Consider the following 72,089-nt stretch of genomic DNA (forward strand, 5'->3'; position numbering starts at 1 on the left):
CTGTTCGTCTCTTTCTTCCCACTTCGCATTCCTTATCAGTGTCTTTTTTTAGGTCTTGCAGACCTAGCGCTGGAGCGCGCATGCGCTCCTCGCTCTGCGAGACATATTGGGGTAGAGTTGATTTTAGAAAAGGACTCGAAACCATGCCCATCGTTATAATTGGCTAGTGTCAACATTTATGTTAAACGCTGGCTTGTTAGAGATGCAGGCTTTTTTGTTACCGTCCTGTCTGCTTTTATCTCCGCCCATCCGGATTGGATCGTGCACTCGCGGAAATTACACGGTGCCTTCATCTTATGGGTGCGCACTATTTTCTTTCATTCGGCTTTGTGAAAGGCAGCAGCATATTGATCTTTGCATCACGCTTTTACTTAAAGTGAAAGCGCAATGCAAATGTGAGCCAGTCCCCCTGCCTCAGTCCAGCCTCTGTCAACTCAGCTCTGGAGCACAGAAAACTCAGTCGAGGCACCCCAGTGCTCACAGCACTACCCGTTATGTCTCTCAACTGAAACCAACTCCACCGCAGGCGCGCAACACCCATTGGGCTCACGGGGCTTCAGCCCCCCCCCGTTGTGTGTGTCAGCCCGGGGGGAGACAGCTTCGCGGGCTGGTAAGCATCAAATTGCAGCCGCACTCGAGTAATTAACAGGTCTTTAAAAGACCATTTACTTGTAAATGAGGGTTTTGTTGTGTGTTCACCCCTTCTTACAGCCACTCTGTCCGTGGTGGAAGAATTAGCCCCCCCCCCCCAAAAAATATTTTCCAGCCCCCCCCCCCCGAAATTTGGCTCTAGTTGCCCGCCTGCTCCACCCCCCACAGATCTGGGACATAGACACGGCTCCGTCAAGGCACCTCGGTTCTTACAGCACTACCCTTCTGTCTCCGAACTAGAACAACCCCCCCCACACATGGTTCAGCCAATGCCCTTCAAGCCTGAGATTAGGCGCCCCCACCCCTTATATTTCAATACGTAAGAGTCTCACATGGGGAGGGGGGCATTTAGCTGTGTTCCCCTTCCAACGGATAAAACCACTTTTGATTTAGAGACCTTAATGAGGGAAACCACTCTCCTACGAGTGTTGCCAACTTTGAGTGAGTGAGACCACCTTCTAACGAAACGACCTCCAGTCGAGTTGTATGTTATGCTGAATGATATCTCCTTCCAGCGAGTGAGACCACATCCAGGGGGTGACACTACCTTCACAGTGTTGGACAAGTGTAGTGTGACCACATTGCAGCGAGCCTACTTCAAGTGAGTGAGACCCTTCATTGAGTGACACCCTTTCTAGCGAGTGAGACTACTTTGTAATGAATGACACCTCTGCCATTGGTTGAAGCCGTCCACCTCTGATGAGTGAAACAACTAGGCTGAGACCCATTCCCTCTCCCCCTCATTTTCGATGAGTGACTCTGTGCCGGCCTTAGTCCCTCTCGATGGATGGATGCATAGGTGGATGGATCCCGACACCCTTCCTCTCTCCCCTGGACAGAAAGAGCTCTCCTTTCAAACAATAGAGACGGTTTTTGCTGACAAATGCTTTTCCTGGCAGCCTGGAGGGGTTTCACTCTCTAGTCCTGGGGAGACTCCCCCCTGCTCCCACCAGAATTATTGAAGACCCTTCCCCCTCCCGGCAGAGGTAGATGAGCTCATCCATTGGTGAAGCAGCTCTCTGAGGGGCTGCTTGTAATTAGGGAGGGGGTAGGGAGGAGATGAAGGGGGTGGTACACTGGAGAGGAGACAGAGAGGCAAATTATATTTGATAGCCACAGAGGGAGGGGCTGAGCTCAAAACTGGGTGCAGTTACTGATATTAGTGCAGGGGGCACGTGGGATCTGGGAAGCCCCAGTGCCCCCACTAAGAGTAGTGAAAAGGTTAGCACACCCCGGTGCCAAGCCTTTGGGTCGGAAGAGAGACCCTTTATTTACAAATTCAATTAATTGTCTATAGCACGGATATTGCCCAAAGGCGCTAGAGAGCTTTACAACTGAGAAAGCTCATTAAATAAGGTGAAAACTTACATCATCCTGGGATGTAGGCACATTTAAAGCCACGGACATTAGTTGCAGCACTCAGAAGAATCAACTTTAGGACGAAGCAGAGGGAAGAACATGGGACCTTTTCTCACAATGGATTTGGCACGTGGGTTGGAGGGTGCTAGTGTCGAGATGTGGGGTGGCATGAAAGAAGTGAATGTACTAGCTGCGCTGTCTTGGTGCCCGACGGGTACATTCTGGACCTCGGGCTGAGGGGGTAAGGCAGGAATGTCGGGGGCACGCGGTCTGTCTTTGGGGGTACAGTGAACCTCGTGCACACAAAGAACTACACCCCTGCTTCTGTGTAGTAGGGGGAGATCATTCATTGGAGGGGGCTGTTCAGCTTCCCACAGTTCCAGGGGCCACTCTGAGGTCCAGTCTCTGAGGCACATGCCCTGGTGGTTTTCAGCCTCCGGAGTCACCTGCAATTAGAGGATTAGAGGAATTAAAACTCACAATGTGATGATGTGCTGGGGGGGAGGGGCGGCTCGAGGTGGGGGAGGGGTGAGACTACTGTAACAATATTGCCAGCAGGGGTTCTACTGAGACACTGATGACGTAGACCCCAATTTATTGGTCACAGAAAGAGCAAAGTTCTCTTCACGTGCACAAGAAGGAAGGGCGGGTCCTGAGTTTAATATTAAAAAGACACGCACTCGGGTAAACACTCTACAGAAACACTACTCACCATCAACTTTTAAACTGTACTCAACGACATCCTCAGCCTGCTGCTGAGAAGGGTCCAGAGAGTAAAACCCGGCTCTGCTCCCTGTGACAAAATACTCCAGGTGCAAGGTGAGGGCATTCGGCCCTCACCTTTTCCTGCCCATTATGTGAAAATCCAGCAAACGTCGGCTTCATCCCTTCCCCAGTCAGTTGAAGAGTGGGTTTCTATGCCAGCAGTGGGGAGCCCTTGGGAATGGGGAGCACAAGGGTGTGTCATGGCCTCATGCTCTTACAGGGCTGTCCATGGAGTCCCCATTGGCTAGGGTTACCAGATGCCTTTGTGTTAAATCTGTTCAGTTTAACTGAAGCAGGAATACAACTCCCAGAATACACTACTTCATGTGCCTGGAACACAGGCTCAACATGGTTTATCGCGGTAACACAGATGCCGTTGTCCACATCCTGCTGTCATGGAAACCAAATATGCACTTTGACTGGTTCCAGCAGGTGAGACCCACTGCAGCTGGGGGTGTTCTGGGAAGGCCACCAGACAACAGAACGAGTGCTTTGCTGCAATAAATGCTGCTTCCAGGCGCTTCTGTTTTTTCAGATTATTCAACGCAATCCCTAAACCAACCCGCACTTTTGGAAAGTTGTCAGTCAGTCTTGAGTCGAAGCTCCCTCTGTCGGGCAGCCGGAAGGCTACAGTTAGCACCAGCTGCGGTGTAGGTATCATCTGTGCAGCAGGTGCAGTGGCCACCGGGTGACAGGGGACCACTGCACACAAATAATTACTGCTAGCTGAAGTTACAGTATAAGCGCACAAAAATGACTACAAAACAAATAAAATGGTAAAAAGTGGAAAAAAGTGGAAAAAAAGCACTGTCTGCATCAAGTATTATCTGACTAGTAATGTGAGTGAAGGGCACTACTTGTTAGGCTGATGTGCACAGGTGATGAGGTTAAATGCTGTCACTGACAGAAAAAGACTGGCCCATTCTCCGAGGCTGCGGTGGGTGGGAGCAACATGTGAAAGACAGTTGTACATACTAATTAAGGAAGGCGGCTGACATATGGGGAGGACATATTTCAGCTTCCACGTGTAGCGACATAGATCTTACTCCTATACATGGGCATCTTAAATCAAATCTAAACATGAACTGATTACAGAGTACATGGTTGTTATACAGAATGAAACAATTAAAGAGATAGCAGACAATAAAAAATATAGCTAAGAATTCAACAAAGGTTTGCAAGTGTTTGCCATTCAACTGCCACATTCAACCCATTCTGTACACTATCTGTGTTACAAATCCAACAGTTTTCTTTTTTTTTTTTTTTTTTTTTTTTTTTAGTTTGAATTTTATTGAAGAAAAGGAAAGAAGTGGGGGAGGGGAGGAAAAACCAGAGCAATGGAGATAGCATGAAAATGCATCGGAGTAAAATACAGCAATGAATTGATTAAGGGAAAAAATACAAGCAATAATTCGAGGAGGCATATGAGTGAAGCATCAATGAGCATGAAAAACTGTAAAGCAGTAGTCAAAAATAACAAGCAAAACAAATAATGCAAAATATGGATCCAATTGCAAAAGATTTTTCATTTCCTCATCCCTTTTTCTCCCGCTGATGTCTTTTTGGGCTCCCTCTCCCCCCATCTACCCCAATCTCCTCACCAGTACCAACTCCTGGATCTCTTCATAGCAGTAGCATTTCATACTATCACTTCTAATTGGAAAGATGCCACAAACGTTTCCAACAGTTTTCTTTGATAGTTAACATGCGATCGATACTAGATGATCTTAATGAAGGCTTAACCACATCTACGACCCACAATAGCATTTCTTTCTCAGAATGAAGCTTTTGTTTATAATGCTCAACCAATGGAGCATGTTCTATCTGGAAACGAATTCCTGATTGATGTTGCAGTATCTGTTTTCGTATTGGTTGAGTGATTTTACCAATGTATGGTAATCCACATGGAACCTTGATGCAGTAGATGACATTATTTATGCTACTATTAGAAAAGGTTTTAATCTGAGCAAGATAGGAGGGACGAGCTAACACACCTGAATAGGCTGTGTCCTGTCCCCACACAAAGGGCTTCATACCCCCAAGGGGTGAGTCTGGAGTCAAACCTGGAAGTGAGGAGCTCTTTGCACTTTAAAACCCTTCTTTGAAGTCAAATCGACTTCAAAGGCACCACTGGATATGAGAATAGGACTTCTGACCCTACCACTTCAGTATACTACTGGACCCGTGAATATCTCTGCCAGAAGGAAGGACTGCTGTGCTGCTACAAGGACTGGCACTCTACTGAACTGCTGCTCTGGAAGAACTGCTATTCTGCTGTGCTGTCCTGCTGCCTGCTACCCTCTGACCTGATGGAGGAAGAACTGGACCCATCTTGTGTGAACCCAGAGAGACTCAGAGGGATTGCTGGCTTGCTGCCTGTTCTAAGTCTCAGGGACATCAGAAACTTCAATTCTTTCTGCAGCAGCACCTGGTCTTAGCTTGATGCAAGTCTTGCCCTGCCAAGTGGTGCCAATCCAGGCGTGTGCCCTTGAAAGTGGGTATGAAGTCCTGCAACCCCATAACCCACACATTGACTCTGTTGTGCCGATTGGAAGTGGCGCATCTCACTCAATCCTGATGTATCGCCGTTGCTGTTAGGACCCCAGACACTGCATCGCTGACTGCCCATCGCAACGGCTTCAGTTTCTGATGCACCTCTGACTTTTGCCAGCTTTGCACCAATGCATCGTCCTCAGTCCTCTGCTTCTATGACAATGCACGGCTTCTTGCTTGTGGCATCTTGGCTCTGTCAATGATGCATCTAAGGTACTTTGCAGTAGGACAAGACTGGTCCCTGTATCCAACCCATGCTCCATCACGGCCGGCTGAACATTTGGATTTACCCAGGTCTAGTGCGACCAGACAGCCCTGGTTGGTGATTTAAACTACATTGCCTCTTAAGTTAAGCCTGCCTGCTCCATGAAACTACCAGAGTGTGAGCCCAGGTTAATTTTATATCTGACTTACCCTGACTAGATTCTTATTGTGAGCATGGATTCAGAGGCAAAGAGACAGTTACTGCACCTCCTAAAGATAATACCTAGAACGGGAGAAGGGGGTCCCATGGAACTCCATAAATTCCACTACAGTCAGGTGCAGACACACACTGGGGAAATCTGAGGGTAAGTTTATTTAAACATATAGCCTGTGGATGTTGTGACTAGCCAAAAAGCAGTAAACATACTCAAAATGTATAGCCATCAGGTTTTTCAATTTAGCAGACATGTAAATTACACTTTTGGAGTAAATCTACACTCGGATTCTATGAATAGCCAAAAAGTATTAAGCTTACGCAACAGTGAAAAGTACTTAAAAGTCTAAGTTACCTTTGTAAATGAGGCTGTCGAGGTTGAGGGAGCCATGGTAGCTCCCTGATAAGGTGGCATGTCATATAAAAAGAGGAATGCAATGCAGCACGAATTGCACATTTTTGGCCATTGCGTTTCAAGAGAGAAAACTATAAAAGTTGCTCCAATTTCTAGCATCATTTTGACTTTTCTTAGGAAATAGTAAGAGAAACTTCACTAAGAGCTGAAACATCCCATCAAGACATAATTGTTGATAAATCCTAAGTCATTGATAGTCAGATGTACGTACCTGTTGTCCTAATATGTCCAAGTATGAAAAATACCGAACACAAGGATCCAGTTTCCAGTCAAGGGTTTTCCTCAACTCATCCACAGCTGTAAATAGCCAAATTAATTAGTTGCTTCACAAGTAGACATGATATTTTGATCTGTCTGTGTAAGAGATGGAGTGTAAAATCTTGTGTGAATTATTCTCTATTGATAGCCTTACAATGTCGGTCTATGCATATAATAAAACAGGCTTTCCGGACCACAGAGACGGGCGTTCTACCCTCCATAATCCTCGCGTCAGGCTTCCCGCGGATTAGAATCGCGAAGCCTGACCCCCCGTCATCGGATCACTATAACAGAGTGGGAGGACACCAATGAATACAACGCATCGGCAGGCCACAATCGAAGGATGCTACTTTTTTGAAGCTGTGCAAAGCCGTTTGAATGATGACGTACAGATCGGTTTTGTGACTAATTGAACAACAAATACTTGATGCAAGGCTGTCTTGTAAGAACGTGAGGTTGGTCCTGATGAGAACCTGGAGTTAAAGGGTTCGAAACGCGTAGACCGTGGAATACCAAACAAATTGCTTACAAACAACTGGTTCCAAAAAGAACTAATTGATGTTATTGTGAAAAAGCAAATGTGTTAAATAGGATAAACATGAAATGAAAGTTGTATAGAATGTAAATATGTATTCCATTTAGTACAATGTTGTTTGGTATAATGAGAATATGTGTGTGAATGAAAGATGATTAAGTTTTTCTTTTTCTTTTTAAAAAAATTCTTTCATTGGAATGTTGTGTGGCGTGTAAATTTAGTGGGTTTCATTAAAACTGTATATATTTATGGTGTATAGAGATACAAACAGGTATTAGTTATTTCTTCTAATGTGTCAAAAAAAACTTCTTTACAAATCAATTGAAATAAAAGCAATTAATAAGCTTAAAATGGTTTGACGGTTTATCCGCACATTTTCATACAGGACTAAGTCACAAACAAAAAGCAGTAATGGCAATTGTTTTTGGTTGTTGTTATAATAAAATATGTCACAAATCGCCTGTAACAATTTATTACAGGTTTCTAGTAGTGGCATAATGCAAGGCTGGGAGGGAGAGGATGCCTTATTGCTGTAGTAGTGTGAAGTGAGCTGAGTGACCCACATTTCTTACCGCCACATAGACTGCCTTTAGCGCTGTCGCGGCGGAGTCAGGGCTACAGCAGGCCTTTGAACTTCAAAGAAAAATGCAGAGCAGACCAATGACATGAAAGCAGAAATGCTTGCCATGAGCCACCCCACCTACCATACTACTTGCTCCCTATTAGCAAAGCCGGTCTAGAAATCAAAATCAGCACTGGTAATATGTGCAAACCCTCCCCACAGGGCCGGACTGGCCGTATCAGACACCAGGCATTTCCCGTTGGGCCGGAGGGCTGGGGGATTGTTTTCTGGCAACGGGGGCCTGTTTTGTCACTGGGGGCATGTTTTGCAGCCTTGCTGCAAAACGGGCCCCTGTAACAAAAGCTAGAGCGGTGCTTTTTACTAGTCCCCCCTCCCTCTATCTCCGCCTCTCCCTGGCCCTGTAGGGCAGCCAGGGCGGGTTGCTGTTCCCAGTACCCTGCCTCCCCACACTGGGAGACATGACCAGAATGGATCCATTGGGGGCATGGCTGGGTTATAGCAAGCCATCCTACTCTGGAAACAACTGCACAGCCATCAGTCTACCAGGGGAGGCCAGCATAACCAGTCTGTCCTGCTTTCTGGGCAGTGATTTTCAACACAGAAGGAAGCAGCATTGTTGTCATTATGGAAAAGGAGTTGAACGTACGTAGCTTAGTGTAAACAGTTAATATACTTCAAGCACTATTTCATTCTAGCTGATGTTTAGGGAAGAACACTGAGAATTCAAAGTTTGTGATTTTCACAAAATACTTAAAAACATCAGATAAGAGCAGCAGGATGCCCTGCTCTTGTACAATAAAGTGAATAACATATATACCAGCTTCAGGAGGGTGACATTTTTTCTTTTTTTTGCTATGTACATTTTGTGCGGCTAAACCTGCTCCCTCTCAAGAAATGGCCATGTGTTGATAGATACGTGTCACATCTTGCATATATAAATATAAACCACACGCTTATAGGTTGCAGCGATGCAAAGCACGGAAACAGAACATCCCTTCTGTCACATGAGTACATTTCAGCTTTCTTATTTAATGTTCAAAGTAAAAGCATGCATTCAAATGATGTATTTTTCCCCGTGTTCATTTTGCTTGGTGGCATATACGGAGACATCTGCTTTGCCTAAATCATCTCAACTGTCTACAGATTCAAATACAAACCTGGGGACTTAAGAAAGGATAACAATCAACAGCCATGAAATGGTTTCAAGTGATGAAACTAGAAACATCAGCCTCCCGAGGAAGGATTTTCATTATAACCGTTTCCAGTTCAGCTCACAAAGCTCTTTAAGCATTAGTTTGTCCTTTGTTTTTTTTTTTTGTACACAATACAGGAAGTAAGGATGACATTTGTCACTGCTGTGATAAGTACAACCTCACAGTCGTATTTAAAGACCAGAAGTGTCATGCCCAGACTCAAACTCATGAAGTGGTTGAGTACCTCAATGCTTGAATTAACCATTTTTTTCTGTGACCTTAATACACTGGAGGGAAATATAGAAAATAGGTGTCAGATTCATACATTTCCTCACAGTGGAGACAACGCAGACACTAGGAAGAAGCCAGTTCCCATGAGTGAGTGAAAGTTGCTAGAATATGAATGCCATTTGTAAATTTAACATATGGACTCTTCAAACCCAACCTATGTATTACACAAAGGAGGGCATGCAGTCCAATAATATGGATGACTTAGTTATTCTCCCTCATTTTCTACTTTTAAAATGCTTTGTCACCACCCAGTTGCTAAAAGCGGTCTTAACGCCCTCTTCTATGGGTCTGTTTACTAGTGTTGGCATGCCTGCCAAGTTTCCCAGGTCCATGTATGATTAGCTCGCTCAGTATTGTTTTTTTCCCTAGAATTCCGTGAGTTTTAGTCCTGGCTTTATGTTACAATAAATAAGACTACAAGTTCCAGAATTCAAAGACAAAAACGTGATTGGATCAACGAGTCATGCATGGGCTTGGGAATTCTTGCAGCTACGTCTGGAGAGTGCCAGGGGCTTTCCAGTCCTAACTCAGATAGGAGACCGTGGACTTGGTTACACCAGTGTAGTTTCCCTGACTGGAACCCTATTACTTCCAGCATGGTTGCTCTAAAAGTGTCAAAATTCTTCCTTACCCTTGGTTGTTACCAAACGGAGAGGTTTCAGCTCTATTAAGGATTCAATTGCCATGGGGACATTTGCAATATTGGATATATATTTGGGGTGTTTAGGGATGAACACAACAGATCTTTTCATTTAAAATTGTGTTTCCTTCTTATTTGTCACAGCAACACTTGAAAAACCCAATGATCAGACCAATTACAGGCTGCTGCCTGTGCCCGGGCTATAAATACCTCTAAGGCAGAAGAAGAAATCTACCATTAGTTTCGGATTGAATTTGGCAGTATTCCCAGGACATGTTAACAGGTTGTTGCTTTTGAAGAGTTGTTTCTTCGGAGGAGCATCCACACTTAGCCTGCCATCATCTGCAAAGGAACTGACAACATTGGAATTCCCATCATCCATCTATACAGTAACTCACATTACTGTGCAGAAAGTGACATAACTGGATTTGCCATCATCCATTTACAGAGGAAATGACATCACTGGTTTCCTGCCAAAATTGTCTTTAATAGAACTACTAAGGAATAGGACTCATTTCCCATGATCTCTCAACACCGGAAGTGACATCCCTGGATTTCAGATCTTTCCGTTGCACAGGAAGTGATATCACTGGTTTCCTGCCTAAATTGACATTAAAAGAAGAGCAAAAAAAAGAGGGTTTATTCCCCATCATCCATGGGCACAGGAAATGACATTCCTGGTTCTGCACACCAACTGTCTTTACTTAATGGAGGCTACTGCGCAGATGGCATGATGCTGGCACAAAAGCAAGCCGGTCTGCACTTGTCCACGTCCATCCATGCCAGGGGGGTAGAGCAAGAACCCCTAGCCCTCCTTCTATCCACCTCCCCCTGTTGCTATCCTACCACAACCATCTGTGCTGTGCACCCTGGTTGCATTTAACAGCGCTGCACTCACCGCTTGCCCCTGCACCTCACACTCCCAACATACTCCTGCATTCTCCTCAATACTCGCTCCCTCACTAAACATGCCACTGACATTAGGGATCTGCTACACAACCGCTCACCAGATCTGCTCTCCGTGGCCAAAACCTGGATGACTCCTTTGTCGGCCCAGTCATCACCATGTTAATTCCCCCCCAAGATATAAGATCGCAAGACAAGACAAACAAACCTGCCGCCGAAATCGCTACTATCCTCAAAAATCCATCCAATGCTCTGTAACCTTGAAACGCACCTCCAGCAACATGGAACACTTAACCTTCACATTTCTCCTCGCCTACCAACTATACCCTAAGCAGCACCCTTGTCTACCGACCTCCTAGACTTCACTCCATTTCAGCACTCCACTTCGTCCCCTGATCCTTGATTCCAGCACCTTTATCCTCCTCATCAACCTCAACTGCACCTAGAGGACCTCAATGATCCCAACATGACCAACCTCCTCAAGGCATGTCCAACCTTGAACTTATCCAATGAGCGGAAGGTCACTAACACATTGCGGTGAGCTACTATATCTCATCTTCACGGGCTTCAGCTACATTACAGTAGACAAGCCCACACTGATCACCTGGCCCAACCATACCCACATCAGCTTCAGCATACCCATCCCACACCACCACAGAAACATCATTACCAAATATTCATGATGGAACTGTAACAAGATCCTAGATGCATCCTGGTCTTCCGAAATTCTACGATGTGTGAAGGAAATTCCTAGAAAATTAATAATGCATAAGATCAATATCACATTTGTGTCCAAATAGTCAATTTAAGGCTAATAATATGTATAAAACACACTGAACAATTAATGTTAAAAAAATATAGCGGGTTGTTTTATTCATCAGAACTTTTTCATTCCATTAAAATTATATAATGCAAATACATCATACACAATTAATTTTACATACATATATAAAAAAACACAATATATTATTTATAAAAACGTGTAATACTATAATACTGTGGCAAAATCGAGATTATATTTCTGCTTGTCACGTTTCGACGCGCGTTTCGGCGTGTGTCACGCTTTCGTCAGGAAAAAGGAGAAGAAAAGCCACGTTTCCTACAATTAGTGAACAATGCTTAAAACCTTGTGTATAATTAAACTTACAGTATATACATAAGCCATTACATTCATTTAACTAGACTATCACAACCAGATGCCTGATAAAGCCCGTCTGTAAAGGCTCGATAAGTAGGGGGAGATGCCTATAGGGACACCCACTATGTGGACTCATAGTGGGTGTCCCTATAGGCGTCTCCCCTTACTTATCGAGTGTCTAGCGTTACAAGGGTAGGCCGCCACTAATTAAATTAAAATGTTCACTGGAGAGGTACATATATGAAATTGTACCACCTATACCCTTCCAATAAATATTTACTGTACCTTTTTCTTCAATAGGACAATTTGGTCAGAATGTTTCTACCATCCATGTAGAACAAAATAGTCTGCCTTTGCGGCATGACATAATTTCGTGTTTTCTATTGCCGCTAGGACCCTCCGTTTATCCATAATTAAGGTAACCCTTTACTAGTCCTTACAACCAGTTGATATCATTCCACTTCAATATATTAACCCTCCATATCTTGTTTTATTTGCCATTCTTAGATTGAAATATTGTATATATTTCCTTGATTTTACCTGTTTATACATCACTTCTGGACTGCTACGCCTAATACAACTAGCTTCAGAGGCCCAGCACTCCACTAATTAGGTATATATACGAGACATCCAACTATAAAGAAAATCCATTCCCACTATATACAAAATTGACATACATATATATTCCCGTTCATAGCATTAGAAGCCTGTTCATCTGTAACAGTGTACATCTCCGTTCCAGACGATTCCAACCAGAACGTTGGGTAGTCTCTCAAAGGCAATAATCCTGGCACTGGTTTCCTATATTTAAATCTATGTATCAATCACCTTGGGTCGTTTGGGTGTCTCTCATCTATACCCTTTACTCTCTGGTTACTCTATATGTGACAAGTTTCATTGACTATCTGGCTGCGACATGTTTACAGATTATTATCTCTGTTAATATTGTATAGTCTTTTACAGACCGGCTTTCTCAGGCATCTGGTTGTGATATGTTTATAAACCATCATTCTTGCGAATAATGTACAGTCTTTTCCATTCATCATACATAGAGCTGTGACATTAGCTTGTTAAACTATAGAAGGCATTCCCTCACATTATGCAGAATTGTGTCTAGTCAATTGAATGTAATGGCTTATGTATATACTGTAAGATTAACTATACACAAGGTTTTAAGCATTGTTCTCTAATTGTAGGAAACGTGGCTTTTCTTCTGTTTCCTGATGAAGGTGTAACACACGCCGAAACGCGCGTCGGAAAGTGACAAGCAGAAATATAATCTCGATTTTGCCACAGTATTATAGTATTGCACGTTTTTATAAATAATGTAAGGTGTTTTTTTTATATATGTATGTAAAATTAATTGTGTATGATGTATTTGCATTATGTAATTTTAATGGAATGAAAAAGTTCTGATGAATAAAACAACCCGCTATATTTTTTTAACATTAATTGTTTAGTCTGTTTTATACATTTTATTAGCCTTACATTGACTATTTGGACACAAATGTTGCAGTTAGCAGCAATATGGCTGACGGAGGTCAACACCACATATGGTGCAGTTTAGATGTGTTATGTTATTTTAACTCTGTTTTTATTCCTCCAGAACCCATTCCGCAATATACCTACTGGGGTATAGCATACTGTACATGTTAAATTTATGTGCACCACTTAGTTAGGATTATAGGTAAATACACAGTTGTTTTGATTTGAGTGTAGAAGGGATCTCGTTTAGGTCCTGATGAGAGGCCAGGGGAGGGCTTTGAAACATGTCAACACAGGAGACACTGCTCATTAAAGCATAGTATCTCTATCTCATTCCCCACTTTTAACGATACCAGCTCAAAGGAACGTTAAAATTAATTTTTTTATGGAGCAAGGAATTTTTTAATTTTTCACCATTCACCATTCACTCACTTCTGACCCTTCCACTCACACTCCTACACCACACATAGTACTGTTTTTCATAACCAGTGCTCCCATAAAGTCGTAGGTCGCAGCTCGCCCCGTCCCGCAGCGGGCGGGAAGACCCCGATGATGAAGCAGGCTACCAAGGGTCCTTTTGGTGGGTGAGGGGTATTTAAACAAAGTTGTGTGCTATCCACCATTGTAGTAGACACGCGTAGTCTGGAGGAACACTTCTATACATTCCCATAAGGGCGGATCCCTTTGTTTTTTGACAATATAACTTGAAGAGGACATATTCACCTCTTCTGCTATTTTGAGCATTACCACTTCACTCTCTTCTTGTGTTAATTTGACCCTTCTTATACCCCCATCTAGAATCTCCACTTCCTGCCAAATCTATTGCAAGTGCTTTCCCATAACACCTTCAAGCACCCAATGTGCTTCTTTACACTGCTGCACGGTTGTTCCATCAAACATCTGGCTTGCCATTTAGTTAAAGGCGCCTCCTCTGTACCTTCCCACACTATAACTCTTTTTGGCAGTTCCTTCAGCTCTCCTACTTTAAGAGGATCTCGCTGTTAACCAACATTTGGAAAAATGATGCCATTGAGTCCGTAGGTCAACATGTTCTCCCTTCTATGCTTTTGCTGTATAAGAAAGTGAGAAAACTATTATGTCGCTCGCAGTACTAATCTCCATTGCTAGTTGAAACCAGAATTGTGTGAGGTGCAGGGCTGAAGTTGAAGTGCATTCAAAGGTGGAAGCATTTAAAATTGGCTATTGAAACATATCTGTTTTGTTCATTATAAGGCATGTTATATGGACTTTCCCTTTCCATTTCGATTTTCGGATTTGTTTTTAGTTGCCTTGAATGCCAAACCAAATAAACACTTTAAAACATACTCAGTTTGTTTAATTATTTTAGGATGATCTATCACCCCTTTTAACAATCGACAGCAGGGAAGGAGGTATTTTGTTATTGTCACTTTTAAACATTACTGATAAAGTTTCAGAGTCAGAAATACTGGTTTCAGCAAGAGTTCGAAAACATCTCCTGGTAACCGGTAGTAATGGACATTTTGACAATGCTTGTAAAATCTTTTCCTGATTTTTAGATCATAAAGACAATGGCAACGAGCTGAATCTAAATAATGAATATAGCTGTCTATCATCGGAGACTTTGCGTTCATATAGATGCGCATTAGCGGTTTCCCGGACGGCAGACAACAGACGCATAACATAGAGAGGCTGAGTCATCTCTGTGTTTAACCCGTTGGCTGCTGCCGTCGGACATTGGCCGACGCGACCGCGCCCGTTTTTTAAAACGGCCGCACTGCCACAAAAAAGCAGAAGCAGCCAACGGGTTAAACCCCTTATTTGTTGTGGCTGCTACACAGGCAAATCACGGTGCATCATACCACTTATGGTAAAGTGTCTGCCAGTACGATCATCATAGACTATCAGGGCCGAAATGGGAACTCAAAGCAGCCCTTGGTATTTTGTACGACTAGCATCAAAGTGATGTTTTGGAAAGAGAGGCTTTCGCCTCCAAAAACATGACCATTTCTAATTGTTATCAAGCGAAATCCAAAAATGCATAGATTCACAAATCCATTACAGTTTACTCCTTCTAAATCGAAATGACCCACAAAAATATTGGTTGCCAAAGACCATGGTCTTCTTCTTAAGCATGGCTAATTATTTTTCAAATTGTTATTTTCATTCCAGAAGGCCTTAGTGTAAGTGATTAGTGGACCCAGTACTGGTTTTGCTGAAGAGTACAGTATTGACCACGTAAAAGAAAGGCTGTAGCTGCCTCCGTCCAAACAAGGTGTCCAATTTTCTACTCTTTACTTGGCAAGGAGTAACATGACAGACTGGTATCACTGATTAATGTACATACAACCCTAAAATCTACAATTAAAGAATTAACATCAATGCTTAGATAAAAAAAGAACATTATTTCACATCACATTGACATTTCCAGTGTATAAAGATATAAATGGTGCTGGTCTGAAGTTAGCAGTTGAGGTCATAGACTCATTAATGACTTTAGCATAGAGGAGGAAGGGGTCTGAATAAATATTTATGAAGTGAAATATTATTTAGGGGACTCTAATTTTCTATTTTCTGATTAACAAAGTTTGCATTGCTTTCACTCACACCTTGATGAATCCACATTTTACATTGTATTCTATGAGAGAATTTCCTATTATCTTATCCTTCTTTTTATGTGTGGGGACTCCGCAGTCGTAAAGATACTATTAGTAAAATATCTTTGTGAACAGCAAACAATCATAAACTTACAAAAAGGTGTAAGTTTACCTTTCTGAATCTGGCTCTAAGTTTAGGAACAGTTACCAAATGTTCTACTATTCCCTATGCCCACACTTCTTCCCACAGAAATGTAACCCCCACTTATTTTCTTACCCAGAATGCCCTGAAATTGTCAAACTCTGGCTAGAATCGGTTGAGCCTTCCAAAACACCACCATTCATGACACAGAAAACAGCATGAGGCACTCCCTTTCTCAGAGCAGGAAGCTGTAATGCAGCCCCAAGCAGAAGATTTGGAACTGACAGCCTTGAAAGGATGTCCAAGATGATGATGGCCAAAAAAACAGAAGGGACAGAGGACCAACGTGTAAAAAGAAAGCACTGTCAAGCAATGAATCATGCACTTTTCTCCAAATTTAATAAAGAGAAATACTCAAGCGTTCATGAGATTTAGAACTCTCTCTTGAGCAGGTAGCCATCTTTGGCGCGGCCTCTATTTATGGATACACCCGCCTTTCAGAAGCTGTTTGCTGTTCTGGAACACTCACTGGTAGGATCATGTCTTTGTTGCTCTGCTTCACCTGGGATTCTCTGCTTTGTGGGAACCTATGGGCCCTTAAACACCTTCAAAGAAAGAATAAACAACATATATTACTTACCAAAGATAATGAGGTAATGTGCCTGTGATTTAACGCATTCACATTTTAGACCTGAGTTTCTAGCAAGGTTGCGCAAATGGATGACCCTAAGAACAAAATACAAAAGGTGGCATCAAAATTACTTGCTGTATATGGAGGTCAACATATCTAAGTACAGAGTCACATGTTGATAAATGTTCATTGACTGTAAATGCTCATTGTTCTATTATTGTGCAATGTTACTAATTATTGCATAACCTGATTCATAGAGAATAACCTGATTTAGAATAACCTGAATAATCAGCTGTTGTATAATCTGATTGATTGGTACTAACTTGTTCGTTGCAAATTGGATTAGTTGGCTAACAAATGTTCATCAGAGAACTGTTGGTCAAATGGAGTGAACTCTGGTATGTACACTAACAGTGTAGTAGTAAATTAATCAAGTATTGCATACATTTCAATACAATTATCCCTAACCTTTTATCTAAGGTAATCACTATACCTGCAGAGAATGAGTGCACCAAAAGTGGGAAAGAGGAAATCTAAAGCTATATATTAGGCATAATGGGGCACTCGGTAAAGGCATAAGACGATAGAGAGCACAAGAGCTAAAATCATTTCTTAATGTTTCAGGATACGTCAAGAAGCCACTCATCCTGCACACTCTTTCAATCTCATTCCAGCCCCCTTTCCCCTCTGGAACCCCAGTCCTGTCGCTGTACAACACTAGCAAAGGGGCAGTGGTACTCTGGTGGAGTTGGGAGCAAGCTCCTAGACCGCCATCTCATCTACGCAGAATAAAATAGATTAGTGCTTGACAGAAATACACATTTGCTTACATTTCTGTTGGGGAAGATCCAGACCTGGTGGTATCCACAAAATTCATACCACCCAGCTTTCTTACATGTCTCCTAATAAAAACAGTATCACACTTGTGTGACTGGACCTCACACCCTCATCAGAAAAGGCCCCAAAAGACAACATGGACACATTAATGGTTTGGGCAATAAAAATTAACTTATTTTGGCGATGTGGGTAGCTGCAGAATTTGGGCTTACATTCGACTGCCACCCAGGAAAATCTACCTAACCCAGACATTTCTGGAAACCAGATACACAGGAGTCCAAGGTAATGTGACTTCTGTGGATCCCACCAAGTTTCTTACCCAGAATATTCTATAAAGGGCAAACTTTGGTGCAAATCACATATTTCCTAACATTTCTGTAGGGAAAGTTTCGAATCCACAAAATTCTTAGCACCTAGGCCCCGATGTAGGTAAATCCCATTTACCGAATTTGAAATACCGAATTTTACCGATTCGGTATTTCAAAATCGGTAAATGGGATGTAGGTCCCAACATCTGGATTCGTTACCGAATCCTTAACAATTCTTTAATTACCGATTCGGTAAATACCGAATCGGTAATGCCCATTCATTCCTATGGGCTTTGAAGCCCATAGGAATGATTAGGCATTACCGATTCGGTATTTACCGAATCGGTAATTAAAGAATTCACAAGGGTGCAGGGGGTGTCACTTTGACACCCTCTAGCACCCCCAAAACGGGCATGTGTGCAATGTGGCACACAGACATGCCCTAAGGGCACGTCTGTCTGTCACATGGCACATGTGTACATGCACAGATGTGCATGTACACAGGAATCGGTTTTTTACCATGGATTTGTATTCCATGGTAAAATACCGATTCTGTAAGCCATGTGCTGATGGAACATAGGCTACCTACATTGCATTTTCGGTAATTTTACCGAATCGTTATCATTACCGAATCGGTACATATTACCGATTCGGTAATGATAACGAATCGGTAAAATTACCGAAAATGTGCCCCTACATCTCCATAGCGGAAACGGCCGAAAATCGGTATTTTCGGCCGATTCCGATCGGTAAAGGGCTACCTACATCGGGCCCCTAGTGTCTCCACACTTCTCCTGATAAACATAGTACCTGATGTGTGTGGCTAAGCTGTGGCTGGGTAAAATCCCCCAGGCTACCCCCTGGGGAGGTTTGAGAACCTGTTGGATTTAGAGGCTGGGAGTATGGTGCAGAGCATTTAGGCCCCTAACCCATTCTTTAAAATAAAACAGATTATCACAGGGTCTATTGGGTTTTTTCAACCCCCGGGGGAGCAGAAAGACCGTTGGACCCTTTAGGGGGGGGGATACGGGCCAATGGGTCAGCTCCATCTAATTTTTTTAAATATTTTTAATAATCCCTGCTGTCTAGTTGGCGTTCTGCCTCCTACTTTAACCCCTGGAGATTACAGAGTGGGGTAATAAGCTCACTCTGCCCCCAAGGGGGTACAGAAAAATGGTTTGGGTTCTTATAACATAGGTGCTATACCTGATGCAAAACCCTCCAGCCATGCCCCCTAGTCAGACAGACTGTTGGGCCATTTAGCAAGGTGGGGTACAGCAGACGCAGCCACCTCACTCCATTTTTAAAAATAATACCTGATGTCAATTAGGTATTTTGCCTCCCCCGGGGATTGTATTTTGAGGGTAATCCCCTCAGTCAGCCACCTAAAGGGGGCAGAATGATTGTTGGGGTTGTTATGGCATAGGGGCACAGCGTGATGCCATATCCGTCTGTCATCATGCCCCCCTCCACGGGAACAGAAAGAAAAGACTGTTGGGCCTTTTAGCCAGGGCTGGGGTCAGACCAGATGCCATGGCAAGCTATTCAAACTGCACTCTTTTATCTTTTATCTTTAAAGAAATTGCTGGTGTACATTGGGCTTCGCTCAGCCCCGTAGCCCCCATGGTAGAGCCTATTATATGTAAAACTGTGGACCATTTTGGTGTGAGGATATGGTCAGGTCATTTTGATAAATGAAATCGATTGTTTTTTTGTGTTTGTTGCTCCCTTCTGACAAACTCTGGGAGTAGAAGATTTGCATTTTAGAGTTCTTGTTAGGCCTCTCTGGAGGGGTTGTAAATTGTTTTCCAAACTGTAATTTTCTACATATTTGTAATCGTATGCATAGCTACAGCTGTTTGCCATGCTCTCACAAATAAAAACAAGAACTGGCAGGGCCAGTAGATCTGGCCTTGGCAGGCTACTGAAGTGGTTGTTTTTTATTTTTTATGAAAGAAAATGCATGTTGCCACCTAGATGAGGCCAACATACGTTAGCACTCCTTAATTTTGTGGCTGTTTTATTGATGTTTAATAAATAGCAGGCCTTTAATTTGTGCCATGCATTGTAATAATATTATTTGTGAAGGAGACAAGAATCCATCAAGGCCTAGGCAAGTTCCCAAATTTCACGCAGCTGCAATTTTATAACAGCAACTTTACAACGGAAACTGAGAATAAACCACCATCAAACTTGACAACTGAGATGCAGGCAAAGTAATTAGCTGGTATTTAAAGTTAAAATAAAAAAATAAAATTAAGCACACTTAGAATCAGAGTTGTTACTGAAGAGAAAGGAGCTATTATATGGCAGATATGATCGATCTGCACAGGGTTTGTGCAGTACTCAAAGTGAAGGGTGCCAGTATGTTCAGTTCACTCATTGCCCATTCATTGTGCTGTAGTGGGCAGAAGCAAAATATAAATGACAAGTTAACAGATCCCTGAATGAAGTCCATAGACAAAAATTCTCTACGGACGTATATTTAGCATGATTAGTCTGGGGAGACAAAGGCTAGACCTAAAAATGTATAAGATATATACATACATAATGGGAGTTTGTGTCAGCGCTCCTCGGCCATCTGTTTGACCTACGACAGCACATAACATGAGGCAATGGGTTTGCCCACCTCAGCCGCTAGCTCTGTTGCCCATCCTCCTGAACTCGAGTGAGCTTCAGACCCAGGGATTGCAAGCTGTTCACTTTAGTTGTGCATTTTCTCTCTTTGTAGGTCCTCCTTTTTTATTGTATTCTCTTTTTTTCTTATATATTTTTGTATCTTTTGGCAGCTCCCTAGAAAGTTCTACTGGACTGGTCGTCTACTGCTCATTAGTCTGCAGTGCACAGCATCGAGTGTTGCCTCTGCTTCCAAAACCTGGGGGTCAGCTTGAACGTTGTTGGACATAGTCTATCCATTTTTTACCATTTCGAGATGACTGCCACATGTAGAAGCAACTTGTCAGCTAACCTGGAATGATTCGGAAAATAATCCCTATATACAATTCAACCAAAAGACGGCAGCTCAACGTTATGTTGAATATTTTACTTGGTATTAAGTGCAAGCACATGCTTTTGCAGTAGCCCTTGCCTATTTCTACGTTTATTCTTTGAATTTAGTTTGCAAATATTTGATAAGTTTGTGTGTGTGATTGTGGATGGGTGAGTGTAAGAATGTAAGGAGTCAGTGGGTGGATGAATGGATGAGTGAGTGTAAGGGTGAGTGGCAGCATGCAGGTATGACGAAGTATTGAATACCTAAACTCAACCGCAACTCAGCAGGCACTTCCAATTATAACCAGACCTAGTGGCATAGCATTAGATATGATTTTTAAAAATGCAGCAGCCAAAAAAACGTATTGCTAAGAATGGGCGTAGAGTGGTCTTTGTATCCATCTCTTTTAACCTCTGATTTCCCTCACAAGCCTCTATGAGCCGTTGGCGTGAGACTGTCGATCACATTTTAGCCCAGTAGATTATTATTCTTTCACCTAATATTGTTTCCTGTTTGGGTATATTCTTGCGACCTTCACTCGCATGCCTGCACTGAACTGCATAAGGGGCAACTTTGTACCTATTCAGCTCACTGTCTACTCCTGCTGTGTGTACCCCCCCCGCCCCCTTCCCGGTCTGTCTCGCTCTAATGTACTAATGCTACATGTTTTGTGCACCTAAGCATCACTTCAGTGCGCAAAAAGTGTTATAAAGTAGCTCGCTGGCATGGATTGCATTATGAATGCTGTAGCCATGTGTCTCGAACACTGTGCCTTGCCTCCAGGCAATCAAAGTTCTACCCCTGAAATATACCGAACGTCTGGGCGTGACATGATTTCTTTACGAGAGTTTAAACTGAGGGTTGAATACATAAATGTATCTGATGGACTCACTGAGCGACTAGTGCGAGTAATACATTCTAATTGCAGGATTGTCCTGGTGATACTTTTGTAAGCAGGCAATTAATTTTCCTCTTACCATTTTGAAAAGAACTCCTGTGGCTGGTGGCTGGCAGCTGCAGCGTAGTGCTGGGAGGTGACTCGCATATCAGCATTCACCAAGGTTCATTTGAGGGAAGGGTAAGCTCCCATTCGATAATCCTGCATGGCTAAACTTTCTTTAAACAATCGCGCCTGGCCCACGAGAGAGCGCGTGACTTCTGTGTAGTGGAATAGATGTCATTTCACCTTCTACTGAAAATGTAATGACACATAATGTTTCTTCTCTTCAGTTTTTTTTTAGATTTTGGACATATGTTGTTAGTAGTTTATGGATTTTTAACAGAATGATGAGAATTCGTTGTGCAATTCAATGCTCTTTCCGTTACCTTCTTCAGTGATTGGCAGATTGTCCTGAGAAGCGGCTGCATCCACCCTAACATATGAAAAGGGGGGGCCCTCGGCCCCCCCGCACGCATGGCGGCGCGGCGACCGCCTCACCCCTTCTCCCCTTCGGGTCCTTCGACGGTGGGGGCGTGCCCTGGGGGCGCGGCCCACCGCCGATTGGCCGGCGCCCCTCCTGACCCGGAATCAATGGACTGGTTCCGGGTCAGGGGGGGCGGGCGAGAGGAGGGGCCACCCGGCCCCTCGGGAATAAGAGGTAGGGAGCGCCCAGGAGACTCCCTTGTCCCTGGACGCTCCCTCGCTGAACGTCGTGCCCCGCGTTCGGGGCTTCTTTGTTTTGATAATCCTTTTTCCTTTTTGTTTCAGGAGCTGGTTTGATCTGCGCGGGAAAGGCAGCGGCGGCGGTAGCGGAGGCGACGGTGTTCAACTTCGTTACTCCCTTGGCGAGACTAGGAACCGGTGCAACCGCGCCCCGAGAACTGCAACAGCGAGGAGAGCAGCGCGTGTGGGAGGAGAGGCGGCGGTAGCAGCTCCTTGAGGCCGGTCCGTAAACGTGAGGCGGAGCTCATTTGTAAGCGGAGCGCTCGGTGCCCGCGTAAGGCAATTTTGGGCCACTTACTAGCGGACAGGACGTAAGAGCATCCAAAAAAGCACGCAAAGGGGGTGTGGACCAGAGCCGTGGACTGCTATCGCAGGCGAGGACAAGGGACTGGTCGGTAAGAGGGGTACGGGGGGCTAGCACTCATCGCTCCTGGTGGCCGCCGGGTGGGTCTACATTAGGTTTACTCACCCCTTTCATAAGCGGACAAGCCGCTAGTGTTGCGGTCGCCGTTGCTTGGTGCTGAAAGCCCCCTGGTGACCCTCCATCTGAAAGGTACACACGGTTGACCTGTTGGGAACTAAGTAGGCAGCGGGGGTTGTTTGGGGTAAGCGTCATGCCAGGTCCAAGAGGTGGAAAAAGGGGGTCCAACATGGAGGCTATGATGCGGGCTATGATGCGTGAGATGAACGACATTAAGCAACAACTAGGACAAATTAAGGAGCGGGAAGCTCAGTTGGAGGGTAGAGAGGGCGAGGCACCGGGCCCGTCCGGGAGACCGATCCGCAAGAGGGTGGCACCAGTGCCAAGAGGGGAATTTGTTACCCCGCAGGGGAAACCTAGGTCCAAACGGCCCAAGGAGGCGGTCCCCACCCCAGGCCCAGTGGGTCCGTTACCCGCCGCACCGCCAGCGGTGGCCCCACCCCCGCAGGTACCTACACCCATTGCCCCCGTGGTGCCGGTGCCGGCAGGTCAACCAGTAGACGCTGGGTCTGCTCCCACACCGGTGCCCACAATCCCGGGTACAGGCGGCCCACACCCAGCGCCCGCCCTGCCAGCTGTGCCAGGACCACTGGGCATAACCCCAGTGGTACCTGTAGTCCCGGGGGGTAATGTAGATTCAATGCCACCCGAATTGTTGTCTCAGTTAACGGCCATGATGCCATGGCTTCAAAAAGGGGGAGCCTTCCCGAATTCTGCAGACCATGCGGCAGAGGCGGCAAGGTTCGTAGAAAAAATCAGATCGGCACCGATCGCCGACAGTGTTGCTTTGCCAATTTCTTCTCCCCTTGCAGGTTCAAGTGTTTCCCAGCTGGACGGAGTACAAGGGCAGCCGCCCCCGGTGCCCGCACTTGGTAAGGAAGTGGCATTGCCGCTCTTGGGGGACGGTGTAGTACCTTCCAGGAGCGAAAATCTAGCTCAACATGTGTCTTTAGCTGTTAAAGAAATGATTTGGGCTGACAAATACGTGTACATTTATTCTTTATTATTGGATAATAGGGAAATGGAGCAGGCGAAGGCACTGAAAGAGTGGATGCTCCCAAGTGAATGGAGGGCGCAGTGTACTAGATTCAGGGTTGAGGAAAATCTCAATAATTGGATGCAAGCATGGGCCGTTTTCACTGCAGTTAAGGCTGAGCGTCCTCCAGATCTGCAGGCTGCATTGGCTTGCTACTCGAGCAGGATTGTGGGGTGGAGTCAGCAGTATTCTGGGGAAGCATGGAAGGGTTATGATGTAAATTTTAGGAAGGCATTGGAATTCAATAGAGCATTACCATGGGACTCGGTAGATTCCATGGCCTGGCACAAACAGTTCTCTGACACTGCACCTCCCCCTCAGTTCGGTGCGGGCAGGGTGTTCACTAGACCGCAGCAGCCCTTTCGGCCCCCCCAAACGGGTGAAGTACCTGGGAAATTTAGGGCAGGTGGGCCAGAGAAGAAAGGAGTGTGCTGGGATTTTAATAAGCGTACCTGCACACGGGCCGCGTGTAAGTTTAGGCATGCATGTGCCTCCTGTGGGCACCCCTCTCATCCAGAATCTACCTGTAGGTCCAAGCAAGGTAACACGGGACAGAGAGGTAGGGGAAAGCCACTATAAGTCAGTCACGTCACGCCCCCCCACTCCAGTGGATGTGGTGGCAATGATTCCATTCTTGAACAGATACCCTGACCACAAAGCGGCAACCCTACTCCAGGAAGGTTTTTCTAAAGGTTTTAGGATCCCGGCCGAGGGATACACAGGCAGCGCGCACTGTAGAAATCAATTATCAGTCACACACAATCCGGCTGTTGTGGCCGCCAAAATTGACAAGGAGCTTTCCTTAGGCAGGATATCTGGCCCTTTTTCTGCAGTACCAGTACACAATTTTGTGTGTTCCCCGCTGGGAGTTGTCCCCAAGAAAGAGAAGGGGCAATTCAGACTGATTCATAACCTATCAGCGCCAAAGGGGGCCTCACTGAATGATGCAATTGACGAAGGTATCTGTAGTGTTAAGTACGCCTCTTTTGATCAGGCTGTGACCTTATTACAGTCCACTGGACCCGGGGCGCTGATGGCGAAATCAGATATAGAGTCCGCCTTCCGCCTCCTCCCAGTCCACCCGGCGGACCAACATCTTTTAGGTTTCACCTTTAGGGATAGTTTCTACATGGACAAATGCATGCCTATGGGTTGTTCTATTTCTTGTGCCTATTTTGAGATGTTTAGTTCATTTCTTGAATGGGCCATGAGACAGGTGACAGGCCACCAAAGGGTCATGCATTACTTAGATGATTTCCTCTTCCTCGGTACAGCGGGTTCTCAGGAGTGCGCACTGGCATTGCAGGAATTTTGCGTGCTCATGCGGGCTTTTGGGGTCCCGCTTGCGCCTGGGAAGACGGTGGGCCCGACCACCTGCTTGGAATTTCTGGGCATCGAGATTGACTCGATGGAGAAATGTTTTAGACTACCTAAGGACAAGGTGCGCAAATTCAAGACGTCGCTACAGTTATGCCTCCGGAAGGAGAAGGTCACTTTGCAGCAATTACAGGAGGTGGTAGGGCAACTGAATTTCGCACTAAGAATCATCCCAATGGCTCGCCCCTTCTCTCGCTCCATCGCGCACGCGATGCAGGGGCTGAGGGAAAAGCACCACCGCACGCGCCTATCGTCTGAAGTTCGCCAGGATATGCTTATTTGGATGGCATTCCTGGAGGATTTTAACGGTAGGGTGGTCTGGCCCGGCCCGCTCACTACATCAGCGGAGTTAGGACTATGGACCGATGCGGCCGGTAGTGTGGGCTTTGGTGCCATCCTAGGGAATAGGTGGGTCGCTCAACAATGGCCAGAAGAGTGGAACACATGGGGTTTGCTCGGCAACATTGGCTTCCTGGAACTTTTTCCAATATGGGTGGCACTGATGGTTTGGCCCGAACACCTATGTAACCAATCAGTGGTGTTTTGGTCAGATAACATGACAGTGGTGGAATGTGTCAATCAGCAGGGGGCGCGGTGTCCTTTCATACTTCGTTTGATCAAGGAAATTGTTCTGCGTTGCCTTAAACTGAATGCTAATTTTAGAGCCAAACATGTCCCTGGTGTTTTAAACAATGCTGCTGACGCCCTTTCTCGCTTCAAAATGCAGGTTTTCAGGGAACATCTCCCCACAGCAGACCCCTCGCCAGCACACTTCCCAGCAGTACTTTGGCAGATTGGTGCCCCAGATTACAAGACCTCGTGGTCGCTAGCCTAGCCCCAAGGACCAAGACGGCTTACGAAGGGGCGTTTCTGTCTTATTGTTCTTTTTTGGGGCCACAGTGGGAAGTGCTTTGGGCGAAGGAGGATGGGTTCGCAGCCTACTTAGAATGGATGCACAAAGAGGGGCGCTCAGTAGCAGCGGCAACCAGACATAGGGCAGCAGTGTCATTCTTCGCTCAAGCTAGGGGCTTCCGGGATCCCACCAATACCTTTATGATACGCAAGGCTTTAAGGGGATGGCGCCGTATTCAAGGACACCAGAAGGATAAAAGGAAGCCCATGGGGTTGGCCCGGCTAACAGCCTTACTGGGCACGCTGGAGATTGTTTGTAACTCAGAGTGGGAAGTGCTTCTTTTTAGGGCGGCATTCTCCCTGGCATTTTATGGGGCACTGAGAATTAGTGAACTTGTGGCAGGATCGAAGGCTGACATACTAGGTGGCTTGCAGAAGGCTGGGGTGACGATAAGGGGTGACACCATGTGGGTGATTATCCAGAAATCGAAGACCGATCAAGAAGCTAGGGGCCACACCATAGTTCTGCGACGGGCCCCCGCCAACCCGTGCTGCCCGGTGAGGCACGTGGAATCACTCATGGGATTATTGGTCGGTTCAGTAGGCAGGGCGTTGCTCTGTCACGCCGACGGGAGCCCCTTGACCAGGTATCAATTCAGGAGAGTGTTCGAAATAGGGGTTACAAAAGCGGGTCTTGATCCTAGAGATTTTGGATCTCATTCCTTCAGGATTGGGGCAGCAACTGAGGCGGTGGCGGGGGGCCTCCCAGTGGAAAGAGTGAAGACAATTGGGAGGTGGTCGTCAGACTGCTATAAACGTTATGTTCGGATTGACATGCTATGATTACCTGTCACTCACGCTTGGTCTCTTTTCCGCTCTCTTACAGTTTCTCAGACCTGTTACGCAGGGGAGGAATTTGTCGTCGGGCACCGCCAATATTCATCAGCACGGAGCGGCGACCAGGAAACAACAAAGAACAATGTCTGGATTGTTGGTCATTCATATGTTAAGCGAGCGGAATGTGTTTTCCTGTCAGGTGACAAGAAGGAAAGGGCGGCACAACTAGGGTTGAATATCACGTTTTTTGGCAGAGGGGGGTTGTGTCTTCACGAGTTTAGGGGATTCTTCCAAGGGCTGTTAGCACGCCAGCGGGCTCCACCGTCAGTGGTGATACTTCACCTTGGGGAGAACGATTTGGCAACACTGGGCAGGCGCACCTTGATTGAGGAGATTATCTCAACAGCGGGTTGGATAGCTAGGACCTGCCCCGGGTGCACACTAGTATGGTCACAACTAATACCTCGACTTCAGTGGCGGGGGGGCGATTCAGTCAGGGCGTTGAATCACTCGGTAAAGAGGATCAACACACGGCTGGATAGGTTGTTCCGAACCCCCGTGTTACAGTCAATACCTCATGGGTGCATCTGGGGTCAAAAGTATTACTTGAAAGACGGGGTTCATCTGACAGAAGAGGGTAATGTCCTATGGGCTGACAATATCTGGGCTTGGCTGGAGGGCTGGGGTAGGAGGATGTGTCCTTAGATAGGGGCTAGAGGGGGAGGCCAGATCGTCGGTTAACAATACTGGCCTGTGGCGGTAAGGTCATTATCGGTGAGCACATATTTGAGGTCTGAGGGGGCGGGCATCATCCTATGGAGGTTCCCGCCCAGGGGGAGGAGCCTGCGGGCCACTCCCAGTACTCCAGGGGCAAGGTAATATGCAAAGGAGCGCGGGTAGGAGTAGTTCACGCTTTCCTTAGGCTGGTAGCCACCCCGCGCGCGTGGACTCATGACGCCATCGGCGCAGAGTAAGGGCCCTCCTTTAGTGGGTAAATGGAGTTTGGGGCGTAGACCGGGCAATTCCCGGGGTAACACTGCGCATGCGCACTTCTAAGGGGAAAGCCCCGTTTTGTAGGACCTGACACCGGTAGTGACCCTGCCATATGGCCAGAAATGTACAAAAATCAAGATAGGATGTTTAGTTAAGCTAGGAACAAACTTGTATTAGAGTTTTGTTAAGGTCAGGCTCTCAAACTTGTTGATAACGATTGTATAACTGAATGTCCTGCTGATTTTTGTATCTCATTGTTGATTATGCAATTAAAACCCTTTTTTAATTTCATACTTTAATAAATACGGCCGGGCGACTAGCGCCCGCCTTCCAAAGAGTAAACACGTCTCGTGTCCACGTTCCTTGGTGTTGGGTGCCGGATTGGGGGGGGGGCGGCAGCTAGTCGCTGACCATGTGAAAAGGGGGGGCCCTCGGCCCCCCCGCACGCATGGCGGCGCGGCGACCGCCTCACCCCTTCTCCCCTTCGGGTCCTTCGACGGTGGGGGCGTGCCCTGGGGGCGCGGCCCACCGCCGATTGGCCGGCGCCCCTCCTGACCCGGAATCAATGGACTGGTTCCGGGTCAGGGGGGGCGGGCGAGAGGAGGGGCCACCCGGCCCCTCGGGAATAAGAGGTAGGGAGCGCCCAGGAGACTCCCTTGTCCCTGGACGCTCCCTCGCTGAACGTCGTGCCCCGCGTTCGGGGCTTCTTTGTTTCCCACCCACCATCCCTTGGTACAAAGTTTAAGCAGCATTATGTCCGGTCTAATGGTAAGTTTCATAGGTATAGACCGCGGGAGAGAGTAGGTTGTTGTGGTATTTTGTGATCTGTTGTCAGGACTTTTTTCCCTTTGTAGAAAAATGATGTGTGAAGTGAACTATATTTGATGATGTGTGTCTTTAGGCCTTTTTTCCCTTTGTAGATATACGTAGTTATTGTGACTGTGAGCAACATGCGTGAACCGAATTGTAATTTATGCCATGTGTCGTTAGGCCTTTTTTCCCCTTTAGCTATGCGTGGATACTGTTCTTTTTTAGCCAGTGTAGTTGTCCTTTAGACTTTTTTCCATAGGTCGTCGTATTTATTAGGTATGGGGCATGCGGTAAGGTCATTATCGGTGAGCACATATTTGAGGTCTGAGGGGGCGGGCATCATCCTATGGAGGTTCCCGCCCAGGGGGAGGAGCCTGCGGGCCACTCCCAGTACTCCAGGGGCAAGGTAATATGCAAAGGAGCGCGGGTAGGAGTAGTTCACGCTTTCCTTAGGCTGGTAGCCACCCCGCGCGCGTGGACTCATGACGCCATCGGCGCAGAGTAAGGGCCCTCCTTTAGTGGGTAAATGGAGTTTGGGGCGTAGACCGGGCAATTCCCGGGGTAACACTGCGCATGCGCACTTCTAAGGGGAAAGCCCCGTTTTGTAGGACCTGACACCGGTAGTGACCCTGCCATATGGCCAGAAATGTACAAAAATCAAGATAGGATGTTTAGTTAAGCTAGGAACAAACTTGTATTAGAGTTTTGTTAAGGTCAGGCTCTCAAACTTGTTGATAACGATTGTATAACTGAATGTCCTGCTGATTTTTGTATCTCATTGTTGATTATGCAATTAAAACCCTTTTTTAATTTCATACTTTAATAAATACGGCCGGGCGACTAGCGCCCGCCTTCCAAAGAGTAAACACGTCTCGTGTCCACGTTCCTTGGTGTTGGGTGCCGGATTGGGGGGGGGGCGGCAGCTAGTCGCTGACCATGATAACATTGCAGAATAAATACGAGTGACCCGATTGGCAAAATACGGCCAATTTCTAGTTGGAGAACTACACCGCCACGCTACAAATGGCTATTATTATTTTCACTGATATAGTCTGACTGAATCATTGACCAGTTTTATCTATTCCAACGACAAAAGGAAATGCAAATTCAAATTGGAAAATCTGAATTTATAACAACAGTATGGTGCACTAGTTATGATCAGATACCTTGAAAATGTAAAATAGTAGAGTGAATATGTAAACAGCTGGAAAGAAACCCTTCATATTATAAACATGGTAAGGGACCAACAATGAAGATATAGCAAATTAAGTCATGGATTAATTTAGCTTGTTAACTTAACTGAATTGGATATTGAGGAAAGGCGAGAAGATTCAATCGAAGTAGTATTATTCCTTCGAAATTAGATGTTGATATTGGCATTCAAGTTATATCTCGGATACAGTAATACAAGCAATGTATAATTACGTGATATTGAAATTTAATTAAAAAAAGAATATTAATTGTATATCATTGTAAGAATTTAACATTATTCATTTAAAAATAATTTTCTTTTTGATTTTTTTGATTGAAGGCATTTAAAATTAAAACAAAAGATAGGAACTGAAACTAAATGAGAGATTTCAGCTAAATGGAAATGTGTTCAATATGATATTTGTCTATTAAAATGCAACATCTTTCAAAGAATATCGGTAAATTTGCTGACATAGACCTGGAATTAGTTTCAAATGCATACTACATTTTAATCAATTTAAATAATTTGCGCTCTGAAGAGTTCAAAACTAGATTGTCAAAACAATTGCCTATAATATTGGAAGATGGCATGGGAACTTGGAGCCAGGCCTAAAGAGGCAGATGTAGGAAGATTGATTGCCTCAAGGGTGTCCTCCTAAACCATAATGTCTTATGCAAATGATCTGCTATGGGTAACTGACCTCCTAAGTACTTCCACACCGCAATAGGCAAGCACCTCCCTACTGCAGCAGGCTTCCTGATTTTGCTGCTGCAGTACGGACGTGCTCACCTATTGTGGTGTGGAAGTACTTTGGTGGTTTGTTCACCTGGCTGTGGACTTTATCTTCCTAATCATAAGGATAGATGCCGCCAATTTGAAATGAACCATTGTTTGGAACGGGTTGACGTTACTCTCACCTAATTTTAATGATATTTTAAATTCTTCTTTGACCAACCTAACCAACTTAAAGTAAATAAGGTTGGATTGCTCTTTTAAATAGATTTTTTGTGACACTCAATGGAATACTTAGTCCTGATGATGACTGTGTAAATCTACAGTGGTCGAAACGCCGTTGACGCTTATGTGGCCGTTAAACTAACATAGGACACATTAATTCTGTACATGTTGTTCCTGTATTGTAATGTGTATTTCTTCGTTTGCCACTTGTCTGGTTTGTGATATGTATTGTTTGTATACCAACATACTGTATTGAGCGCTATTGTCTTAATTGTTTTATAATATGCAATACATTTGTGATCATTTTTCAGAATTTGCTTTCTACATATGGGCATTCTTCTTCTTTTTCTCTACTTCTTCTATGGTATAGCTTATCTGTCCTGTCTGTGATTTGGATTTGTGTGCAAATATTGTATTGTTAGCAAATTGCTTCTTGAACCACTGTTACGACTAATTCAATCTAGCAGCCCAAGGCGACAGTACATTAATATAAGCTTGGCAAAGGCATATGCTGTGTGAAAAATTATGCGTAAAGTGCAACAGCACCAATAGTTGGTCAGACGAGATGTACTGATGAGCTTGTAATACCTGACAGGATAGGGAACTGGCAAACACAGGTTATCCCTGGAAGCCTGCCGTGCTCTGAAGGGGTTTCTGGGATTCTAGACAAAGCCTTTCTTAGCCGTCTGCCTTGAACCCCACCTAGGTCTAAGCGCTCACTTTGCCAAGGCATTTCAATATGTCGAAGAATTGTGCAAATTGAATACTGAGCATTGTGCTTCTTAGATCTAACAACTCAATTAGTGCTGATCTTCAAGACTTAATCCTTAATTCATTAAATTCCTCCTACAGCAAACTCCTTCTCTAATGACCAAGAGCAGGGCAAATGCAGATGATTTGCTGCAGAGTTTCATCTGCCTGATGACATAACCGGCATTCCTGGTCCCCCTTTTGGCCTGCTTCCCTTCACTGTGGTAAAATATTTAGAATTGGAATGTCACCAAGTCTCATAGCCAGTAATTTCTGTTTGATCTTCAGGGAGTAAGTGACTTTCATAAGGGAGAGCTCTTTTTGGACATTGTAGGATTTCATCACCAGCAACCAGTGTGACCGATTAGCCACTTCATCTTTATCATCCAACCAACTGTGCAACTTGATAGATTTATTTGCTCTCTTCTAAAAATTGGACCGGATGTATTTAATTTCCAGAGCTCGCTCAATTAAAGCTTTTTATGCTTCTTTCAATGTATTTTTTATATTAACCATTCCCCCTTTGAAGGTTTATGTCAGACCAGACTAAGTTAGTCAATAAACCCTCAGTAGCAGACCAGGCGCGGCTTGTGTCAGGGAAAAGAGGCTGGGTGGTGGGGGGATGGAAAGAAATGCACAACATGCTGGAAAGGGGGACTCAGAAGATAAATGTGAAAAATTAAAAAATGTACCTGCTGCCCTCCATCGAGTCGCGCCCGTCTGCTCATCTTCTCTTCTGAAAGCACAGGCTGCCAGCCTGCCCTGCAGCAAATCCTGAAGCTGCTCTCGCATGAGAGCAGGTTGAGGATTAGCTGGGTTGGAGAGAACTTTCACTGCACATGATGGTTTGGCTGTCCTGAGAGGGCCAGCCAAACCATCATGTGCAGTAAAGAGAGTACACATACCAATCCCTTCAGCGTCTGTTATCACTGTGGCCCTGCCCCCAAGACACAATAATAAAACATGTTTGAAACCTGTTTTATTATTGTTTAATTTTTCATGATATGGAGGGTGCTGGCAGAGGGGCGACTCTCCTCCGCCATAGCTGCAGTGGCGTCACTAGGGGGGTGCGGGGGGTGCGGACCGCACCGGGTGACACCCTCACATGGGGGTGACACCATCTGGTTTTGCCCCCCCACCCCCCCGCCCCAGCAGGCCTCTGTACATGGCACCCCCTGCACCGCACCCGAAGGCCTCGGAGAGACTCGATCCGCTTTAAAAACAAAAGCGAACAGAGATATTTTCTCACCTATTCGAATTAAAATGTTCTCATTAGTTAAAGTTTGAAAAGTGTAGTAATGAGGGCCCCCCCGCCATTTATATGGAAAAAGACACGGTGCTAAAGAAGGGGGGGGGCGGGGAGGGGGGTATTAACCGCTTGGAAATTAGCTTTTACTTTAGCTGTTTCATATCGTAAAATTCTCATGTCTACAAACTCGCTGGTGCCTTGTACACAGATTTCTTTTTGCATCTTGAAAAGCTTTAAAAGAGAAACCACATGAAAGCGGCAGAGTGTGTAAAAGGGGGGGGGTCCTGCCCCCCCCCCCCCGGGTTTAATGTGCGAGAGAGAGGGAGCTAGAGGGAGTAAGAAGACAGAGAGAGAGAGAGTTAGAGTGAGAAAGACAGAGAGAGAGGGAGCTAGAGTGAGAAAGACAGAGAGAGAGGGAGCTAGAGGGAGTAAGACAGAGAGAGGGAGACAGAGGTAGCTAGAGGAAGTAAGACAGAGAGAGAGAGAGGGAGCTAGACAGAGAGAGGGAGCTAGAGGGAGTACGATAGAGAGAGAGGGAGCTAGAGGGAGCAAGACAGAGAGAGAGGGAGCAAGACAGAGAGGGAGCTGGAGGGAATAAGAGAGAGGGAGCTAGAGGGAGCAAGACAGAGAGAGAGGAGGAGCTAGAGGGAGTAAGACAGAGAGAGAGGGAGACAGAGGGAGCTGGAGGGAGTAAGACAGAGAGAGAGAGGGAGCTAGACAGAGACAGCGGGAGCTAGAGGGAGTAAGATAGAGAGAGAGGGAGCTAAAGGGAGTAAGACAGAGAGAGAGGGAGCTAGAGGGGGCAGAGGGAGCTAGAGGGAGGAAGACAGAGAGAGGAGCTAGAGGGAGTACGACAGAGAGAGAGGGAGCTAGAGGGAGTAAGACAGAGAGAGAGGGAGCTAGAGGGAGTAAGACCGAGAGAGAGGGAGACAGAGGGAGCTAGAGGGAGCAAGAGAGAGGGAGCTAGAGGGAGCTAGACAGAGAGAGGGAGCTAGAGGGAGTAAGACAGAGAGAGAGGGAGCTAGAGAGAGTAAGACAGCGAGAGAGGGAGCTAGACAGAGAGAGGGAGTTAGAGGGAGTAAGATAGAGAGAGAGGGAGCTACAGGGAGCTAGAGCGAGCAAGACAGAGAGAGAGGGAGCTAGAGGGAGTAAGAGAGAGAGAGAGGGAGCTAGAGGGAGCAAGACAGAGAGAGGGAGCTAGAGGTACCAAGCCGGAGAGAGAGGGAGCTAGAGAGAGCTAGAGGGCGTAAGACAGAGAGAGAGGGAGCTAGGCGGAGCAAGACAGATAGAGAGGGAGCTAGAGGGAGCAACACAGAGAGGGAGCTAGAGGGAGTAAGAGAGAGGGAGCTATAGGGAGTAAGACAGAGAGAGAGGGAGCTATAGGGAGTAAGACAGAGAGAGAGGGAGCTAGAGGGAGTAAGACAGAGAGGGAGACAGAGGGAGTAAGACAGGGAGAGAGGGAGCTAGACAGAGAGAGGGAGCTAGAGGGATTAAGATAGAGAGAGAGAGGGAGCAAGACAGAGGGAGAGGGAGCTAGAGGGAGTAAGAGAGAGAGAGGGAGCTAGAGGGAGTAAGACAGAGAGATGGAGCTAGAGGGAGTAAGACAGAGAGAGAGGGAGCTAGAGGGAGTAAGACAGAGAGAGGGAGGCAGAGGGAGCTAGAGGGAGCAAGACAGAGAGAGAGGGAGCTAGACAGAGAGAGGGAGTAAGACAGAGAGAGAGTGAGCTAGAGGGCTCTTGACAGAGAGAGGGAGCTAGAGGGAGTAAGAGAGAGAGGGAGCTAGAGGGAGCAAGACGGAGTGAGAGGGAGCTAGAGGGAGTAAGACAGAGAGAGAGAGAGCTAGAGGGAGCAAGACAGAGAGAGAGGGGGCTAGAGGGAGTAAGAGAGAGAGGGAGCTAGAGGGAGTAGGAGAGAGGGGGCTAGAGGGAGTGAGACAGAGAGAGAGGAAGCTAGAGGGAGTAAAACAGAGAGAGGGAGCTAGAGGGAGCAAGACAGAGAGAGAGGGAGCTAGAGGGAGTAAGAGAGAGAGGGAACTAGAGGGAGTAAGAGAGAGAGCGGGAGCTAGAGGGAGTAAGAGAGAGAGTGGGAGCTAGAGAGAGTAAGACAGAGAGAGGGAGGTAGAGGGAGGTAGAGGGAGTAAGACAGAGAGAGAGGGAGTAAGACAGAGAGAGAGGGAGCTAGAAGGAGTAAGAGAGGGAGAGAGGGAGCTAGAGGGAGCAAGACAGAGAGAGGGAGCTAGAGGGAGTAAGACAGAGAGAGAGGGAGTAAGGCAGAGAGAGAGGGAGCTAGAGGGAGTAAGACAGAGAGAGAGGGAGACAGAGGGAGCTAGAGGGAGTAAGACAGAGAGAGGGAGCTAGACAGAGAGAGGGAGCTAGAGGGAGTAAGACAGTACCTAGCACCGTACATTTCCGACAGAGGTGGTCCATGCGGTAAGTCGTGAGGGGGTGACACCATGAGTTACCCGCACCGGGTGACACCAACCCCAGTGACGCCACTGCATAGCTGCCCCTGCAGCTGACCGCAGTTTGTGTCGGCATTTAAGAAATGCTGCAGACCTAGCCAGGGATTGCTTTATCAGCGAAAGCTTCAGCCTAATTTGGGCAGGCCATGCTTATCTCGATAGCCCGAAAACTTGTCATCCACACCCATCATTATTTCTGCCCGTATGAGAGTGTAAGCATCAATTTAGCCTTCATTACATCACCTGTTGGCTGAAGATTGTGCCCCAGGATGGATTTTGCTAGCATTGTAAAGGCACAATTAAGGACTTGCATTTTTGCTTTGATCGCCTCTCTTTAGGGTGCGAACATCACCCTCGAGTCTATCTTTGTTTTTTTTTATAACCCCTTTTATTGATAATGTAACAGGGTACATGACAAATCCTACAACCCGGGAGTCTATCATGACACCTACATACACATATGCAGAAGTTTAATCAATTTTAGATGCCATTTACGTTGATTTAAAATGCAGCGATTAATGAAGATGACTTTAGTATTTTTGCGTTTTACTTTCAGCCCATTGTCCTCTGCGTATAATCCTAAGCAATTAGGTAATCTCTACAAGCCAACTTTGATGTTACTAAGCAATAACAGGTCATTCACATACAAGATGTTCGACAATGGTGGGCCACCGAGGTTCGGGCATGCGAGACCTGTCCAGCTAATGTCCAGGATTAATCTGCAATATATAGATTAAAAAGAAGGGGCACTAAAACACAACTTTGCTTTAATACGGACAATGTTTTCACTTCCCTCAACAGGTGAGTACCATCCGTGATCTTAATACTGACACACATATCCGAGTAGAGAAGCCTGATGGGCCTCAAAATATTGGACGGTATTCCCCACTGTTGGAGTTTCTCCCATAGCTTGCCACTCGGGTCATAGTTGAATGCTACCACAAAGCACATGTAATGCAGAGTACCTGTAGCCTTTGTTCTACTGAGTATTAGACTATACAAAGATTGGTTAATTTGCCTTTGCTCTTCGTAAACTCTTTCTGATTGAGTGGAAGTCTGCTTGTTTCTTATGCCCAAGATTCCAGGTCATTAAGCAGCAGTGTGGAAAGTACTTGAGATCCACATCTAATAATACAAGCCGTGGTAGTTGCTTGGTGAAGATGCAGCACCTCCCTTACAAATTGGGATGAATGATCAAACCTATCCAACTTTCTAGGTTAACTGCTTCTGCTAAGATGGTTTGAACATCATGGCCATGAAGCTGGCCCACCGTGTGGTGTAATGCTTAAGGAGTGCTTGTGGTATTCCATTAGGGCCAGAGGCAGAGTCAGACCGAGATTTTTTGAAGATATTAATTTTCTCTGCAGGAGTATATGGTAAGTGTGCCTAACAGTTGGTGGTCCAGTTTTCCACCAGGAGCTGATCCAGCCCAGTTGCGCCTATGGACCTGCCTTTAAAGTGGAACTACAAGTGTTCGACCCAGTCGCCCTCACTTATATTAGCACTGTAGGCTGCCCTTGGGCCTTTTTCGATGTTATTAATAAGTTTCAAAAACATTTTCTGAGTCATTTGACTTTGAAGCATATGCAATTGAGCCAACAACACTTCTTGTTTGGCTCTTTTGACAGCTCAGATCTCTTTTTTCAATAGTCTCCTCTCATTGCGCAGGGCCCTCCGTAGATTTCTATCGTCAGGTGATCGCCGTATTTGCCTAAGCAGTCTGCCTACATTGGCTCTTCTCAAGTGGACAGGCTGTGGCACGACTGTGCTCTTATGGTGCCCAAGCTGCGCTCCCTTGTTCACACTGCAGGCTGGATGTCTATTTGTCTGTGAAAGCTTCTCATACTAATATTAGGTTGGAATTCTCAGCAGCCATGGACTCAAGTATAACCGCCTCTTCTTCTGCCTGGTCCTTAACCATGCTAAAATCCCACTTCAGATATTTTAAATTGTCGGTACCAATGTCTCCCGAAAGAGATGTTATGTTCTTGTGCTCTCTCAAAGAGGTCCCCACTGAGATCACTGCAGATGGTGATCACTCTCCTGGTGGTGAGATATTCTAAAGTCCTGCACTTTATTATATAATGGGATGTTTCACCAATGTGTAGTCTAGAACGGAAACAAACTTGCCTGACGCTGCTCTAGTCCATGTTGGTGGGGTATCGCTTGGCTTGCAGCCATTCCGTGTGGAAGACCAATTAATTCACATGCTTTGGCAAATTTCTCCCCAATTTTACCTTCCCGTTTGTAATGTGGATACTCTGATATTGGTGGGGCCCAACTACCTCTGCCTGCTCCTCTTTTGGATAGTGGAATAGGCTTTGGATTGTACACGGGGAGAGATGCGTGACTGCCCGAGGTGCGACCATCCTGACGCAGATTTTATACACATCGCCTGGAACTGCATGGTACTGCACCCGTTCTAGAATGGTGTTGCTATGTAGATAGGGCCCACTCTGGAGAGAGTAGTAGGCAGCTCTATCGAGGTGTGCTTACTGGGTTTATTCCCCCGCCCACCAAAATAGAAAGTAGGGAACAAATTCATTGATTTGTCTATGGCCCCGGCTAAACGACGGGTAACAATGGCCTGGAAAACTACTCCGGGCCACAGAAAGCCACCTGGAGACGGGACATCACCAATTGGGCAGAGGCTGAGGGCCGAGCGCTAATCAGAGAAGAGGTGAAAGGTCTGAAGCATCGTCCCATAGCTGATCAATGGAAAGAATTGGTGCGTGCCTGCGAGTTCCCAATGTATGTATGTATGTATATAATATTTATAAAGCGCAACAAACACCCCACCGGTACCCTGGCGCTGCAAAACTTAATTTAGAGGACTAGTATTAAACAGAGAGGCGAGAAGTGAGGATAAGGGGCTGGGGGAGCGATAACACCCGAAAGAATACTCACAGCTACGTAGGCGAATAGAAAATACAGGCCACCCATGGTAGAACTACATAACTTTTTAGTACCATTGTCCCGACCCCCGTACAGGTTCCATTACTTACCACAAATTTCTGATCTCCAACCCGCCGAAGTAATAAACACCCATTTAGATCCTTTGTACGCTGTTAATATGTAATCATCTGGCGGCCTCTTGATATGGGTCAGTATTGCTCTGGGCCTAAAGGTGAGTCATAGGCACACCCAATCTCCTGACCTACAGAGGATTTCAATTCATTGTGATGGGGGAAGGATGCTAGAGGTTTTTAATCTGTACTTGAGAGGTGCTAGAAATGGGTCATCCAGCTTGCCATCAACAGGCCTAAGTAAAGATCTGGCTGCTTGCAATATCAACTCCTACGTCCTCCTTGCAGGCGACTTTAACTGTTGCTTTGAACCACTGGCAAGGGAGGACATTTTGGAGTCTTTCGATGAGGACACTAAAAGAGGAATACCGATTTTGACTCTCGACCCAATTCCAAAATGGACGCAAAGTGCGATAGACATCACTGCACTTTGCATGGAACACAACCTGCGCTCAACGAATGGTCGATCCAAATCGGATCCTGGGGGTGCCCACACATATAATAGGACGGGCCATACCTCCAGAATAGATTTTATCATGTTGAACTATAACCTCTGGCCTCTCCACCATGACATGGAGGTCATCACGTCTTCCGACAGCGACCACAACCCCCTCTCCCTAACCTTGTCTTCCCCGTGGCAGATGAAGAACCAGGTCAAGCCTTCCCACATCTGGAAATCATCCCATAACATTGTACCAACGAACTGTGGCAGACGATTGAAGTGGGCTAAAGTTAAAGATGACGAGGCTAGACTGATGCAAGCTGGGACCATCTTGTCTGTGGTGGTATCCCGGCTTGACACCTTATGCCCACCGAACACTAAAGTACTACCATTATTCATAGAGACCGTAGTATCCTTGAGTGATTTGTTTGTTATTCCTCAACCCAAGGTCAGGTCTGTAGCTAATGGTGCCAACAAAGCTAGAGCTAAATGGTATTCCGCCAAATGTAGAGCTGCTAGGGGGGATCTCATCACTGCAGTAAAGAATAGGGATCCAGTCATTATCAAATCCGCAAGGAAATTCTATAAAAAAACGGTGACTGAGGCCAAGGAGAATTATGAATATCATTTTTGGTGTGAGTTAACTGAGGCAAGTAAAAGGAAGGACTCGAAGGGTTTTGGGGATCTTTTAAGAGCAAGGGACAAGCCCATTGACCAGCAGATAACCTGCAACATTCCCGGTGACGTTTGGTTTGCTCACTTTTCCAAACTATACTCTGAGACTCAGGGGATATCCCTTGCATGCCCGGGCCCGGGCCTCTTGAACAGCCCAACAGTCTTTTCCCCTGTCATCGTCGACCCCTTCACTAACCAGGAAGTTGAAAGGGCAATCGGTGGTATTGTTTCTAACAAGGCACCGGGCCCCGATGGAATCCCAGGTGACCTTTTGAAGTCCCATCCAGCAGTATGGAGCAGATTAATTGCTTCACTGCTAAACGAGGTCTTGATGGGAGGCTCCTTTCCTGACTCTTGGAGGGGCGCTGAAGTTGTGCCAATATTTAAGAAAGGCAGCAGGGACGATCCAGCCAACTACCGTCCCATCAGTTTGCTGGATTCAACCCAAAAGGTGGCAGGCAAGGTGGTTCTGGGTAGGATCCTGCAGTGGGTTGACGAGGGAAAAATTCTGTCTGATTTTCAGGCAGGATTCAGATCAGGGACAGGCACCATCGAGCAGACATTCCGTCTCCTAATGATATATTGGAAGGTGGTGGTACTGGGAGGGGGCAGTTTGTACCTAGTCTTTATAGACTTGCGTACTGCCTTCGACCTGGTCCCACGGGCACTACTTTGGAATGTCCTCGATGGACTAGGCCTACCACCCTACTTGCTGCTTTTGCTCAGAAAATTCCACGTAGACAATTTCGCCCAGATCAGATGGGGTGTCCAGGGAGAAAAAACATCTCTTATCCCAGTAGACAGGGGCGTCCGCCAGGGGTGTGTGCTTGCCCCCACTCTGTTTTCTCTTTATGTAAACGGAGTGGTGGAGCATCTCTTGGAACATCCAGCAGATGCACCCACCCTGGCGGGCAGAAAAGTTCCAACTCTCCTGTTTGCGGACGACACCCTTCTGATATCCAAAACACCTGCGGGCATTCAGAAATTGCTCACAAGTTTTAAATCTTTTTGTGACTCCAGGGGATTGGCAATAAATATAGGCAAGACTAAATTCCTTGTCCTTAACCCTCCTAAGAAATCCGTTACCCCTCCTGCCTTAGACTCTATCCCCCTTGAAAGAGTCAGGGAATTTGATTACCTCGGAATACGGCTCTGTGATACCATGAGCTGGAAGGCACACCACCAAAAGGCATTCCTGACTCACAAAAGGGCCACAGGAGCCTTGCTTAAGGAACAGCGAGCCTCATCCTTAAAACCAATCGGGGCATTGATAGATATCTACAGAGCGCGGGTTGTGAGTGCCGCCCTGTATGGGGCTGAACTGTGGGGCCTACAGAAAGTTGATACCCTGGCCCACCTTGAAAATAATTTTCACAAGGATTTGATGAGGTTGCCCCATAGTACTCCTACAATCCCACTACTGTTAGATACAGGCACTCGCCCAATCTGTGAGCAAGCTAATTTACGACCTTTGCTTCTCTGGTCCCGGATCTGGAACGTCCCCGAATTGTGCAGCTACGCTGACGCCCTAAAAGACCTTCTGTCGTTTCCAGGTTGCAGTAAGATACCCTGGTTTAGGGAAGTCAAACGCCTGCTTTACGAGCTGGATTTGGGTGACGCCTGGGTCAACAAAACCGCACCCCCCAAGCAGTTCCTGAAGAGGGTGTATTGGCTATGGGTACACAATAAGAGAATACACAATTCCAACCACTGCAAATCTGTCGCCAAGTTCTTGTTGGTCAAAGAGATCCCCTATAGGGAACCCTATCTGGACCTGATTCACAATTCTGGAGACAGGTCCCTGTATTTTAAATTTAGAGTGGGTGTGCTCCCCCTAGGCTCGTTTACCTCTACCTGGAAACCTCCACTTCAAACGCTTCCACATTGCACGTTCTGTGCTTCAAGGGTTGAGTCCATCGCCCACTTACTGTTTGAGTGTAAGGCTTATGCAGCACCTAGATCGAAATGGCTAAAACCATTGTGTAGGAGCCTAGGAACAAGATCACACTCAGAAGCCCAAGCATACTATGCTCAGATGCCCGCCCATTTTTTGCATGTTGTATGGCAAAATTTTTAGGTTGGGCCTGGCGTATAAGAACCTCAAGGAAGCTGCTGCTCCAGTAAAGTGCCCCTTGATGAACTATATTCCGTATGGGTGTTCAAATGTTAATGCTACCCTTATTTGCACATCTCGCTCTTATTGCTTTTATTGCTCTTATTATCAAACCTGAAGGTATTTTATATTATGTAAATTGTATTGTTTTATTTGATGCTCTGTATTGCTTTTAGGATATGTACTGTATCGAAATAAAGCTTACTTACTTAAAAAAAATATGTAATCTTCCCCTGCAAAGACAAGTTTATTGGTTCAGAATTCCCTAACTTCTTTTAGATTTTGCTGCCCTATTTTTTTCTATTCCTAATTCACAAATGTTAGAGCACAAATATATTAGACTGGACATACGTGACCAGCTGGGGGCAAGATACGACTTTCTCCAGCCTGACACACTCGCACAGTAGGCACCAAACAGATAATATCGTATACTGCAGGGAGTCAATGTCTGGGAAAATATAAGCTACCAGCATGAAGTCAAAGATTATGTAAAATCAACATGCATTGTAATTCTTGCATTGTAAATTTTCTGTCTACATATTTATATGCAACGGAAATGCCAATAAACAGATGTTTAAAAAAAAAAGATATAGCAGCATTTGCAATTTTTACAGAGGGCTGCTGTTCCAACAGAGGGTGTGGATATCGATCCACCTGGAAGACTATTACTTTTCTGCCTCAAGACTTCAGCAACTTTTTTCTCTCTAAGAACTGGACAGGAAGCTCCGGAGTAACAAAGGTAACAATAGTGGGATCCGAGGGCTGTCTACTGGCTGGTAAAAACGTAATAGCAAGCATACCATCCGACAACACATGATCAAGCCATGGCAGCCTCTTTATTAATTTTAGAATGCATGAGCGATTTAGTACATCCTGTGGGCCCCTCGATTCAAATTCAGGGATCCATAGTAGCAGGCACCCTAGATCATTATGCTTCTTTGTGTTTGTGAACAGTCATGCTTGAGTTGCTGATAGACGCACACTTTGGTGCAGGGGGACTATTGCCAGCATCACGTCGGTTCCACCACATCGGGGTCGATTAGGATCACGGACGGACTTGAGTCCGTCCGCGACCCCAGAGGAGGAGGGAACGTCCGCATGGGCTGCGGCGTTCCCTCCGTGCAGATTAGGATGTGACCGCCAGGGTGGCGGTCACATCCTCTATGGAGGAAGGCGACCGCGGCGGAAAAGCTGCGGACGGATTTCAAGACCCACCGCCATCCTAATATCGCGGTGGGTCTTTTTAGGCTCCGCAGCGGTTTTCCGGCATCCTCCGGGCCGGCGGTGGCTTCCGCCGGCCCGGAGGATGCGGGAAAACCGCTATCATAATCGGCCCCTTAATTCGGGGTTGCAAATCCTGTTTACCTATTGGATATCCCTCTTCCCACCTCGGGGTTCACACCCATGGTTACTTGTGACCATGGGCATCATTACAATGCTGGTCGGACTGTCATCTGACCGGCATAGTAGCGTAAGCCCCCTGGGGGAGTGAGGTCTATAATGGCTGAGGTTTGTGTTTCATAATGGTATTGGCATATTTAACTTCCTTCCTGACAACTTCCTTATAAGTCACTAGTATGTGTTACAGAGGATATTCAGGGCCTGCAAGTTTAATGTTACAGATGGACTGCAGCACCCCTTGTGCTAACCACTGCGGTGAAAGTGCAAACATGATTGCAGACCTGCTGTTTGTAGCCTGGTTGAGCAGTTTTTGAACTGCAAATTCGACCTGCCAAATTACCCTTTTTGACAGGGCAAAACCTTATTTTTAACAATAAATAGGGCCTTATCATTAGTTTGGCAGTCCAATGGACCGCCAAACCCGTGGTGGTGATCCGTGGACTGCCAGACTGACGGTCCGTCCGACGCATTAGGACTGTGGTGGATGGACCACCACGGGACCGCTGCTGTCACAAGGGATCCACATCTTGGCAGTGGCACAGGGGTCTGATGCCCCTAATATGCTGGCAATACTGCTGAGGCACTGCAAACATATCAGGAGTTTTTCACAGCCGCACTTTTCATGGCGGTGCGACTGCCATGAAACGTGTGGCGGTGAGGAAACAAAGGGGGCCATCCATGGCCCTCTTGTGCATCTACGCCATGGGATGCATGCAGGGGGGGGGGTACATGTAGTACCCCCTATCTGCATGCAACCTCATGTTCCTGCACGGAATGAAATGCACAACATTGTGATTTTCGGTTCATGCAGGAAAATGCTTTGACGTTCCATTGCAGTGTCTATTACAAAGGCACTGCCGTGGGAATGCCGAAAAACTGCCCACCAGCGGCTTAAAACGTCGTAATCTGGCAGGCGGGCTGTTTTGGCTTTGATGGTATGGGAGTTGGGCGGTAGAATGGCAGCCCTGCCACCATACCGCCAAAGTCTTAATAAGGGCCTAAGTCACACTTAAATAGGGTTTACTGTGCATGGTATTTAAAATGAGAGCCTATAAAGGTTTAATGTAGAACATGCCATTACAGTGAAAAAGCCCTAAAAGCTATTTTCTCTATACCAAGACAGGCTTTTTTTTATTACATAGGAAAGCATTTGGATACAATATTAAATTTAAGAACATCATCTCTGGCTAAAGTCTTTAGAGTCCCATTTGCATGAACTGTCACCTGGCAGCCGTGTAGTCCCCTTGATGAGGTGTAAAATTGCTCCCAGAGCAGGCCAAAGGCCTTGGGTGTGGGTTTCAATTTCAATGGCAAGATGACCATCTGGGCTGTGTCCAGAAACATGATTAACTTCAAAGAGGCCTATTCTGTCACAGGCAAGTTTTTAACCCACACTTAGGCAAGGTTCTCCTTTGTTACCCAAGTCAGGCAGGCACTAATACCAGTGAGAGAGAAGCTGTACCAAGAACTGTTTTAGAGTGACAACAGACAAGGGGTTCCTCATTTTCCTGGCCACACCTCTAGGGTGCACACAGGAGTTCCACACAGTGGAAGAAAGGTTCTCCCATCTTGGTTTTAGGTAGATCAAGGCACTGTGGGATTGACTGCAGTAGGGCACACGGGAATGCTGCAAATGTAGGTGGCTTACCCCTGGGAATGTTTACCCAATTGATTAGGGAGTGGCCTGGAGTTTCACCCACCTATGGGCTAGTGCCAGTCGTAAATGTGGCATCCCAAGTACCCTTCTCAGAGCACTGGCCTGTGGAATCACAGAAGAGGACTGGCTGTGCTGTCTGTGACCTTAAACGAGCATGGTAGACTGGGCCTCCTCTCCCTCAGCGCAAACATGTGGACACTTAGAGTCATATGGCTGAGCTCCTTTTCAAGGTACGCAAACAAAAGCTACAAGAGACCTTTTTCTGCAACTGCCAGCTAACCAGCTCCGACTGGACCTTCCCTGGACTCTGGTGCTGATCTCAGTCTTGACCCCAAGTGCGGTCCACAAAGTCCTGGACCCTTGGCTGGTGTCAACGTTTACTTCTATCTTCTCCTTTAACCTGGAGCTTCAAGTACCTTCAGGGGACTGGTGCTAACCTGCAAACTGATCCAACGAAGGTGCATTCGCACTGGGACACAGATTTAAGTTTCCCCCCCTCTCTGAGCTTTTCTGCGGCAGCAAATCCGATAGAGCATGCTTTTTAGCCTTTCTAGACCATGAAATAATGTTATTCTCCTACGGACTTGACCTCCAGGACTGATCACAGTCTGAGGTTGAAGAATATTACATTGAATAGTTATTTATGAAGTTTCCATTAAGTGTGCATGAGCTCAGCTTTGCAACCTTTCAAATCTGTTTTCGGACATCTTTGCAGAAATGTGAAAGAATTCTACTGCCTATCCCCATTATTGGATCTCTTTTTAATGTCCATTAGTAGTTCAAATTAATAGGACACTTATTAATAATCGGTGCACTAAACCACAGGGTAGCTAGGCCACAGTGACTGAAATATTACTAAAAGTCAACAATGTTAAACTTGATATTGCATTGCCTAATGATAACTTTTGTTAAACCAAGGACATTTGAGTGCTGGTCTTGTTGAAATTTTGTATTTACCTTTTTAACCATTATGACACTCAAATAATGGTCCTCATTTCCTTAAGCGATTCTTTTTTGTTAAACACATTAAATGCTTATACTTTCTGTGAATATGTTGTTCTGTTTATGTGTCGTTCTGTCCTTGTATTTCCAACAGTCTTGAGAAAGCTATATAGAATGATAGGCCTGTGTGAAACACAAGCCAGCTGATAACATCGTATTACATTTAATGAAGACGAGTATTATTATTAAGGCAAACTCACTTTTCCAACCAATCGAACTTGCAAACGGTGTTTTTCTTCAAGAAGAGCAAATGGAGTGTGCTATAAGACACTGATCATAAATCATAGCTCTAAGGTGACCTTCAGCTAGAAGGACAGACTATGATTTATATATGATCCTCAAGATATGTTTTCCTATTAAATTACACTGTATTCATCATTGAAATATGTTTCGAAAGGAAGCTCAGGATGTACAAACATTTAATATAGCAAGAAGCGTTTGCCACCATAAATTTGAGTCAGAGGGTGTGTGGGGATCAATCAGGAGGAGGGGGCACAGAGCGAACGCGGGTACAGGGTTGGTGAGGTGACACCGAGTAGGTTTAGCAACACCAATCGGACGATTTCCATACTGTAGACTAGAAGATGGACAGATCTGTTGATGGCAGTGGATGAGAGAACAGTGACTGGTAGAGGCACAGATTGTAAAACAGAGAGCCTCATTGCTGCGTGAAAGCAGCGATGCCACACTTCTCAGTGCTCCCTGCTTGCAACATAATGGATACGTTATATTTGCTGTATGCCACATCATGTCACCAGGATTAACAGATACGTCAGTATCTCTGTTAGAGCAAAAGTGGCGCATTGCTGGGGTGTGTCTGAACACAGATGCAACTGCAGCAATTTGTCCTTTCACATAGGCAAGCGTCACCCTTATGCCTGCCATGAGGCAGGCGTAAAGTTTTGATGCACTTCCTAAATATGGCGCAACATAGTGCATTATTTACGCTGCTGCAGTGTCACAAAAAGTGGTGCAACAGCGGCGCAAAAGTGACGCAGGGGCTCATAAATGAGCCCCAGAGTGGGTAAAAACAGAGCTGGTGAATGGCACAGAGCAGAAAGAACAGAATTGGGCACAGAGTGGGATGGAGAACAGAGTGAGAAACTTGCCCTGGGGAAGAGGCAGAAAGTGAATACAGTGGATCCGAATGTGTAAAAGATACCCAGTGGGAGGGGGAAAGCAGCAAATGAGTGAGAAATTGCAGAGCAAATTAGGGAGCATAGAATGGGATACATGAGTGAAGAACACGAAAAGTTAAGGGAGTGTATGAAGGGGCCCACAAGATAAGAACCCTACATTGGTTGAAAAGGGACATAGAGTGGGCGACGACTCTTACATTGTTTGGGGAAAGCAAAACATATCTCGAGATAATAATGAAATAAACAGTGAGGTCAGACGTGCTGGTGTGGCTGGTCTGATAGCAAAGGTGAGAGGTATAGGAGAGCCAAAAGAGATGTTGACTAAGATTAAAAGTTGAAAGGTGGTGAATTGGTATCAGTTGGGAACAGTTTCCAATATCCTATTGCAATGTACCTAGCAGAGTCGAAACTTTCGGTTAAACGTTCTTTGACACTGACAATTTTCGAAAGAGCTATAAACCCTAACGGATAAACAAGACTCAACAAGATGGAACAAAGATTGTGTGTTTTAAATAAAAACTGATATTTACTTTAATTCTGAATGTTTGATTATATTGTCATCATTTTATCGTGGAAATATAGAATAGTGAATTTGCGTTTATGTGTCTGTGTGTATATGAGAGGGCCACGGTAATATGTTTTAAATAGCTACATGTTTCTTTGCTAAAAGGCATTGGAGGATGCTCCACACTTTGCCATATATATCCCACCCCCTCCACTCATTCAAAATGCGGTGGTCAATCAAAATATTGATTTTTAAATATCCACCTACATTATTATCGAGTTTTTAATAATTTAGGGACAGAATATCGAAGTCAAGAATATCATTGACCAGAATATCGACCCCAAGGTAAGTAATATCGTTTTTTTTATATCGAAGTAAGTAATATCGTCAGTAAAAATATCGTTGTCAATATTATCGAAAAAAGATTTAGTGTTATGTATTTTAGTATTTATTTTATATGTATGTTAATCATTTTTTGAATATATTTCCTTACATTTTTGAATAATTGTTTAGAAATTGGTAATTTTGTTAAAAGTAAATTTTGTGATTTAGTATCACAGTGGATTTATAGGGGAATATGGGAGGGAGTAACTTTATTATAGTTAATTATTTAATATATTTTTATTAATTGGTATTGATTATTAATTAATTAGGAATTAATTATTAATTGGGAAATCGTTTTTATTAATTAGTTAATTATATTAATTATCATGGTTATTATTAATTTTTATTTATTGTTAATTAATTTATTGTTAACTAATAATTAATTGGTGATTAAATTTTTTAAGTGATTAATTGATAATTACATTAATTATGTGATTTTTTATTCGTAGTGGGTTGGTGGTTTATAGGGGAATATGGTGGGAAGTAATTAAATAAAATTAATTAATGAGATTGTTTTTATTTATTGGTATTTCTTATTCATTAATTGTTAATTAATAATTAATTGGTAATTACTTTTCATTAATTAGTTAATTATATTAATATTACTTAATTTATTAAAAAATATATTTTTTGTTATTGTTAAATAATTTATTGTTAGTTAATAATTAATTGGTGATTGAAGATTAATTGGTAATTAATATTTATTAATCAGTTAATTTATAATTGTATTAATTATAATTGATTTATTATAAATTGTTATTAATTGATGAATTGAGAGATAAATTAATTGTGTTTATAAGTGTAGTGTGTTGTGTGTTAAAGGGGGAATAATAGTGTGGGATGTAATTTAATGTTTTTTTGTGTAAATATTTATTTTAATTTAATTGGTATTTATTAATAATTGTTTTGGAAATTAATTATTAATATGTTACTTTTTTATAAAAAATTATTTGATTGATAAGTATGTTAAGTTAACCCCTACGCTATCCAGAGCTTTCCCTACTGTTGCACTCTCTGGAGTTGGAATCGTAATTTTTACCCCTACGCTTTCCAACACTTTCCCTACTGTTGCACTCACTGGAGTGGGAATAGTAATTTTTACCCGTACGCTATCCAACGCTTTCCCTACTATTGCACCCTCTGGAGTGGCAATAGTAATTTTACCCCTAAGCTATCCAGCTCTTTCCCTATTGTTGCATTCTCTGGAGTGGGAATAGTACTTTTTACCCCTACACTATCCAGCGCTTTCCCTACTGTTGCACTCTCTGGAGTGGGAAAAATTATTTTTACCCCTTTGCTAACTAACGCTTTCCCTAATGTTGCAATATGTGGAATAAGTATATATATTAATTTATGTAGACGTTTAATTAATTGTAACATTATATGTATTATTTTTTAAATATGTTTTAATATTTATATCGCTATTTTTTAATTATATGTATTATTTACTTATTTTTACATTATTATTAAAACATTTTAAAAAACTATATTTTTAACATCGATGTTTTTTACAACAATATTACGTTTATGTAGATAGGACTTCGATATTTTTGACTTTGATATTTCTGGGTCGATATTTTTGTAGGTCGATTTTTTTGTCTGTTGATATTTTATGAGACATTCGTAAAATCCTTACGACCCCAACGCTATTAGCCTCCCCATTCTACACTAAAACCTGCCTCTACCAGTAAAGCTTCCGGAAAAGTTTTCTTGTCTCTTCCTTCTGCCTCGAAATGGAACACTTAAGCAAAGGACTTTTTACCATGTGAGACATTTATAATGATTATAATATTTGATTTTACACCACTACTGCGTAAATCACTATAAATCAACAACGTGCTTTGGTCCGATCAAGCAAGAATTTCAGCTAGAAAGAAAAATGAGCTAATCTATAAGTGAGAAACAAAATGAAAAAATAGGCACATGTCCAATAATTAGGAAAGATAATATGAACTAGATGCGGGCCAATATAGAGTTTACTCGTTTAACCATATTTTGTGAATACCCACACATTTCTATGACGACGTGCAATCTTTCCCTGAGCACAAGCGCAATGTGTGTACTTGCATAGGCCGTGAGTGCCACATAGGCATCATGGTTAAATCCTGATTAAATATTTATCTACGAAGATAGAAAGAACATAAAGCGATTTCCCACAGCAAATAGCACCCACATGTAAATACAAGGGGGCTGATTTACAAGCCCTGTGCGTTGCCAGTACGTCACTTTTTATGATGCATTTCTCTGCCCTACATTTACAAGGACAGGAAAAGCCACCCTACGTGGCTTTTCCTGTCCTTGTAAATACAGCCCCATATAGAATGCAGCACAGCCCCTAAAGGGGCTGTGCTGCATTCTATAGGACGCATTGAAAGAGGAAGATGCCTGTAGTGATGGTTTTTGTGCAGGAAGGTGCCCTTTCTTTCACAAAAACAATCTCCCCATGACTTAGGCATCCTTGCACCATGGTGCAAGGGTGCCTGAGTCGGCGCATGGCAGCTATTTGTGCGCCAGCGACTGGGGAGAGCACAGGAATGTGACATATGATAGTAAATATGTTGCATTCCTGTGCTCTGAAAGTGCTGCAGCGTGGCGCAGCAAAAGGGCTTGTGGTGCCATGATGCGGCAACTTCTTGTAAATCTGCCCAAGATGTGCACTTAATGCAAATGAAACATGAGAAGAGAGGAAAACTGGTAAATCGACATATGGAAAAATAGAGCTAATAATACACAACCTGCAACACTGTAGTAAGATAATAACAATGCAAAGACCTGCCTGCCTCACAATATTCACCTGTGAAAATCTTGTAAAGTATACATGTAAGCATTTCCGACCCAGCTCAAGCACAAGGAGAACGCCATTCACAATGAACAATATAAATGTACAAAATCGATGAGTAGTGCTACAGATCATTGAAAGGGAACTTGTCTCATATACACTTGCAAAATATGATATGAGGAGAGCATTGATAAAAACGAGGTTTCTGGAAAAGAGAGGACCTCATGAATTTAGTGACAGACTTTATAGCTAAAGAGTACAAGAAAGTGACACATGGAATGCCTGAATGACTCTCAGCCACTTGTAACTACTCAAGGTTGAATCCCAATCTATCATTATTTTACACAGCATGTCAACTCAGTTTCGACCTAGTTATGTGCAAATCAGTTTTGACCCTGTTCCAATTGGAACAGTCCAGCCAGAATTCCCCGAACTGGAACACAAGAAACCCAGGACCAAGTTTACCTTAGTTATGGGCTCATCAGCTGGGTCCAAACTGAGGTGCCATCGTGTGCAAAATAACAAAAGATCGGGATGCGGCCTCAAGTAATTACCAGTGCCTGAAATTAATTCAGCATTCCTTCCATCACTTTTTTTGTATAGTTTAAAGTTTCTATAGCGATATTGTATAATAAAGGCCCTCAACATTTGCTACAAATGACCAAAAACAAAAAGACGCAAAGGAACACGCTTTTTACTATGATGTAGACTGCTTGATTTAGAGTTTAGCGTAGAGGGTTCTCTCTCTTTGTTGATGTATATCCTCCAGTAACATGCCATAGCCACCCTGTGGAGTCACTAAAGACACAATTAACAATTCTTAACATTCCATGGTACGAGGCAATCTGGCAATTTAAAGTGTCACTATGTCAGTTTCCAAACACACCAAACGAGATCAGAAAATGTTATAGTGTAAAGTTCATTGACTACACACACCTTGCACCCATACGATAGTCAACCACAGCTTCAGGACACTGCTGTGTGATTTGTTTTCTACACCCGTGAAATATATTGCGTATAGTAGAGCTCTCACAATATTTTCCCAATCTAATAATTGTGTAATAACCAAGTTGAAGTATTGTGCACTACTGGGTAGGTAGGAAGAGTCTTACAATGTTGATTAAGACATATATATCCAATATACCACAATCCACATTTTGTGCTGCATTAGTCTGTTGGTATTCATATATCAGTTTTAGGGGCATATGGGAAAGTTAATAGACTATTTGATTGTCTAGCTGCACACATTTGAACCATGAGAATAATGCTACTAAATTCTTATTTGGGCATACAGGGTCACTGCAAGAAGGCAGTAAGGGTTTGGCGCTTCCCACACAATGCTCAATACACTAATCAGTCCACAATTACTCCTGGCATACGAGAGTCACTGGATCACTCCTACATATGGCCAACAACTGGATCGGTGCTGAGTCATTTCATCACACCTTGCTAAGGGAGTCCTCTTGGTAGGGCTCCCCACTGGATCTCACTCTCTCCAATGCTCTCCTCTTCCTCACAGGGCACACTGGTATTGGCACGCAGGTAGGCGCTGGTGCGCCATACTGCAGGGCAAGTCGTCTTGGTTTCACTTGGTGAAGTCCCCTCACCCAGCAGAGAGACTAGCAGTTCTTGGCCCCCAGTCCTGGTCTCAGGCAGACATCTTGCAGAACTTTCCCTTCTCACAAAGCCCATCTGGCTGCTTACAGTACAATACAATGGCGGTCGTGGTAGCAATTCATTTAGACAAAAGGGAATAAAGAGAATGTATACACCACAATTGTTTTTCTATGATGCTCAAATCAAATTTATTTCAGAAATGAGCGGCATCAAATGCAATATGAAGTCAAAGCATTTCTCAATGGCAACACAGTTTCTCCAATAGATAGCAGTGCGATAAAAATATTTACAGTGCTTTTGATGTGAGGGGAGAAAAAGAAGAGGTAGGGTAGATGGTGGTGAATCTGTGAGTGAAAGACAGGGAAAAGGTGTAGTGACATATACACATCATTTATACATATAGTAGAACCTTTCCAGCCTAACTTAGGTCAATTGTTCCTGAATTTTAACATAGCTCAAAGGTACATGTTAATCGTAACAGTCTATCCTAAGAGCTTGTATAGGGGTTGTATGTGGTCAATGTTTCGGCCCCTAGGGATGAGAGTGAATTCAGTCTTCACGTTAGGGTCTTCATCAGGACAAGGCTGAGAAGAGCACTTGTGAATAAGGCATGATCACTGTGCGTTCAGGGGAAATTCATATGTAAGCCTATGACACCAAAGCTCACGAGGTACAAGATTCTCATGTGCCTTCCTCCTTCATTTTTACTGACCTCGTTTTTACTGGCCTCAGGACTCTGAAAACGTTATCACTGCTAACCAGTTCCAAAGTGCATGTGATTTCTCCTTAAAACATGGTAGCATTAGTTGATCCCCAATTGGCATACTTAATTTACTTATAAATTCATAGTAAAGTGGTACTACATGTACCCAGTCCCTCTAAATTAAATGCTACCAGTGGGCCCGCAGCACTGATTGTTCCATCCAGTTGAGTAGCCCTTCAAACATGTCTCAGGCCTGCCACTACAATCTGTGTGTTTAGTTTTAAATTGCCATTTTGACTTGGCAAAATGAACCTTTTGCCAGGTCCAAACCTTCCTTTTTAATGCATAGAATTTGCCCCTTGGGTAGGCCCTGAACGGCCCAGAGGGCAGGAAGCTGTGTATTTTAAAAGTTGCACATGTACCATTGAGTTCAATTCATTTTTCACTACTACATTAGTGCCTTGACGCCTTCGGGCATTTGTTTGTGCTTTATAAATTGCCAAATCAATCAATCACTTGCAAAACCTGCATAACTCATAGGATAACATTGGCGTCCCCTCATTACATTTAATAAGCTGTGATTTCCAAATGGGAACAGATAGCCAATTAATGTCTGGTGTCTTTGGAATTGTAATGAAAAATCCTATCTTATGGTAAAGTCAGATTCTGAATCACAATTTTGAAAATGCCAGGAGTTGCCTGTAGCTTGTCTCTGGGTTCCATGACTGGGTGTAGCTGACAGTTGGGCTTTGTTTATTCCGCTTAGACAGCCACAAACAATAGAGAGATTAGGTGTGTCTGGATGGGCCATCACTGGCAGGGTGGGAGGGAGAGCTGGGCACAGCCCTAGTTGCACTTGAATCGGTTGCATTCTGGCCCCACACAAAGGACTGCATACTCCCTGTAGGTAGTCTGGCGCAAAGGCAGGGAAGGCAGAAAGCCTGTGGACTACAAAGGGAAACCTCTAGAAGCTTCTCTAACGTCAAATAAAGAAGCAAGTGCTCAGACCTCAGACATCAACTCTTCAGTACAGTTCTGGACCTGTGGAAATTCTTAATGTGGCTCAACTCTGCCTTGAAATAAGGCACCCTTTCACGCTGTATTTAGCGTGGAAGGGGAAGGTAATGGGTGTTGCGGTGGGCGTTCCACCAAAACATTCATTGATCTTGATGATGCCCCCTATTTACAAGGGCAGTGCCAATATTAAAACAAGGGAAAACCTAGTCTTAAACAGGCAAAACAGGGAGAAATTATTTATTTCTACTTGTTTTTGCTGAATTGTGTGTGCTGCCGTGTGCAGCACACATAGGGGGCCATTAGGATTGCGCCTGGCAGTGCTGGGACCGGCCGACAGTGGTGAGGCAGTCCTGCACCGGTGATTAGGATGCCACCGTCACCGTGGCGGTGGCATCCTCCATTCCCAGCATTGTGGCGGGCGGTGCTGACAGCACCGCCCGCCACAATGCTGGGAATGCACTGCGTGCATTGTCATTCACAAGGTGACAGGCACCGTGAGGTGCCTGCCACCATGTCCATGACAATGCAGGGGGGTACCTATGTGCTCCCCTCACCCCTCAGATTCCCTGGGGACCCGCTACACGCCCCCAATGTGAAAGACCGCATGCCTTTCCGTGGCCACGGTAAGGCAATTCCCCGCATGCATCCTGATATGGATGGCGGTGTCTAACTGACACTGCCACCATATTAAAAGCTTTTCCGCCCGGCGGAAGGTCTTTCCGTCCACCGGGGTCCCCCGCCATAGTAATATGGCGGGGGGAAATGACATGCAGGCGGGAGAGAATGTCGGGCGGCTCGCCACCCCCATCCAGTGTTGGCGATCCTCCTGACATTCTAATGGGCCCCATAGATTCAGCAAATTGCCCATGATTGGTATGTGCAGGAAGGTCCCACTTCATGCACATAAACAATCATTTAAAAACATGCTGTTTTGCAACTTCTGTGTGTGCTACAGAAAGCATTAACGCCATATAAAGATTGTTTATGTGCAGAAAGGGGGTCCTTCCTGCACATAAACCTTCTTCCCCTCAGCACAGGCACAATAGTGGAAGGGTGCCTGCCTTGGCGCTAGGAAGCTAAATTTAGTGCAGGCGCAGGGGGAAATGCAGGGCTGCACCATATTCTAGTAACTGTGGTGCAGCCCTGCTTTTCTACGGTGATGTCATTAGCCTTCTTGGCTTAATGACATACCTCGCCACTTTATTGTAAACATGTCCCTTGGTTGTATTTTTCAGTTCAAATTAATCAGACCACCTCCTCCTGCTTCTTCTTGCTAAAAACTTTAAATAAGATTTTTCAATGTATTCCTATGGAACTACGTAAGACAGTCGTTACAGCTCTAGTCATAACCAGGATCGACTATTGTAATGCTTTGTATCTGGGTGCTTGGAAGCGTCAGGTGAAAAAACTGCAGTCTCTTCAGAATGCAGTCGCTAAGCTTCTTTTGACAATTCCTAAATTCACCTCCATTTCTCATTCCATGCTGAACCGTTATTGGTTACTAGTGAAGATGAAAGTTAATTTCAAAGCACTGGGCCTGGTCCATGAATTCCTTCACCTAACTGGACCTGATTTTTCAAAAACATCTTTCATTGGTACTCTCCTGGTCGTATGCACACATCCAGCGTGGCCAGATTGGTGATAGTTTCTAAAGTAAAGAAGGCATGATGAGGCGGCAGGAGTTTCTCTTTCTGTACCAGCAAGCTTTGCAACTCTATGGGATTAAATGTATTATCTCAATCAATCCTACAGTTGTTTAGGAAAATGCTAAAAACTTGGCTTTTCAAGCATTATGTTGAATGATTCTGATAATTTGTTTAGGCTCTGTGGTTTTCTTCTGGAACCCAAGTGCTAAGACACCCTCTGGGTAATCATGCGCCATGCAAAACTTTTTTACTTACTTACTGTTGTGTTTTATGGATTCAAGACTTTAGCGGACCATTTTTTATGATATTGTTGTGACTCAGAGTATCCTGGTAGAGTTGGCCTATTTGCACCAAATGGAGGTCAAAGTAGCACATTGTTATTGATTTTCTTGATGGACTTGAAGGGGTTCTGGGTCTGCTCTGCTCTCTTGGTGTAGTTGTATGTTAAAAACAAAAGCAAACGGAAGTGCGTTGCAAGCATCACCAAGATTATAATCATCCTAAACTGCCCTGGTAAAATTCTAGAATAATGCCTCTTCCATGTACCGTTTCCCCGCACCACCACTAGATTTGGATGTCAGAATGCGGACGCCACCCACTCTTATCATTTTTCTACGATTGGGCAGAGCCCAGAAGCAAAAGGCACTTCTCCCCCATCCGGAACCAAGTCTACCATTGGTCAATCAAATCTTCAAAGGGACCTCGTCCCTGAGAGTTTCTCATTTCTAATGGATGGTGCCAACAACTTTGGTATGGTAAATTTTGCGCCATTCTCCACTTCTCTGACAAAAAAGCCCTACCCTACTGTCAAAAGACCTAAGAAGGACTTGGAACCTCCCTCCAAATCATCATCGCCTTTCACTTTAGCAGACATTTTGAAAGAAATAAAGGACTTAATACCCTTTGTGGTGGAGACATATGTCTCACTCATATGCATTAAGGAGAAATGGTCCACTCACGGCCAACATGTCACAGCCATAGAGCAGCGCATTAGTGATGTAGAGGACTCTATTACGGATGTACCTCAGTTGACAAAAGAAATTGAGCAACTCAAGAAGACCACTATGGACTTAGGGGCCATATGTATCAAAAAAGAGTTTTGCGATTTTTAGCGAATCGCAATTAGGGAATCGCAAAATGCAATGTATGTAGGATTTGCTAAAAATGTTATGAATCCTACATATTCCTTATTTGCGAATCGCAAATTGAGATTCGCAAATAAGGAATACCTTCCCATTCATTCCTATGGCCTAAGAGGCCCATAGGAATGAATGGGAAGACATTCTCAATTTACGATTACCAATTAGAGAATCGCAAACTGAGAATGCAATTTCAGGGTTGCAAGGGTGCCAAAAGGACACCCTGTTGCACCCCTGAAATATGCATGTGTGCACATTTTGTGTCACATACATGCCCCAAACATATGGCATTTAAAAAAAAAAGTGTTTTTTTTTAAATTGCAAATTACCACCAACTTGAAGATGGTGGTAATTTGCAATTCCTTAAGGCCAAATAGCAAATTTCTGGTGCTTCCAGAATTGCATTTAAGAAATCGCAATTTGCAATTTCTTAATTGCATTTGCACAATAGAGAATCGCAAATTTTGCAATTCTCTATTTTGCGATGGCCTTTTGGGATGATACATCCCAAAGGCTTTTTACAATTCTCAAACGGGCCGATTCTGAGAATCTGCCCATTTGCAAACGGGAAAAAGGCTTGATACATATGGCCCTTAGAGAACAGAAATAAAGTACAACTTTATGGTATTCCAGAGAATTCAGAAGGTCCCAACATGATCTCCTTTTTGCAAAATACAATTCCTTGCATTGTCCATTTATAAGAGCTCAACCGGCTAATTATTCAAAGAATTCATCAACTGGGTACCGAACCATCAGCTTCAGCACTGCACTCCAGACCCAGATGCATAATTATTATTATCTTGCAGCACACTGACTTAATAGGTATACTCTCTGCAGCCAAACAAGTCGGGCCCTGACTGTGGTCTGGACATAAGGTTTATATTTCACAAGATGTCTCCAATGTCACAGCTGCCAGAAGGAAACGACTAGCATGAATTTCATACGCAAGTCCATGAATATGAGATATGGTTTAGTTCACCATTGTTTCTTCAAAATTATTTACAAGGAGACCTCTTATATTTTTGAAGAGCCATCTAAGCTTCAGGACTTTCTCCACCAACATAGTCATGGAGATCGGCGCTATTACCAAAACATAACTGTTGTCTTTGACAAGTTGGCTTGTTTATATGACTAACTCATTGGTTTTTTTCTATTTAGGCACTGTGTTTCCTTCAGAGTAATCCCCCTTTGTAACCTTATTTATCTCTCTTGGTATTTCAGCACCAGACTTTCATATGGAGTATGTATTTGGCTCTGTCCTCCCTGCTCTAATGTTACAGTGCACTGCTCCTAGTGACTCCTTCCCCTTGTACCCAATGGTAATTTTTTTTTCTTTTTTGTACAACCTACCCTTATGTTCTTACCTTTCTAGTAACAGTTTTATATTGTATCATACCTCCAACCCCTTACATTCTTCCCTAGTGGTGTAGTATTTCTCTCTTAATGTTCATTGTGTTCTTTTTTTTCTTGTTCACCAGGGTCCAGTCTGGCTCTATCTTCTTCAGGTTGTTCTGCACTCTACACATCCCTCAGTATGATCTCTATTGTTTCAAGTGATATTTCTGTAACTAAGGAATTATTTTCCTGTGTTGTCTGCATGGCTTTATTTTTTTTCAGGGGGACTTCCTCCCCTATCCTTTCCTATCTGTTCTTCCTTCTCACTTTCTGTCTTACCCGTTTTAATTTAACTCTCAAACGGATAATCACTATCTTTACAACTAAGATGCCAATGTATTATTTTGCTGTTAACAGATTGCTTCTTTCAAAATGCCACATAGAATAACAACATGGAATGTAAAAGGTTTGCGAAATCCCATAAAATGCGAACGTATTTAGTTTCACCACTCTTGAATAAATTGTCAAATGGGTTTACTTCAAGAAACACATCTTACTGATGCAGACAATGCTAAACTTAAAAAACAATGGGTGGACGACCTTTACCTTTCCCCCTCTGTGTTGCATAAGTGGAATGACATTTAATATGTTTCCCAGGATAATGATGAGCAGGATAGGTGGATCTTAGTTCAACTCAAAATTGATGACATCATTTTTACAATTATGAATATCTGTGGTCCTACACACCCTGACTGAACCTTTTAGAGGAATGTCTCTAAAGAAAATTGCACAATTTCCAGCATGAAATTTTATTTTGGGTGGTGACTGCAATCAAATCCTTGATCCCATTCTAGAATGATGTTCTAATACAACTTTTCTTAATTGTAAAGGCCAGTAAGCACACTATTACTCACAATGCTCTCTCTGATTTCTGGAGGCATTTGCACCCCACTCTTCAAGAATCTTCTTTTCACTCTGCTCCTCACAATTCCCAAACTGGAATTGACTATATCTTTCTCAGTAAAAGTTTTACCCAGCTCCTAGTTCATTTGTAAATTGGTTCCATCTTGATTTCGGACCATGGCCCGTCTGTACTGATTTAGATATTCTACCAGACATTCCTCCCAAATCTCGGAGGAGGTTCAACAAGGGCAAGGATTTCCTCAGTTCATTTGAAGCTTATGTGCACAACTTCTTTGTCATTAATGACTCAGAAGAAACATATTTTCAATTTCTTTGGGATGCTTTCAAACATTCTTCCAGGAATTTATTATTAATTATGTCTCTAACAAAAAGAAAGCTATAGAGAAGGAATCAGCCTTTATTCTATCTAATATCAAGCAATTAAGACACAAGTATTACACTTCTAGAAACATCAAAGCAGATCTCTATGCCCTAGTAGCTGCAAAGCTTCAATTCAACAAATCCACCACAGACAAAGCATGTGGTATGCTTCTAAAAATTAATGCTAGATACTATGGCTGCAAAAACTGGTACTCATTCATTCATAATAACTTTATTCGACAATTTAAGTCATAAAAGTATACATAAAATACACAATTTTAGATTAAAAATCCATAAAAACATATGCATAAATATTAAAAGGTATTAAACTACATTGGACTATTGCCGAATATATTCTTACATTGTTTCATAAATCCTAAAACAAACTCATCAATATGCATTTAGTCCATTCATATGCCTCCCGCTTTGTTTTGTGCGAATTACCCAGGCCCATTTAAAAAATTTAGCCATAGCAACAGCAATTAAAGGCATCGGGTCAGTACATAGGATCCTTAGCGCCTCATGATGTCTATGGATACCAAACAATTTGCATATAGGTTTAATCCACATCGATCTGGGGGCCGAATACAAAGGACAGAAGAAAAGGAAGTGACTTAGTGACTCTTGTTCCTCCTCACACTTAGGACATCTGTTATTACTATTTTCTCCTGCCCATTTAGCTGTAAAAGACCTTACTGGAAGGGTACCTACTCTTAGTTGGAAATAGAGCTTACGGTCCTGCTGTTTTCCGATAGTGTCCCAATATAGTTCCAGCTTCGGTCGGGCTTTTATTTCCAGAAATCGGCCAGATAAGTGCGAGGAGAGTCCCTTTGTCCTTGCTTCTGTAAGCACCATCTCCCAATACTTTTCTTTTACAATTTTTTGGGAGGGGAATATAGTGTTTTCTGGTTCGTTCCAGAGTTCCCTCATTCCCATTTTGAAAAGTAAAGACCGAATGGCCTTCAGCCAATGAATTTTCTGGCATGAATCCAAAATCATTATTTCCCTCAGCCCATGGGCATAATTCCGTAGTTCTTTAGTGGACCAAAGATGGCGCCAATACAGTAATGGCCGTAGGAAGGCAAGATCTTGCACCGTCTTTTTTCCAAGATCCCACATTAGTGGTGTTAACGGGGTACTTATGGGAACGCTTGTAGCTTTCCGCAGAAATTCATTTTCTGCCAGCGTCAGCTTTCTTAAATCCTCAAATCCCCAAAGTTCAGCACCATAAAGTGCCAAACTTACCACCTTCATCCCGTATACTTCCAACAGTGGGCTGATGGGCTTTGTTATCGAAGAGGTAAATTTTTTTAAAAGAATGCCTGCCTGTTGGCGGTGTTTTAGCACTGCAATATCTAACTGGCTAGACCACCCCAGATCTCTCTGGAGGGTGACCCCCAGGTATGTGAAGGCATCTACCCTCTCCAACGGGGAACCATTCATCTATATCGACCCTCTAAAAGGTCTGGCAGACCCATGAGTTTTACGGCCTGCAAGGACCATCAACTTGGTTTTTGCTGTGTTTATTTCTAAACCCCTATCTCGGCAAAAGTCTTCAAATCGTTTCAGTGCGAGCTGGAGCCCACTTGGTGTTTCTGAAATGATGAGAGTGTAGTCCGCGAACTTGAGGATCGGAACCCGCTCACCAGACATCGCAGGGGCATCGGTAGGGACCAGGGAGAGGAAGGCCGCAACCCCGTTCACAAAGAGCGAGAACAAGGTCGGCGCCATGACGCAACCTGGTCTCACTCCCTGCTCCACCGGGAACGGCTCTGTAACCTCTCCCCGGCAACCCCACCGTACCCGAGCGAACGTACCCTCATGCAAGCGGACGACCAAACTCAGCAGTTCAGGTGCCATCCCCAACCCCGCAAGGACTTTCCACAATATATTGCGTGGGACCAAGTCGAAAGCCGCCCTTAAGTCCACAAAGACAGCATACAGGGTACCCTTTTCCAGGACTACGGTACGCCAATATAACATAATAAACCGGAAAACCTCGTCTATGGTACTTGTTTTTGGGTGAAATCCAGCCTGGAGGTGATTCAAGATATTATCATCATCCATCCAGGTCTGGATTCTACCTAAAACCAACCGCCCCATGATCTTTTGTACAGTCGATCAGGCTTATCGGCCTATAGTTTCCTGCTACTGCCTTGTCCCCTTTTTTGTATACCGGCACAATTTCTGCCCCTTTCCATGATTTAGGGACTTCCATCCCTTGGGCTATGGCATTCAACACATATAAAATATAAAACCGCCATCGCCCTCTATTGTTTAAGAATAGATCTGCGGGGACACAATCCATGCCGGTAGCTTGTCCTTCCGTGACTAGGTCCAGTGCCCTGTCCACTTCTCCCAGGGTAAAGACAGCCTCCTTATAGAAGGTATGATCAAATGCTCCCTCACTAATGCCAATCGCCCTATTGGCAAATTGGGGCTTAAAAAAGTCAACCCATGAATTTCGGTCGACGTTGTTTTGGGGGCTCTCGTGATGCCCTCCCCTGTCCCATTTAAAAATATCCCATAAAAGTTTAGGATTCTTTACATTGCACGCCACTTTAAGATCCTGCCACATGCCCTCTTTCCAATCCCTTTTGGCTATATATTGCTTGAGCCTATAATTCGTTCGGGTTAATCTTATTGTGCCCATTTCTTTGGTCTTTAAGGCTTGGCCCAATTCTCTCCTAGCTTGGCGGCAAGAGCCGTCATACCAGCTCTCCACTTTTTTAATTTGAGCTCTTCTATTTCCTGAACTTGGTTTACAAAAGTATACTTTTAATTTAGTGAAGAGCTTATTATGTGCCTCTAACAAAAGATTGAGGGGAGACCCGTTCAGGGTGCCTTCCTCCATAGCCTCTAATGCCCCTTCCAAGTCTCGTTCGATGTTACCAATGATTTCCTGATGTTCTGCCACTTGACGCCACTTAAGGTGGCGCTCATCATTTGCCAAAACTAAATCTGGAAGAGTTGGTCCCCCAGAGTCCTCATCCTCATTATGTAAACCCAAATTGAACTTAGCAGTCAGGGGATTGTGCTCACTCTCAATACGAGTGACCACCTCCATGTCCAATAGGGTGGACCACATCCGAAAGGGGACAAGTAAATAGTCAATGTTGCTTGCCCTGGCACCATTGTCGAAAGTTGCCATTCCCATTTTATCAGACAATGTGCGTCCGTTAGCAGCCCTCAACTGGTTTCCCATACAGAGGCCCTTTAACTGGATTGCGGCCTCTGTCCATTTTCTTATAGGTTTAATGCTAAGTTGGGGAACTCCCCACCTAGCATCCTCATCCTCTGTTAAATGTGTATCATTCAAGCCAACGGGGTTCAAATGTGGTGTTAAAGTCCCCTGCAATCAATGACAATATGTTAGGAGGGGTAGCCTGCAGTAGTGTATCCAACTCTGCTACAACATCAGATTTCTTGCCACCTCGAAGCCCCCTAGCATATACATTGTAAATATAAATTTCTAAATTAGCAGGGAAACTACACCTGACCCCAAGAATATCGTTGCTTACAACAGGAAGGAGCTTGGTGTGACATTTTAAGGACTGCCTAACCCATATCACTAATCCCCCCATAGGTCGCCCCTGGCATTTTTTCACAGCAGGAACAAAAAAATTCAAAAAGCCTACTCTAAACATTGGTTCAACCGCCCACACTTCTTGAAACAAGCAAATGTCAAAGCGATCAATAAATTGTACCCAAGGCTGAGAGTTAAGTTTTGTCCCCAGTCCCGCCACGTTCCATGAGATGAAAGATGTTTGACATAATGGACCTTCAGGTGCTGCAGCCAGTTCGTCCCATAGAGAAGGATCCCCTGGGCCTTGTTGTGCATAAATCTGCCTTCCCAGTGACTGATCAGGCTTTGAGATCTCAATTTTGCCATCGCACCTAACACTTTGCATTTGGTCACCCTCATCCTTCCCTTCAATCCCACTGTTCTGGGGGGTCACTTGCCCTCTCCATATCTCTACCCCTTCCCTTATGCCCCCAGCTCTATTACCCGGGATACGCCTTTGGGGATCAAACTGTCAGTCGCAATCCCCCAGCCCCGACAAGGGCTGGAATCTGTTGAACAACCTTATGTTCCCCAATGGGCAGAAATTTGGTACAATCCCAAGTGAGAACATGTCCCTCTCAAAGGAAACCGGAGTTGGGGGTCCATAGAAATAGGCTAAGGGTAGAGCTTGTATCCCATTAGACTGATCATTATGAGGCCAGTTACAAATGTAATTAACACATGACTGGTCACTAAAATTAATAATGATACAGTCCCCCGCCACCGTCTTACAACCCCTACCTATCCAGTTAACTCTCCTAGTACCCAGAATATTAGCTTGCATCTTTGCTGGCAATGGACGATGTTTATTAAGCCAGAAAATACATTTATGCTTAAGGTCTAGGAATGATTCTTGTTGTCCCTGAGCTACTGGTGGAACCCCTGCCAAAACTACCACAAAAGGGGCTGATTGGGGAGGGAGATCAATATAGGGTAAAGGAGCCTCACTATGAGCCCTGGGTAAGATGGTGGGATTTTGCTTCCTAGCATCCGTCTTAGTGCCATCTCCCTGTTTACTCCCTTTGCTCAATAGTGACACTCCAACCCCTGCTTGATTATGGGATGGGGGTGCAACTGTTGCGGCCAATGTATTTTGGTGCACCCCATTTGGCTGTGCTATATTTCCCACCCCTATCTGTGCTGGCGGTTGGGGTTTATCAGCACACACCTTATCAGCAGCTAGAGTAGATCTACCCCCCTGCCCTATCCCGACACCACTACTAGGGCAAGTAAGAGCCTGAGTTACGGGGGTTTTAGCCCGACCATTGTGGGCACTGTGCATTGGGCCTGCGTGTTTCTGAGATGTTGCCAGCGAAAGTTCAAGGCACACCAATCTATTTTCGATAGAGTCCAATCGCTCATGTAGGGGTTGGTTTATCTTCTTAAGAGTTCCTTCCAATCTTTTCCAAAAAGAAGGGCCCAGATACAGATGTAGTTCCTCCCCCATCTTATCCAGGTGGCGTCCCTGCCCGTTTTTTTCCAATAATCCATGTTGAAGGGGGCAAGATGGTGGTGTCGCTACTGGATCATCAGCAGGAGGAATATTTTTGCCGGACTTTGCTTTTTTCCCCCCAGCAAGTGTTTGAGGCCCAGGGCGCTTCCTTTTAACTTGCACCCCTCCCTTCTGCTGGACCAGCCCTGCTTTTACTTGGCCAGCCGAACGAGTTTTAATGTTAGGGGATGGGGGTCTACATGCATCACTGGCAGGAACTCCAACTGTTGAAGAGGTATCACTTATATTTAAGATGGTTTCTAGCTGGGGAGACAAAGTAATTGCCTCCACTCCAGACGGAGGAAGCGTACCCTGTAAGTCAGTTGATATATATAATGGTGATTTTGCTCCTGCCAGGGGGCCCAGGAAAGATCTTTTGTCAAAGGGTATGTCCAAGGATAGTCTTTTCTCCGTAAGTTCTATATCCTTGGCAAGTGCAGATGATACCCTGATAAGGAAATTGTCTAGAGTTCCCAATAAAGAGCCTCCCGTTGATTTCCTACTACCTTGGCCAGCATCCGGAGAGGTAGACATCTTCACTATGTCCTAAGAGTTAGAGCACGTATTATAGTAAATAATATGTAACAACCAAATACTTAATAGGAGAAACTGACCTTTCTGCCCAAATGTAGATGTTAGATGGGTGACCCGTCCCGTCCTTGGCCGGTCTTGAACGGGCTTAAACGGGCCCGCCCTTGGCCCGGGCTTCGCCCGGCTCGTCCCGAGAAGCGGGGCACAGCTCTGCTTATGTTCGCCTCCTGCCGCTGGCGCGGTGTCAGCAGAGCGCGCCGCCGCTGAGGCAACCGGGAATTGTAGTCCCGGGGCGGCGGCGCGGTTTAGCAGCGTTTGAATGACTCCTGGCAGTGGTGGCGTCTTCCCAGGTAAGTGGCAGCTTTGTTAACTGGTACTCAGTTGGCCAACTATTTGAAACGCAGGAAAGATAAGTTATCCATAAAATTAATAACCAATCAATCGGGTAATCACCTGTGTACATAGCTAGTTGCTTTGCTGATTACTACCAAGCCCTGTACACTTCTGAATTTACGTCTCCTGATGGCTCTATTGCGTCATTCTTTTATCACCCCACAATGCAAAAGCCCACATATCCTGAGTTGAATTCTCTCGAGCGATCATTACGTACAGAAGAATTATTCTCAGCTGTTAAACACCTTCCTAGAGCACCAATTACAGATGGTTTAAAATCAAATTTTATCAGCACTTCTCAATATTGTTTCCCAAATTATTTAAATTATTAAACCATTTTCTCTCAAAGGAATACTCCTTGGGTTCTTTTACAGAATCTAATATTTAGATTCAGAAAATGCTTTTCATAGAGTTGATTGGCAATTCATTATGCATGCGGTTCGATGGCATGGGTTTGGCCATCGATTTCTACACCTGATCTCCTTGCTATATTCCTCTCCCTGTTCTTCTATTATGGCTAACAGAGTATAGTACCAATACTTCCCTCGAAGTAGAGGCAAGAGACAGGATTGCCCCTTATCACCCTTGTTATTTATCACTTCTCTTGAACACTTTTTACAATGACTAAAACATTCCGCTGATATTTCTGGTTTTCATTACAACAACATACACTTTAGATTTACTGCATATGCGGATGATATCCTTCTTTACATCTCAAAGCCAGAATCTTCTCTTTCACATTTCTTTATTAAGCTAAAAGCATATTCAGCGGTATCTAACTGAAACATAATGTAGAAAAGTTTGAGGTGATGCCTTAGAATAAATTCTGTTACAAAACCACCTTCAGTGGAATGAGCTTATCCTGGAACCCTGGCAAAATAAAATGTTTTCAGGTCTGGTATTGTAATAATCTCAGCAATACCTTCGAAACAAAGATAGGTATTCTCTCAAAAAATACTAATCTGAAACAGGGCTGGTTGTCACTATTTCTGTCTTGGTGGGGTTGCCTGGATACAATGAAAATGATGTTACTTTCAATCATTAATTTCCTTAAATCTCACTTCACAGACTCAGTGTTTCTAAATATTTACTGGGGGTTCATTTCTCTGATTTTTCTCTTCCTCACCAAGCGTTTGGTAATAAGCAGTGTGAAGATTGTTTACATGATCACTTTGATCCTGCATCCAAATTGTGATTCCTTTTGACAATCTTTCCTTATCCTTTAAGCTACCATCTAAAGGTCTTAAACAATATCAGCTTTTGGGACCTATGCTCTCGACCATACTCCGTTCCTTCTCATCCACTCCTACACTGGATCACGGCCTACAGGGTTTCCTTATCTCTATCAACACCCATTCCAAAGCAGCTCTTATCTACAGAACATCAAAAAACACTTCAACAGTTAGACCCAAACCCAACATTAAACTCACGTGGGAATTAGACTTACAATCCACCAACCTGTGGGAGAAAATAGTGGAGAAAATTCACAACACTGCACGCTGTGCTAATCTCACTCAAACACTATACTATTGTTACAATAAGCTTTATTATACCCATCACATCTCTTCAAATTGATATTGCTCAAGACAGATAAGTGTTGGCATTGTAACACATATTCTGTATTGTACCTCCACATGATTTTCCTTTGTCCAAAGCTCTCTCACTTCTCGGTTCAAGTGTGGGCATGAATAAGTGTTCTTATGGGGTGCAGCTCTCCACTTTCAATGTCTGATTTATTTCTAGGTGGTTTATTGGACTTCATGGCAAATTAGTAGAACTTATGATCGCGACTGGTCTACAAGTAATCACCTGTACCAGGAAACCTTTTTTTTAAGTCTTTTTATGTTTTTAATTAACGAAAAGGGGAATCATCACAGTATATACAAAGAAAAATATTTTGACAGTGGGAGGGGCGGGTAGCTTCAGACTCACATAGTTTACATGAAAAAATCTGATACACCCGGTAAAAAAAATCATAAAAAGCAGGAAAATCATATTATATTATTCATCCTTAATTACAGTATGCCAAACAGTTTGAAATTTCTACATAAAGCGTATACCTTTGGTTGTAGCCAAAGCGTTTTCACTCTCACAAATCCCGACCAACGTGATCCATCATTCTACCGCGCTGCTCGGTTTGGGGGAGTTCCAGACCCTAGCGATGGTAAGCCTAGCAGAAACTAATAAAATAGCGAAAAATGCAATGCGTGCAGGGCTAGGGTCGACCTTGAATCCCATCATGATCTCCTGTACAGTAAATCTTAATTCTAAACCAAGTCTGTCTCTACAGACATGGCTAACGCCCTCCCAAAATGCCCAGATCAGTGGACATGTAGCAAACATATGCACTATGTCGACCGCAAAAGCTCCACACTTGGGACATTCATGGATCATTAGGGTGGCAGGTGGACTTTGTCCGCCCGCCATCCTCCCTTGGAATGGGACCGCCCGCCATTGGTGCGGGGACCCGTCGCTGACATTAGGATGCGCCCGCCACACTGGCGGGCGCTGCCTGCATTCCTGACATTGCGGCAGGCGGTGCTTTCAGCACCACCCGCCACAATGCCAGGAAGGCATGTTGTGCACTTCCATGCACAACATGGCAGGCACCGTGCGGTCCCTGCCATGTTGTGCATGGAACTGCATAGGTACCCCTATGTGCACCCCCCACCCCACAGAATCCCTTGGGGCCCGCTACGGCCCCCAATGGTGAAAACTGCCTGCCTTTCCATTGCTGCCAGGGAAAGGCACAACCCCGCATTAAAGCTAAAATGGATGGCGATGTCTCCCAGACACCGCCACCATGTTAGCAGCTTTCCCGCCCGGTCGACACGAGTTGGAAGCAAGGATCTATTCTGTGCTGCGTTAGATATTGGAAAGAAATGCGAATTGAGTGTTTCTTGCATTATTTTCAGAATCTCATAGGCAGATATAGATACGAGCCTTTGTGATCTCACGAAAAAGTCTCTAAATTGCAGATACTTATAATAATTGTTGAAGGAGGGAGAACGTATTATGGAGACTTTGAAATCTATTACAGTTGTTGATATCGTATAGATGTTCGAGTCTTTCCATACATTGCCCACCTTTATGCCACCCTGTCATTGAAAATCTCGGGCAAGAATGGGTTATCCCATAAAGGGAACCTATCATGAAAAGTAGGAAGCGATTTTTCAGAAAGAATTTCCCGCCAAACAGTGACAGAGTCTCTGATTGTCTTAAAGCAAACTTGTTTGTAATAGTTCCGATCTAAGGTGCGATAGAGAAATCTACTACTGTCTTGTCCCAGTAAAAGCTGGTGGTTGAAATCTTGATCTTTGTTTGAGAGAAGGCTATGTAAACGCCCTGAGAAAGAGGCCCTGAAATATAGCTTGAAATCAGGTAATTGAAGACCCCTTGTATGTATGGGTATTTTATAAGCTTAATCGCTCGCCCAGCTATCTTATAGCCCCAAATAAAGCAGCGTAAGATACCATCTAGTTTTTTTAAAGAAAAAGGTAATATCGACATCTTTATAATGTTACATCTGCTGATAATACTGATAGAAAAAATATGCCATTGATGTACAGACACAATATCGACTTTTTAATTTCGAAGTACAGAAATATCGAGTTTTGAATATCGACGGGACAGAATATCGACATAAAGAATATCGGTGAACAGAATATCGACCTGAAGGTAAGAAATATTGTTTTTGTGAATATCGAAGTCAGTAATATAATTTGCAAAAATATTGTTGTTAATAATATCGATGTTTATATTAGTGTTATGTATTTTAGTATGCATTTTATGTTATGTGTTTTATATTCTTTGTTATGTTTTGTATTTTTTTATTAAATATATATATTACATTTTTAGAAGTTAATAATTTTTTTTAAAGTAAATTTTAAGTTTTAGTACCGTAGTGGGTTGTGGGTTTATAGGGGAATAGGGTGGGAAGTAATTTAATTATAGTAAATTAAATAGTAATTTTGGGAAATTATTAATTATTTCTAATTAAATTTGGCTTTTTAGTTCCGTAGCGGTTTATGGGTTTATAGAGGAATAGGGTGGGAAGTAATTTAATTATAATAAAGTAATTATTCATTTTTATTTTTTAGTATAAATTATGAATTGGTAATTAATTTTTATTAATTGATAATTATATTAATTGTGTTAATTTTGTTTAGGAGCGGGTTGTGGGTTTATAGGGGAATAGGGTGGGAAGTAATTTATGATAAAATAAGTCATTAACATTTGTTATTTATTCGTATTGATAATTAATGTATGGTTATATTAATTATTAATTGATAATTGATTTTTATTAATTGATTAATTGATCATTATATTAATTGTGTCAATTTTTTGGGGAGTGGGTTGTGAGTTTATAGGGGAATAGGGGGGGAAGTAAATTAATTATAATAAAGTAATTATTACTTTTCATTTATTGGTATTGCTAATTAATTTATTGTTAATCGATTATTAATTGAGAATTAATTTTTTGTAATTGATCATTATAAAAATGGTGTTAATTTTTTGGGGAGCGGGTAGTGGGTTTATAGGAGAAGAGGGTGGGAAGTAAATAAATTATACTAAAGTAATTATTAATTTTTATTTATTGGTTTTGATAAATAATGTATTGTTAATTCATTAATAATTGGTATTTAATTTGTATTACTTGATTAATTGTGTATTATATTAATTGTGTTAATTTATTTGAGGAGTGGGTTGAGGGTTTATAGGAGAATAGGGTGGGACGTAATTAAATTTTATTAAAGTAAATATTTTAGCTCCTTGGTATTGATAATTAGTTTATTTTTATATAATTATTGATTGGTTATTTAATTAAACAATATTTAATTAATAAGCATGTTAATTTCAACCCTCTGCTAGCTAACACTTTCCCTACAGTTGCACTCTCTGGGAGTGGGAATAGTAATTTTACCCCTATGCTATCCAACATTTTCACTGCTGTTGCACTCTCTGGAGTGGGAATAGTTATTTTTACCCCTACGCTAGCCAACATTTTCCCTACTGTTACATTCTCCAGAGTGTGAATAGTAATTTTTTCCCTCTGCTATTCAATATTTTCTCTACTGTTTTTGTTAATGTAAATGTAAATGTAAATGTAAATGTAGTATACCTGTAAAGCGCACAGCTGCCCCAGCAACGGGGCGTCCCGGCGCTGTATAACTCTGGGGAACCCGTCCTGGCTTTCCCTGTGGGATGGTCCCTTGCTGGGAGTCCCCAAGGTGGAGCCAGGCATCCCCGGAATTGGTGGGGCCGTTGTGGAGATTAGGCAAGCTAATGCCCAGAGTTGCCGAGTGGAACCCCTGATTAGAGTAAGCACCGAAGCGAGAATTATCAAGTCCGCTGACCAAGGTCCACGACTAAGCATGGGCGGATTTTGCGGATCCACGATTCGCGGATTCAGCGGATTCACGGATCGTGGATCCGCAAAATCCACGGATTCAGCGGATTTGCGGATTTGGGGGCGGGGCTTCCTCGAGCGTGTGGGCGGGGCCAAACGGACGGGGCTTCCACGCGAGCGCACATGCCTCTTGTGTGTCTAAAAGGTCAGAGACCGATCAGAGCAGCAGATTAAGAGACAGAAGCCCCTGGTCACAGGAACAGCACGGGGTTGCGCTCGTAAAAGTCAAAGATGCCCAGCCTCCCAACGCTCACGTTTTTTTTTGGGCTGCTGAATGAGTCACTGCATTTGCGCTTCAACTAGTTCCAGCGACCAAGTGTGTGTCACTATGCAATCGCGCCGAAGTGCGCAGGGGTCCCTTGAGTGAAATGTCCATCATAGTGGGTAAATGGCGGGAAGACGGTGCACACCTCGAGTGTGTGGGCGGGGCCAAACGGACGGGGCGTCCATGCGAGCATGCCTCTTGTGTGTATAAAAGGTCAGAGACCGATCAGAGCAGCAGATTAATTTTTGGGCTGATGAATGAGTCACTGAATTTAAGCTTCAACTAGGGCACATGCTTTATTGATATTTGCAAGTGTTTCCTGTTGAGGTTTATTTTTTTGTGCCAGGACCGTCGTGCCCGAATGAACCCTGCCCTTCATATTTATTCAAGAAGACACCACTGTTGAAGTAATTGACGATGGCGCCGGCAAGCTGCCAGCGCCATCCTGCAAAAGTTACTTAATTAGCTTCAACAGGAAGCTCCAACTGCTAAAATAAAGCAGGCGCTCGAGCCCCTGCTGTATCTTATCTGTTAGAGCTTCCTGTTGAAGCTAATTAAGTAACTATTGCAGGATGGGCGCTGGCAGCTTGCCGGCGCCATCGTTAATTAGGCGCGCTTGAACTTTTGACCGCAAAATCCGCTCCGATCGCGGATTGCGGATTTTCGGCAAATCCGCGAGAGTTCGCGGATCGCGGATTTGCCGAAAATCCGCAAAATCCGCGATCGGAGCGGATTTTGCGCTCATGCTTATCCACGACCCTGCCGCGTCGGGAATTGAACCCTGGTCCAGGGCTGACTTCTGCTCTCAGGCCTGCTGCCTCTAACCAGTGAGCCACACTACTCCACAATGTAGTGTATAATTTCCTTGCTATTGCACTCTCTGGAGTGGGAATAGTAATTTTACCCCTAATCTATCCAGCGCTTTCCCTACTGTTGCATTCTCTGGAGTGGGAATAGTAATTTTTACCCCTACGCTATCCAGCGCTTTCCCTACTGTTGCACTCCCTGGAGTTGGAATAGTAATTTTAACCCCCACGCTATCCAACACTTTCCCTACTCTTGCACTCCCTGGAGTTGGAATAGTATATTTAACCCCTTCGCTTGCCAACAGTTTCCCTACTGTTGCAGTCACTGGATTGGGAATTGTAATTTTAAGCCCTATGCTATACAACACTGTTCCTACTGTTGCACTCTCTGGAGTGGGAATAGTAATTTTAACCCCTACGCTATCCAAC

Source organism: Lissotriton helveticus, chromosome 3_1 (genome assembly GCF_964261635.1).
Source record: "Lissotriton helveticus chromosome 3_1, aLisHel1.1, whole genome shotgun sequence".
In the NCBI taxonomy this organism is placed as follows: domain Eukaryota; kingdom Metazoa; phylum Chordata; class Amphibia; order Caudata; family Salamandridae; genus Lissotriton; species Lissotriton helveticus.